This window comes from Lathyrus oleraceus, chromosome 5 (assembly GCF_024323335.1).
Source record: "Lathyrus oleraceus cultivar Zhongwan6 chromosome 5, CAAS_Psat_ZW6_1.0, whole genome shotgun sequence".
Taxonomy (NCBI): Eukaryota; Viridiplantae; Streptophyta; class Magnoliopsida; order Fabales; family Fabaceae; genus Lathyrus; species Lathyrus oleraceus.
The window spans coordinates 240342771-240414859 of record NC_066583.1 but is presented as its reverse complement, the minus strand read 5'-3'; the positions used below and the strand labels follow the sequence as shown (position 1 = coordinate 240414859).

At 35.1% G+C, this 72089-nt stretch overlaps 3 protein-coding genes across 4 annotated transcripts; 1 reads left to right on the top strand and 2 right to left on the bottom strand.

The window, feature by feature from the left end:
• The first annotated feature begins 3372 nt into the window (after positions 1-3372).
• LOC127083399 (OVARIAN TUMOR DOMAIN-containing deubiquitinating enzyme 11) lies at positions 3373-6329 on the top strand. The gene is made up of 10 exons (XM_051023712.1): positions 3373-3591; positions 3692-3928; positions 4047-4120; positions 4838-4892; positions 5017-5091; positions 5301-5374; positions 5478-5526; positions 5676-5760; positions 5865-5921; positions 6044-6329. The coding sequence occupies exons 2-10, from the start codon at positions 3755-3757 to the stop codon at positions 6085-6087; spliced, it is 687 nt and encodes a 228-aa protein (XP_050879669.1). The 5' UTR covers positions 3373-3591; positions 3692-3754; the 3' UTR covers positions 6088-6329.
• A 20142-nt stretch (positions 6330-26471) lies between these two features.
• On the bottom strand, positions 26472-33773 carry LOC127083398 (heat shock 70 kDa protein 17). Its single transcript, XM_051023711.1, has 14 exons — positions 32819-33773; positions 32286-32518; positions 30781-30940; positions 29782-30027; positions 29541-29677; positions 29072-29408; positions 28809-28970; positions 28180-28254; positions 27999-28099; positions 27831-27900; positions 27699-27755; positions 27537-27598; positions 27147-27219; positions 26472-27042 (listed from the first exon to the last, which is right to left on the bottom strand). Exons 1-14 carry the CDS (start codon positions 33581-33583, stop codon positions 26836-26838), a joined length of 2685 nt encoding a protein of 894 aa, XP_050879668.1. The 5' UTR covers positions 33584-33773; the 3' UTR covers positions 26472-26835.
• Positions 33774-40328: 6555 nt separating this feature from the next.
• On the bottom strand, positions 40329-57105 carry LOC127083397 (uncharacterized). 2 transcript variants are annotated; one of them, XM_051023709.1, is made up of 18 exons: positions 56859-57105; positions 56310-56382; positions 54721-54764; positions 54117-54159; positions 53818-54036; positions 53579-53701; positions 52842-52919; positions 51946-51990; positions 51770-51849; positions 51595-51659; positions 51439-51505; positions 51177-51290; positions 41749-41822; positions 41345-41442; positions 41156-41215; positions 41005-41073; positions 40868-40921; positions 40329-40547 (listed from the first exon to the last, which is right to left on the bottom strand). In XM_051023709.1, exons 1-18 carry the CDS (start codon positions 56951-56953, stop codon positions 40479-40481), a joined length of 1470 nt encoding a protein of 489 aa, XP_050879666.1. In that variant the 5' UTR covers positions 56954-57105; the 3' UTR covers positions 40329-40478. The 2 variants fall into 2 exon arrangements, with proteins under 2 accessions (XP_050879666.1, XP_050879667.1); XM_051023710.1 differs by lacking the exon at positions 53579-53701.
• Between the last annotated feature and the right edge of the window lie 14984 nt (positions 57106-72089).

Genomic DNA, 72089 nt, shown 5'->3' with positions numbered 1-72089 from the left:
CGTCTCCTTCCAAAACTTACTAACAAATAAAGGGTCTCTATCAGTAATTATTGAATTGGGAATACCATGTAGTGATAACACTTCTTTCATAAAAGACTTTGTTGTATAACAGTCTTTAAACAAAACAAAATGATTGTATTTGGACAAACTATCCACCACGACCATGACAACTTGGAATCATTTTGACTTAGACAACCCTATAACAAAATCCATTGATATATCTTCCCATATTAATTTTGGAAATGGTAGTGGTTGTAAGAGTCCTTTTGGCGATATAGCAATATATTTCTGTCTTTTGTACATATCACAAGTATGCACAAAATTCATCACAGCCTTTTGCATCCCTGTCCAATAAACATTGTGTGTCAGCCTCCTATACATTCTCATAAACTCAGAATTCCCTCCAATAGGGGTGGATGTAACATTAATAGAATAAAAGATGATTTTATGGAAATCACCACCCTGTCATGATACAATAAAACTCCATCTTGTACTAAATATCCATCAATGCATCCTGGATTTTGCACTACTTATGTGATTAGTTTCTGAGTATATGAGTCTTATGTGGATTCTACAATTAGTCCAACACCATTCAACCATATAGGATAATACACCAATGTCCTTATCTCTCCATCATCTCTACACACACAGAGAGAGACTTATTTTCCCATCCCAATTCGTATCTCACCTCCATTTGATACCCAAGTAACTTTTAGAAACAACATTATTGGTCTAGATGATGTGCAAGGTCATAAGCGTCCGATAATGCAAAGTAGTAATTACAAATATCGATGCAGAGGGAGATTATTTTGAGTACTGATTTTTATCCTATCAGCGTATAGATAAAGCAATCTAAAAGTGTGGTGATTCATTGCAAAGTTAAGTAAAATTAACAGAATAATAAAAAATAGGATATGGAGTTGTGATCATCTATCTAGAATCACCCTACTTATCTAAATTTGAACATGAGAATATCTAAGTAATTTATTGAAAAGTAGACAAATAGGTATGACACCCACTTTCGTGGCATGTGTATCTAGACATGTTTCTGGCACGAATAAGCGGCTTTCTCAATTGAGAACGAGTCACCTTGTCATGGTGGGTGCCTCATTACATGATTATTTAGCAATCAACGATCTGATATCAACTCATATCCTTTCGGACTATGGTCATATCTGGGTTGCCTTTGCTTTCGCACTCGATACGAATATTTTTGAAATTTTGGATTCTAAAATAAAAAATACTTATAATTCTCATAGATTATGTTCAAATAAATCAATTGGGGTTTGTCATGTGATAGACTCTCATGGCCTCTTTTTCTTATAAAAATATTCACTCGTGGTGAGGTAAACAATGATTAAGCAAGTAAAAAACATAGCATGCAAAGTAAATATAATAAAGCCATTACAAATAAAGAACCTAAATAAGAGAAAGTTTGATTGAAATAGATAAATATAACAATGTCGTAGAGGAAATCCAGAGACATGCAACAATGTTGTAAAGGAGGAAATCCAGAGACATGCAACAATGTTGTAAAGGAAATACTGAGAAAATAGAAAGCATAAACTAAGAGTTACAAAGTAAAGTGGAAGTAAAGAATGATAGATTTCTCCCTTTGTCTCAATCTCAAGTGCATTACTAATACAAAACTATCAATTAATCACTCATAGTTTTATGCATAATCATTAAGGTCCACTAACATTAAGTCATGATCAGTTTTAGATATCCAAAAGTCACAAAACTGCTTTAAAAACTTTTGATTTCGTAACTGTCGTTGGGTGCAACATGGGTGTGTCATCGGGTGAAGGGGACGTGACAGGATACATGGCCCATATTTCCCCCAAATTTTTTTGTATGGGCGACACGGTCCAACCGTGTTAGCCTCGTGTATTTTGTATAGGGAGACTTCCTTTGTGCGTGATCCTTGGCCTTTTCACTCACGTTGGGTCTAATACTCTCTTATTTCCTAAAAACATCAAAAGAACACAAAAGCACATAAAATTGAACTAAAACAATAAAACAGATGATAAAGCGGGAGGAAAATAAGTTAAAATATGGTGCAATAATCACTTATGAAACACCTTCAAGCTCAAACTTTTTTTTTGTCCTCAAGCATCAAGCTTGCTTAGAAAAAACATCGATCAAATAGTTTAGTTCTTCAAAAGCTTAAACTCTTTTTTATCCTCAATCAACAAGCTTGCTTAGAAAAAACATTGATCAAACGGTTTAGTTCTTCAAAAGCTTAAGAGAATGAAATCACTGGTACTCATATGTGGCTCGTTGTTTCCATCGGCTAAGATCTAAGTTCCCACATACTAACTGACACCAAAAGTATTACAAGAACATAATACTTTAAAGAGAATCTTATTATCTTTTTGGAATTGCTCATTCAACATTGTCATCGTTGTCTTAATATCACTATATGCATCTTTATCATCTGAGATTTGAGAATTTCTATCCTATCTGCTATTTTGGGTGGATCCATGTTCATTTTTGTCATATGAGACCGGAGAATTTCTATCCTATATTCTATTTTGGGTGGCATGAAAAATTCACAAATCTCCTCCTCGAATCCGACAAGTCAGACCAATTAATATAGTAGAATAGAAATAGAATTAGGATTAAGAAATCATTTCTTTAAAACTGATTCAACTCTTCTTGCATAGCCACAATCCAACCATCATCAGAAAGTGGTTCATCAACAAAAGTGGATTCAGACATGGAGAGTAATCCTAACATTGAATGCTTTTCCATAAAGGTAGACCTTGTCTTTCTAAGACTATCTTTGTTTTCAAGAATTAACTCTTATGGATGAGAAGATTTGTACTTGAAGTTCTTCTTGGATTGTGATGCATCTGAGGAGCCATCTTGTGCTTCTTCAGATTCTTCATCATCTGAATGAGCTTCTGAAGTAGACTCAACTTCTAGATCACCAACTTCTTCTGAAGTTCTGATAACTTCTAAGTATCCAGCTTCTGATGGATTGCTAGCATCTGAACTTCCAGCTTCTAAACCTTTAGCTCTTGATGTGTTTCATATACATAAATTTTTAAATTTTTTTGAACTAGCTCTAACATTTTATTACAAATTTGTAATATTGATCATGTAACCCTAATTTATTACAAAAATAGAACAGAATAATAATTTCTCTATAGAAAATGTAAATATTTTTTTAGCTAGTGTTAAATATTCATTGTTGTTTACTTTTATTTCTTTAATCATTTATACCGATTGTTTCTTCTATAACACATATCAACAAATCACTAAAAAAAACTCAAAATCATGATTTGATTTTGTCAAAAACAAATTTGGTTGTTTCTACTAGTTATTTTATTGAAAGAAAAAAGAAATACTCCTTTTAGGACTTAAGTTTGGTCAAATATCTAACAATTGGTTCGTACATTATTGGACAAGTTCAAAACAAGACACCAACTTAACGCAGCCGTGTTTTGCTTCCTTCTCGAAACACCCTACTTTCTCAACTCTTTCCATCACACGCCTACGTTTCTTTACTTCAATTCCTTTCTTTCATTTCTTCTCTCTATAATTCCTATTCTCCCTTATTGCTACAGTGCTACCGACAGAACCAAGGTATTTTTTACATTTATATCAAAAATTACCATTAATTTTAATCAGTTTTTAGGGGTAGAGAATTTCATTGATTGATCCTGTGTTTTCTTTTCCTTTTCAGATTCCTGATTAGTTTGTAATTTTAGATTGTGAATTTTTCTTTGGTTGTTGATTTGAGAAAAGTATGAGTGCGAATCTAAGAAATGGAAGTGAGAGTTCCAGCTCGAGTTTGAACAGCAGTTTTCATGACACGGAGGATGATCAAACCATTGCAAGAATATTAGCAGAAGAGCAAACTCTCAATACAGGTAGTAGCAGACAGCTTGGGAGGCGACTTTCCCATTTAGATTCTATTCCGGTATGTATCAATCATATGCTATGGCTTTTTCTTAATTCGTTCCTATTTCGTATGCTATTGTATTATGTTGCCTGCATTGTGAATTTGAGATGAGAAGACTAATTCGGTATGTTGGCAGCATACTCCGCGTGTTAATGGAGAGATTCCTGATGTCAATGACGCGACACTTGACCATGAGACGCTATCTGAAAGGTTGCAAACACTAGCTTCATTTATAGTTATCATTTTTTGTTTTCGAACTATGCAAATTAACGGTGCAGTTTGTTCTATGTTTGTCTTCTATTTCTGGATAATCATTATATTCGATTATAAATCTCATTGATCATATTAATGCCGTGGTGAGGGAAATAGATATATAGTTAGATAAATGAAGAGATAGTATGAGCTTTGAGAAAATAGACTAAGGTGCTTTGGGCATGTAGAGAGAAGACCGGTAGATTCTGGACTGAAGAGAGTAGATCAGATGGAAAGGAGTCCAACAATGAGCTAAAGGTAGAGGAAGACCTAAAAAAAATTATAAGAGAAGTTATTTAGAAAGATCTTGAGATTAACGATTTGGATAGAAAGCATCGTCTTAGATAGCAAATTATGGCAGAAATTGATTCATATAGCCGGCTCCACTCAGTGAGATAAGACTTAGTTGTTGTTGTATGCTTATATGCCTTTTGTTTTTTTCAATTTATGTTAGAACTTTATACCTCTTTACATATATCTTAAAAGGGAAACCTAAGTGAAAACCATGATATAACTTGCTTGAGAGTTATGTGATTGTGAGTTGTAATGATGTCAAAAATGACACTGCGGAATCATGAAAGGGAGCTTAGTTGATGTGAAACAAAGTGCTTATTTGTTTTTTATTCATAAAGTATTTTGTTTTACGTGATAAATATGATCCATCTTTTTCTACAGGTTGGTTACATATGGCCTGTCAGAACTACAGATGGAGGGCGATGGAAATTGTCAGGTATTCAGGTTTCTTTCCTTCGAAAGAAAACTTATGCGACATCTTACTTTTCCGTCATTATTTGGCACGTTTGATGCATGTTCCTTCGTTATACTCTGTCTAATATCTGTGAAAACCTTAACAGTTCCGAGCTCTAGCTGATCAGTTGTTCCGCAAGCCTGATTATCATAAGTATGTGAGAAGGCAGGTTATTAAGCAGGTAGGTTCGTTATAGGCATAATTGCACTAATTTCTTTTGGCTATTACGAAATATTTCATCAAAACACTGCATGATCCTCACTCATTTTTCTTAATTTATCTTGTGTTATTGCCGATTGAACATTGTTGGAAAGTATTCAGTTTTTGAGCGAGCCTAATATTCACATTCTAATCTATCGTTTCTTTTTTTGCTTGTACTTTTTCTCCCAGCTAAAGCATCAAAAAAAATTGTATGAAGCTTATGTGCCAATGGAATACAAAAGCTACATAAAGCAGATGAAAAAGTTAGATATCATTGGTGATCAATTTTACATTGATTTCATTAGAGAGCATAGTATTGATTTGATGGTAACGCTAATTTCATATTTTCAATTTGTGTGACAATAGATCAGGAGAGTGGGGAGATCATGTTACTCTACAAGCAGCTGCAGACCGGGTGAGTTATCTAAATTCTATAAATCTCAGGAGCATAGTCGTAAATATTGGTTCTTCTACTCTCTATTTTCAATTTCTAGAAGAAAAAATTCTATATTCCACAGTCACATATTTCTGTGGTTACTTATTGTTAAAATTGTTTTTCTTCAGTTTGACGCCAAGATTTGCTTAGTGACCTCTTTCAGAGACACTTGCTATATCGAGATCCTTCCGACTAACAAAAGGCCCACAAGAGGTAACTATTGTTAATGTTGTTTTGTTTGTCCTTATGTTAAAATTCTTCTTTAGAACTTGTTTTGTCTTAAGGTCAATGTAGTTACGATTCCTTTTTGAATTTAGAGTTATGGCTAAGCTTTTGGAGTGAAGTGCACTATAACTCATTGTACACAAATGGAGGTAAAGATTATAACAAGTTTCAAATGGATTTTTCTTCTTGTTTCCTCTATAAATATAATCTTCATGGTTAGAAGTAGTATAAGAAAATAAGCTTATTTTTGCTTCCTACAATGAATTTGCAGATGTTCCTACTAGACATCCAAAGAAAAAGTATTGGCTCTTCTAGACAAATGGAAGATTATGAAATCACAAGAAGAACTACTGATTATATTATTTTAAAAAACTAATTGTCATTACCCTTATGGGGAAATAAGATGATGCATCATAACATTTAGGTAATTATCATATTTGTACATACTACATCATGCAAAGCATAGCTAAACTCAATGAATTTATCTAAACTTTCATTGTACAGTCTGATTTCCTGACAAGTAGAGTGCAAAATATTTGAGTTGCCTCTGTTTTTCATATTGGGATTACTGTCCACTCTTCATATTATGGTTTCAACTGACAACATGGGTGAATAAAAAAATATACAGATTGAGTATAAGCCTTGTATATTGGAGAACAAGCTGGCTGATATAGAGAAATAGTTTTTAATTACGGGATGGGATATGAGTGTTCAAAATCCAATCAATTCAATAGGAAATCGCAAATTCAACGGAATCAAATTGAAAATTGCATTTGTTTCGGATATGTTTGTGTCATTTTTTAACAAATCTGTGCGGTTCAGTTTGCAATTTGTATTTTACAAATCAAACCAAATCAAATCAAATTGAATTATGTTATAATTCAAATTTCACTCATCTCATATCCAACCCAAACTCAAACCTAGTATGTCTTACGATTACGAACAACTTTTTTTTTCTCACACTTAGGATTTTAGTTTCAACATTCTCAAATCTCTTATAACAGTATTGTGCCTTCTTCTTTAGGCATATATCGTCTCTTCTTCACTAATATCTACTATATTATATTCTTTCCTTTTCATCTTCTCATTTTTATGTTATTGTTCTCTTTTCTAATTTCATTTTTATCGCACCTCTTCTTCTCTAACCTCTATTCTCTTTTGTTCTTTCTTTTTCATCTTCATTAGTCTCTTATCTCCTCTTCTTCTTCTTTTTTGTTTCATACATTGTTTAATAATATTGTTGTATATTCATTATTTCACTTTTTGTCTAATCTGATTTTTATATATTCGATGGGAAGTTGTAAGAACAAGATTTGGTTCAAGAATTAAAACATTTGCAACCTAAAGATACAAATAGAAAATTGAGAACAAAAATAATGAAGTTTTTGGTTTTGTTTGGTTCGATTTTATTTCTAAAAATCAACCAAACCAAACTGCATGCTTTTTTTTGGGGTCGGGTGATTTTTAGTTTCAAAACTGTGCAAAACGCACCACGAACACCTCTAGGGTGGGGACAAGTTAGACCTATAAAATTTAATTTAATGTGTGTTTGGATCTTCTGTGTGTTTGGATCTTCGGTGACAAAAATTGATTCTGAGTGAATTAATTTTGTAGAATTGATTTTGATTAAAAGTGAGTTAGACGTAAAGTGATTTATGTTTGAATATATTTATGTAAAAATGAGTTGAACAAAAAGTTGCAGTGTAAAAGACATGTTTAAACTCAAAGATACAAGTTCTAACTTCAAGTGGAATGAATTCTGGAGAGAGAATATTTTTTTAGTAAAATGGGAGGGAAAAGACCCAAAATAAGGAGACACTAGGCATCATGCCTCAGAGGCACACCATAACAGTTGTTACTAAGAAAACGACTTAACTCAAACAGGCAAACATCGAACCAAAAACAGTCATCAAAACTGGACAAATCCAGCTTGGCTAAAAAAATAGCACACTTATTATCCTCTCTAAAAATGTGAGTGAACTGCACTTCTTCAAAATGGTGGAGGAGAAGAAGAATCCGCCTAGTCAAAGTCGAACATTGCTTAGGCTTCAAAGGCTATCCTTGGAGAGCATTCGCTACCGTCTTGTTGTCAACTTGAACAATAAGATTCTTGAAACCTCTCTTCCAAACAAGCTTCAAACCCGTAAAGACACCCCAAAACTCTGCAGCAGGACTATTGCAATCACCAATAGTTTTATGAAAGCCATCGAGCCATCTTCCTTGATTGTCACGGGAAAAAAAACTTAACAAGCAATCCGCTAGTGGTTGCCCCCGTCAGAGTTGAAACAAACTCAACCCATAGGGGGAGGGCATTAATGAACTAAAATCGGACTCTGAATCAAAGGTTGTACTTTAAGGGAAAGTCTCATGTTGGCACAGTAAAGAGAAGCATACTTACAGACCTCATGATTTTAAAATAACCAAACATCTCAAAATCAATTCAAAATCAATTCAAAATCATTTATACACCTCTAACAGTATTATTTGTCTCTTCCAAAAATTAAACCAAACACACATTTATTATGCTTATTTTTAATAACTTTATTATCATTTTATCATTCATAATCTTAAGATATCAAATTTATTAAGGATGATAATATTTTTTTGAAAAAAATAAAAATAAAATAAAAATGAACAAATATTATAATTATTCTTAAAATGACCGCAGTTAGTTTAATTATTAATTTTTGTTGATATGGAAAAAAAAGAAACACATTTTATGTGGGTGGAAGCAAGACGAGACGGGGAAATTCGTTCCTCATTGAGGATATGGTGGATGGAATTGTACGCCGCCCTAGTGTTGTCATATGTACATGTGAGACACGTTCTTTTCTTATTAATAAAGGGACCAAAAAAATAAGAAATTATTTATCCTATCATAAGTGGTGGAAAAACACTTTAAAGAATTTTGAAAATGTATTTCAGAAATTAGAAGTGCATTTTCGAATTCACTATTTTCACATTAAAACACATTTTAAGTGAGAGGCACCATTTTCAAATTAAAACATATTCTAAGTGAGATTTACTTTATTTTATTTTTCAAATTTAGTCTAAAGATGCATTTTTAAATTCACTCTATACGTACCTCATACATTCCTAATAAGAAACTCATTTTATTAAAAAAATGTTTAAAAATATACTTGGAGATAAAATCATTTCCATATTACTTTGGTCACTCTTTCTTTCGTATAAAAATTTAAAACGCTAAATCAGTGTTGATCAAGTAAAAAAATAGATCTAATTTATTTCTTAAATAAAAAAAAAAGAGTTATGTGTTGCTCCAGAAAATCCTTAGAAAAAGAGAGGAAATATAAAATTCAATTACTTCCGATTCAATCCCAAAGTTAGTGTCTTCGTATTTGTGGTGTGATATGAATATGTTATAAATTTGAATAAGTTTAATAGAGTTATGAGTTAGAAAGTATAAAGGCATATGAATATAATGGAATGCATCTAAAGGCTATTATGACCAAATGTACTAGCTACACATATGGAATGCATTGATTTTTTACGGAAGTATACTTTTAGATTAATCTGAAACTATTTATTCAGATTTTTTTTTTATATAAAATATGAGTGTGACTCGCTTATATTAGATGATATGCTTAGATGTAGAGGGGGTGAATAGATTACAAGTTAAAAAATTTAATAAAAAATTGTTTTAAAAAATTTATGGCGCACGAAAGTAACCTGGATCGAATCGCCTAACCGAACCGCTATAAAAAAACTCAGATATGCGTAATTGTAATCAAGATATGATAATGAATACAATTTGATCAAAGACTTTTAATCATTGCCGATTAAATGTTATACTACAAGTATAGTCTATTCCCAATGATAAATCACAAAAAAAAAAATCTATTGAAACAAATTATTGAACACCTTGTGTGCAATCGAATTTGTTTGGAAATGTATATGGTTTTGTTGATATTAAAATTCAATCCCAACTCAACAAAACCTCTTTCAAAAGGTAATCAAAAATATTATCCAAACGTATTGGTCGCACGGTCAATGAATTCAATAATTTGCAATTGAAAAATAAAAGAGATAGAGAGGGAGAGAGAGAGAGAGAGAGTACACAAGGATGTATTTAGGCAGTTCCCCAATCGACCTCGTTATGGGTGCATTTATCCTCAATTCGAACTCGAATTGAGATAATGAAATTAACCTTACTTTGCAAAAGTATGCATACAAGAGAAATGTAGCAATCCAATCATACAAACCCTAAATTTGATGTTGATTTTGACACTTTCTCTTCCCTTGATCGAAGCTTGATCAAGTAACCCAACAATGCCAATTTGATTCACCGTCTCACGCCACTTCTTTGTAAGAAACTCCTTGTTCTTAAAAGCTTTCACTCGACCGAATCCAAACTGCAAATTGTTGTAACCCAAAATATACCAATACTCCTTTGCAAAAACCTTTCGTTATTCAAAGTCTTCACTTGATCAGATCCAAATTGTGTAATTTTATCTAAACCCTTCAAACCCCAAATTGATCTTGAAGAAAAACTCCAGCTCGGTTTTCTTATTTGAAACCCTTAAAGACCTCAACCCAATTTACAATTCAACAACCTAAATTGGACATTATCAACTCTAATTCTAGATGGCACCCAAACAAAGAATTATTATGTGTAGTTTGTTTGTGTGTATGCATAGAATGTAGGCTGAAGATTATGAGAACTCTTAAAATCCCGGTTTCGTGTAGGTTTACTCTAGAACCTTTTTAGAAATGATGTTTGCATGAAAGTATATATATGTAAGCAAGTATGAAGCAAAAGGAATGCAAAAGATTTGAAAAAAATATATTGCATGTGTCAACCTATGTAAGCCATGTGATAACCTGTTTGATGCATGTGTCGACCTATATAGGTCATGCGTCAACATGTATAGGTCATGTGTCAACCTATAGAGACGGCACATCAAACAAAGCGGAGTCATGAGCAGACCTGAAAATCGGATGTGTCGACACATAGGAAAATATTTCTTCTATGTGTTGACCTAAAGCATGTATGTGTCGACACATAGTTTGTTTTGCCCATAAAAACTTATTTTTGATGCATGAAACATTTTCTATCTTTTTTCCAAATGTTTATATGCTTTAGAATACTAAGATTGACATTGAGAATCAGAGGATACCGTCTAATATACATAAACGCTAAAGTATCCTAGTTTTGACATCATATAAAATACATCTAATGAAAAGTTTCATTCACATACTCCCCCTTTTTTATGATGGCAAAACTTGAGACAATTTATTTTGTGTCTTCATGAAGGCTCCCCCTATATGTATGCATCCCAACTTCATCTTGTAGATGTTTTTCCCTGTTTGACAATATCAAAAAGAGATAAAGCAATCCATGAGAAGTATCTTATATCACACATATACTAATATAACACACAAATGCATTTGCAAATATAAGAACATCAATAAAATAACACTCACATAGAATGATGTAAAGATTGAAAATGCCTAGACATAAATAGAAGCATTTAAAGCAACAACATAACATGGTTGCCACAACTCATGTCAAATAGCATATACAATAACCATAAAAGATGAAGAATACAATGTAATCATAAACTCTTGAGTTGCTATAAAAGCGACACGATTATGTGACTTATACTTTTGGTGCTCCTGAATGTTGCACATGCATTGCTCTATCAAGGCGATATATAGATCACCATTCAAACTGAAAACAGAGATGTTATCATAACAATGACACACTACAAGAATTTTGTTGATATTATAATATGTTCAAACATATTTCATGCTGGAATAGATAACATGTTTATACCCAATAACACATTTCAAGTATGAAAGAAAAATAGCATGAAGTCACTATAAGCATATGAATTGAAATACATCAATTGAAATTTTTGGAAGTGAATGTTCACGAATTATTTCATACATCAAGCATATCAAGCATTTGGAACTTAGATAACATACCAAAGTAAAAGCTTACTTTCAAAGAGGGAAAATGAAATAATATTACCTCGCTTATGAATTGATGAAGGACACACTCATATATGATTGAACTTCCAAGGAAAGTTAGAGCAAAAGTATATAAAGTGTATGCAACAACTCATATTTAGGCAAGATTTGAGATATCAAGTATCTCCAATTCCCTTCGAATGTTGAAAAACGGTTCAGTCGCAAGAGGTTTTGTAAAGATATTCACAAGTTGATTTTTGCTATCAACGTGCTCAAATACGACGTCTCATTTTTCAACATGGTCACATATGAAGTGGTAATGTATCTCAATATGCTTAGTGTGAGAATGTAACACCGGATTTTTGGTTAGATTAATAGCACTAGTGTTGTCGCACATAATAGGAATACATTATAGTTTAATATCAAAATCAAGTAGTTGTTGTTTGAGCCACAATATTTGAGCACAACAACTACCGGTTGCTAGGTATTCCGCCTCGGCAATTGACAAATCAACGAAAACATGTTTCTTGCTATGCAAACTTACTAAGGAGTTTAAAAACATGTGGAAAGTTCCACTAGAACTCTTCCTATCCGATTTTTAACTAGTAAAATTGGAATCGGTATAACCAACCAAATTAAAATTGCTTCCCTTGGCATACCAAAGCTCATACTTAGATGTACCATTAAGGTATCTAAGAATGCAATTTACGGATTTTAAATGTGATTTCTTAGGAGTCGATTGATAATAAGCGCATATACACATGCTAAACATAATTGTCCGCCCTATATGCAGCAAGATATATAAGAGAATCAATCATACCTCTATACTTCTTGACATCAACATCCTTACCATTTTCATTTCTTTCCAAAGTTTCCATTTGTGGGCATTGAAGTGTCAATTGATTTTGCATCTCCCATACCAACTCTCTTTGATAGTTCGTTGCAATGTTTTGTTTGACACACGAATGTCCCTTCATTAAGTTGCTTGATTTGAAGACCAAGGAAGTAATTCATCTCCCTCATGAGACTCATCTCAAACTCACCCTGCATAAGCTTAGAAAACTCATTGACAAGTTGCATGTTAGTGGAACCAAAGATGATATCATCGACATAAACTTGAACTCTTTAGAGCAAGCATAAAATAGTAACAGTATATAATACATGTGAAGATATTAAGATGAGGTCACTATAAACACATAAATTGAAACACTACATGGTTATCAAATTTTTGGAAATGGACACTCATAACATGTATCATACACAAAGTATATCATATACCTTTGAAAAATAAATAGGTAAAAGAAAGGAATTACTTACAAAGCAAAAATTGAAACGATATTACCTCACTGTACGAATGATGGAGGATGCACATGAATTCCACAAGGAACTCTCGAACGAAAGTTGGACTAAATGCAAAATATGGCACCAAACCTTTTGACATCAAATGTTCTTACCACTTTTCTCTTTGCAAAAGTACTCAAAAGTGTGATTAACAATGTATCCAAGAAGGTTATTGATTTGATGATCATCCTTTATGGTTGGACTTTCATTCTTGTTCATATCATGATAGTTATCTTGATCCTCCTCGGGTTTCATCGACTTAGGTTGATAAATCCCTTATACTATGTGCTTTAGTATGTCTTGTTGAAGATAAACCTACATCATGAAACGAAATTTTGACATTTTTTCAGATAGAAAACATTAAACGTAATCTACACATATTTTACCAATTAAGGAACACTATTTTTTGACACCTTTGGTCACACAACCCTTCTTCCTTGCCACAAAGTCAATGAAATAGGTAGATGTCACTCGTCATATGTCTTGAGCATCCACAAACGAGATCACATACTCTCTTCATATAGCCAATACATTTATCTTGTAAGATCAACAAAAATTGCTAGGTATCCAATCTTCATTGGATCCTTGAGGGTGATTGAAATCAAGGTTGCATTTGGGCAACCATTGAAAAACACCTTTAGGAACAAAGAGTTTCCTAAACTTGCATTTTTCAATAGTGTGACCTTTCTTGCAACAGTAATGAAAAGATAAGTTGTGATGAGATGTACTTTTTCTATTTGAATCTTTTTGAACATATATATACTTTTTATATGACGAGTTCAAAGACCGTTTAAACTTTGATGAATCAATAGAAAATATAATCTTTGATTGTAATGACTTGTCCAATTTAGCTTGAAGAGTATTTACTCCTTTTGCCAAATGTGACAAGTTTCACAATCGAATCATGAATGTTCTTTATCCTCGTTCTTGTCTTTTAGAATATCTACCATAGATTTCTTAAGATATTCCATATTCTTTTCATTTTCCAAAACTTTAGCTTCAAAGTGTGAAACGATTCTTTTGTTTGAAGCTAACTTTTTAAAAGCATCTACGGCTTCTCTATGTAGATTTCAAAATATTTTTGTAATTGAGAATAAGATAATTCATTAGTAGTTACGGGCTTATAATGACTTACATTCTTCTTCTTCCTTTTGTTGGTTATGAAGCAATGCTTGGTCGATTCAACACTTGAACTTGAGCTTTCATCACTTAAAGAATCACTTTCACTCTCCCAAGCAACATATGATCTTCTAAACTTGCTAGACTTCGTGTGATGACCTTTCTCTTTATCTTTCTTGATCATAGGATAATTCGGCCTATAATGACCGACTTCTTCAAAATTATAGCATGAACTTCTAAGTTTACCCTTCTTATTATCATCTTCATTTGAGGAGTTAGATAGCCTTCCAAATTTGATTAGGTTCTTTCGGAGTGCTTGACTCCATTTTTCCTTATGTACATATGGTACCTTTTGGCGAACAACCTCATCTCTTCATCATCGGGATTCTTGTCATCTCTTGTTTCACAATCACTTTGCTCATTGGTTGAGGACTTTGAGCTTGAAGCCTTTAGAGAAATATACTTTTTCTCTACATCTTTGTCTTTACCTTTCCCCTTCTTTATCTTCTTCTCATGCTCTTTTACATGTTTTTCCAAGCAAGTGAATTTTTCCTCATGTTCTTCTAGTTTGCCAAATAGTTGTGAGATCAAGTGCTAAGATCATTTGTTTCTTTGATTACGGTGATCTTGGGTTTCCTTTCCCTATTAAGACACCTCAAAACTTTATTATTAGCAATATCATTGGAAATAGGCTTACCTAGAGCATTCAACCGATTTATAAGATGTGTGGACCTTTTTTACATGTCGACAATGGTTTCACCATGCTTCATGCGAAATAGTTCAAACTCTTAATTCAAGGTATTGATCCTAGCTTGTTTGACCTTATTAGTTCCCTCGTGGTAAACTTATAATGCATCCCACATAGCGTTGGCGGTTTCAAAATGGAAAACACGATAATATTCATCAACACCGAGAGCGGATATAATAATATTTTGTATCTTCCAATCACGTGACCATAATTTCTTATCATTATCATTCCATTGATCTTTCGATTTTGGTACGATGACGCCTTCACCATTAGTAATTTTAGGACCATTGATGATGACGTCTCATACACCTTTATCAACATAGTTGATATGGATGCACATACAAGCTTTCCAATAGCCATAATATTCACCGATAAAAATAGGTGCTCTACTGTACGCCCCTTTAGGTTCGATAGCCATTTTATAATAAGTGAATATAGAAGCACGGAATAAATCGGAGCTCGTAATACCACTTGTTAGACGATAGGCTTAGAACTAGAGGGGGTGAATTGATCACAAGTTCAAAATTTTAACAAAAAACTGTTTTAAAAATTTTATGGCGCGCGGAAGTAACCCGAATCGAATCGTCTAACCGAACCTCCATCGAAAATTTTGGATATGCATAATTGTAATCAAGGTATGATAATGAACACAAATTGATCAAATACTTTTAGTCACTACAATTGAATTCTATGCTACAAGTATAGTTTATTCCCAATGATAAATCACACATAACATCTATTGAGACAAATTCTCAAACATCTTGTGTGCAATCAATTTTTTTTGGAAATTTATATGGTTTTGTTGATATTAAAATACAATCACAATATAAAGGATTTTGATCAACTCAACAAAACCTCTTTCAAAAGGTAATAAAAAATATTATACAAACGTATTGATTGCACGATCAATGAACTCAATAATTTGCAATTGAAAAATAAAAGAGATGAAGAGGGAGAGAGGGTACACAAGGATTTGTTTAGGCAGTTCCACAATCGACCACGCTATGGGTACGTCTTCCCTTAATTAGAACTCGAATTGACATAATGAAATTAACCTTACTTTGCAAAAGTATGTATACAAGAGAAATGTAGCAATCTAACCCTACAAACCGTAAGTTTGATGTTGATTCTGACACTTTCTCTTCCCTTAATCAAAGCTTGATCAAGTATCCTAACAATGACAATTTAATTCACCGTCTCACGCTACTTCTTTGTAAGAAACCCCTCGTTCTTCAAAGTTTTTACTTGATTGAATCCAAACTGCGAATTGTTGTAACCCAAGATTTACCAATATGATCCACTGTCTCACGCTACTCCTATGCAAGAACCTTCCATTCTTCAAAGCCTTCACTCGATTGGATCCAAATTGTGTCATTTTTTCCAAAACCTTCAAATCCAAAATTGATCTTGAATGAAAACCCCATATCGGTTTTCTTATTTGAACCCCTTAAAGATCTCAACCCAATTTAAAATTCAATAACCTAAATTGGATGTTATCAATCCTAATTTTAGATGACACCCAAACAAAAAAATAATTATGTATAGTTTGTTTGTGTGTATGCATAGAATGTAGGTTGAAGATGATGAGAACTCTTTGAAATCCAGGTTTCATGTAGGTTTACTCTAGAACCTTTCTAGAAATGATGCTGGCATGAATTATATATATGTAAGCAAGTATGAAGCAAAAGGAATGCAAAAGGTTTGAAAAAATCATGATTTTTTGAAAAAATATGTTGCATGTGTCGACCTATGTAAGTCATGTGTCGACTTGTTCGATACATGTGTCGATCTGTATAGGTTATGTGTCGATCTGTATAGGTCATGTGTCGACCTGTAGAGGTGGAACATCAAACAGAGGCTACAAGCTTTAAAAATGGAGTACATAGGCATGGCAACGGGGCGAGGCGGTGACGGTTTTTACCTCCCCCAAACCCAAATCTGAATCCTACAAACAATCTCCGCTCCCCTCCCTAAACCCAAACGGGGATGGAGAATCAAAACCCAAACCCGTCCCAAACGGGTTCGGGTTTGGTTCGGGTATCCCCGCCCCGCCACCATTCATTTAGTGAAATCAATTTTTTTAATAGAAATATTTATTTTTTCCTAAATAAAATTACATTACAAATAATAAAATAAAACAATCTAAAAAAAATCATACATACATTTCAAATATTTTAAATAATAAATTAAAATTAAAATATCAAAATACTGACCACATATTTAATATTCTAAATTATCAAAAATAAATAATAATAAATAATAATGTACATAATGAAATAAACGGGGCGGGTTCGGGGTGGGTACTAGTATCCTCCTTATCCGACCCGTTCCCATATTTTATAATCGGGGAAAACCCAAACCCAAACCCAAACCCAAACCCAGTCAAAGCGGGTTTTCCCCGTCAACTTCGGGGCGGGTTCGGGTGGGTACCCGCGGGTACGGGTTATATTGCCATGCCTAAGTACATGAGCTGACTTGAAAATCGGATATGTTGACACATAAGAAAATATTTCTTCTATGTGTTGACCTAAAGCATGTACGTGTCGACACATATATTATTTTTTCCATAAAAACTTGTTTTTGATGCATGAAACATTTTCTAACTTATTTTCAAATGTTTTTATGCTTCCTAATGCTAAGATGCACATTGAGAATTAGAGAATACCGTCCGATATACATAAACGCTAAAGTGTCCTAGTTTTGACATCATACAAAATACATCTAACAGAAAGTTTCATTCACAACTTATGCATGAATTTGGTGTATTTTAAATGTGTTTGGAAGTGTATTTCTAAAATTTATAGATAGTTTTGATTTTTCACTAGAATGAGAAAGTAATATTTAGAATGCCTTAAGTCATTAAAAATTCAAAATTTCTCTTCATGCGTCTGGTGATACATTTTCTGACGCACCCAACTCACACTAAATTGTGTTATTCTAAGATCCACCATATTTTGATCAAAATATGGTTTGGAGATGTCCGGAGATGTATCTTCGTAAAATATTTGGGTATATTCAGAAATGTGTCTATGAAATGTCTTATGAAGTCCTTTTACAAGTATTGGAAGTGTGGTAATTTTAAGGAGAGAATTACTTCGGAGATGCATCTCTAGAAACCTCCCTTAATGGTTTTAGAACAACATCATTGTCCCAACATTATAATTTTTTGAGGTCAAGTTATATTAACATAAAATCGCAGTAAAATCAAGTTTAATTAAAGGTAAATGAAAGTAAAAAAATCATACATTAATTCAAAAATGCAACACCATATTGGGTATGTCGAACCTCTTGCCTTCTCCTCCTCCGACTGTATTTCACAATATTTTGTAACTTAGAAACCATGTTCTCCATGATGGCCAATTTGGGATTGTAATCCTCAAAGTGTCATGCCTATATATATGCTCTACCCATCTCCACAACATGCCGACAGACCGTCGTCACGCTATCGGTGTGGTCATCATGAGCCTCAAGTACCTCCTGGTTAGCTGGCCTAGGTGGTCTTCCGGGTGCATCTGGTGTCATGATTGGGTGAGACACCTTATAGAACCAGATCATGTAGTCATCTGCATAGGCTCATTGTACATGAGCTAGTACCCTACGATACTCCTCTGATACTCGGTACGGGTGTACATGGGCAGGGTTATGTTGGATTTGGCCAAATCTAATACTCAATCCATATAGGACACTCCAGTTTTTGTGAGGTAAAATAACCACCTATTACACCAATGGGCCGGTTTGGACAAACCCACTAATTTTCATATTCGATTGGGTTGGATAGTAGGTTACCCAAATAATTTTCATGTTTTATTAATATTAAATGACTAAATGATGAGTAATCATATTTTTTCATAAAAACTATTCAACATTTTTATCTTCTTAAAAAAAGTAGATAATATATTTTTACTATTTTTTATCATCATAAAATAATAAATGATAACACCAACTAATAAAAATTATAATAAAATTCTAGCAACAAACTAAAGTTACATGACACAAAATCGTTTTAACACCAAAATAACCAAGGAGCGAAATATCCAAAATTAGTTTAAAACATGGTTCACTAAAATAGTAAATGTCATGAGTCTAAAATTACCCCAAATAAGTTAATATTCATCAAAATCATTAAAATTGTAATAATAAATGTTTGATTAGTGGGTCAGTGAGTTTTTTTAGTGTGTCTGATTTTACCCAAAACCCAGTTTTTTTAATGGGTTTTTTTTAGTTTTTAAACTTATGTTCACCCAATTACCTGACCCAACCCACTTTTATGAAAAAAATTTGGATGGGTTTTATGGGTTGACCCAATCCATGTACACCCCTGGTACTAGGTGACTCTCGAAATCGTCAAGTATCGCATCGAGATCTCTGCAGCAGACAGTGGGGGAGTGGACAGTGAGGGGAGTCTCAGAATAATCTATAGACAGTCATAATACTGCATCACTTGCTCTGGCAGATAAGGAAACATCAGACCTGACCCACATGCTAGCCATTTGGAGTATAAGGAAATGACGTCAAACGGATGCATCTCGTAGTGACCTATGTATGGGCAGAAGCAAATTTCATATGTCACAAGATGGTCAAGATGCACTCTGGATGGCTTGGCCACATTATTCCCACTTATGGAATAAATAGGGAAGCACACTGCCAATCCTCAATGTAGGTAGACGCAACTTCAAACACGGTGATGCGAGGGAAGTAGGAGATGATTCATCCCTGAAATTTTTTCAAATACAATGTTAATAACAAGTGTAACAAATGAATTATGAAAATATTAGTAACACTAAATTACCGTAAGCAACGTACAACTCCCACTCCTTGTTATCCGCTTTGTCTTCCAAAGATAACCTGTGGCCATATTCCAGTATGTGAAGAAGATATGTTCATCCTTATTAGCTTGGTTTTGATGAATACAAAAGTTCATCAAAGAAGAAAAAGATTGGAATCAAGAATCAAGAGTGCATGCACACAATACTTACAAAGTAAATGTAGATCAAACAGGTGGCCCCCTAGTTGTACTCGTGAATCACAGTCAAGTCGATGAAATACTGAAGGTAGACTACATCAACACATGTTACACTTTTGTCCACAAATATGGACGTGTCAACCAAGAACAAGAGGTAACACCTCAATGTGCAAGTCCGATGGTACCCAACCTGCATGCCATCGCCTTCTGCGTCCACAGCCTTTTGCAGATGGTATTTATAAATCTTTTCCGAAAAACTAAACCTAGCATGATCACCTCTTGTGTCATGTGCATCTTGTGAGGCCTCAGCTGGGTCAACCCTTAAATGGGCTACCATCATGTTGATGCCTACCTCTCGATCGATCCTCCTGTGGCCTAGTAATTTTCCGCTTATGAGAAAGGAGGCATGAAATGTCATCCAAGGTGATGGTCATATCTTCTATAGGAAGGTTAAAATACTAAGTCTCTGAATGCCACCTCTCAGCAAAATCCGCCTACATGTCGTGGGATATGGTCATATATGCAACAAAACATAAACCAGCAAGACTGGAATAACAGAGAACATCTTGAAACCAATTAGCAGTGGGCTGCCCCAACTCCAATATCTTTTACCCATGGTTTACCAATTTCAAATCCGTACGCTCATGTAAAAATAAAATATTATTTCAACATAGATTTAATTAGTTGAAAACATATGTATTACAAAAGAAATATACCTCTCATTTTCATATATGCCTAACAGCATGATCTTCATAGAGATGAAGTAAATAGGTGTCAAATGGGCCTCTGGGATACCTCTCTAATAGGTCAGAGGCTTCCTCATGGTCTACAGGGGCTTCAGGGCATGTTACATCATTTGGGGACTCATGGCCACATGAAGTGGATTCCTGAGAGAGGTGGCTACGAAAAGCAGAACCTAGGCGCTATTAACTTAATGGTTGTGAACCATTAAACAATTTATCATTAACCTATGACCTCGTCGTCCTAGCTTATGTCCTCTCTTGTCGTACCGACGCGGTTTGGGACACACGTCCCTACCTAACTTTGACTTGGTTGTTTTCGGCATTGTTATCGGTCATTGCACCTGCATTATAAATCGACACAAAGATAAAGAACATGTCAGTACAAATCTACAAAATCAACCAGATTTTAGCCTAAGCCAAATTCGGAAATGCATCTCCAAAAATATTTGTAGAAAAATTCAGAGATACACCTTCGGACAAACCTGGGATTCTCAGTCATGGCAGAAACATCATTGCTGCCATAACCCTCCAAAAACTTGTCAAGCTCTTGTAGGCTACCAATTTTGTTTACATTATTATCAAGGTATCTAAAACAACTAAGGTAACTTAAATAACTAATTACAAATCAAAACATAAAAAAAGCAAATTTTTTGAAAAAAATACAAATTCAGATTGATGAGAAGGATAAGGAGAAGCTTAAATCTATGATATGCTGAAAAGGAGGAGAAATGATAGAAGCTTGAATGAATGGATGAAATCTAAAATGTTTTGTTTTAAGAAGTTTTTAGAAAATGAAAGAGGAAGAGGAAAGGTCTGACACGAGCATATGAAACAAAAGCGTTCGGAGATGCATCTCCGGACTTGGTGGTTCAGAGATGCAGCTTCGGACGTACCTTTAGTGCATCCGAAGATGCATCTTCAGATTAAATTTTGGCATAATAGGGGCGCCTCATCAATTTTATCTAAAATTAGGTGCGGTCAGAGATACTTCTCGAGGCGTTAGGGGCATTTGTAAACTGTGAAATTTCACGTAGTGGGGGAGCACATGTAATGGTGGAAAGAGCAATTTCTTAGAATTATCATTTTAATTATAATGAGAAAACTTTTGAAATATTTTACTATAAATTTATTAAAGATGAACACTTCAATATCTTTTTAATTTAATTATGTTGTATTCATCATCCAATCAAACAATGACATTTTATTTTTTATTTTAAAATAAATTAAAACTTTAAATAATTTTTATTATTGATATCAATCAAAACTACAAATAAAAAGGAATTTAGTTTTATAGTCCGGTCATGATTTTTTTTTTAAAATAACCATTTTTTAAAAAAAAAATCGAAAATAACCATTAATTCAAAAAAATTACCAAAATAACCATGTTTTGAAGAGGATGTGTCAGATGAATTGGCGCATCCCCAATGCATGAAGAGGATGCGCCAATAGCATTGGCGCATGCATTGGGCTCCTCATGAGGAGGCGCCAATACTAGTGGTGCATGCATTGGCCCTCATGAGGAGGCGTCAAGGCTAGTGGCGTCTATATGTGCTTGGTAGTGTGGGCACCAATTCATCTGGCGCCTGCATGCATGTCATTGTAGGCGCCAATCCCTCAGGCGTCCACGTGTTTTGTACAATTGATGTTCCGTCTCTATAAATACCACGCCTTGGATGCAATGTTTTTCACTCAAACGCATCTCCTAATACCATAATTTGTCTAGTTCAACCACCATCAATTCACATTTCTATGTTTCAACAATGTCTGCATACATTCAGAAACGAAATGCTGATGTAATATTTTCCGTCGTTGCGGCTCCGATACAGATTCGACTTTGGAACACATATACGTTTGAACTTCTTAATCGAACGTTGTACAGTTGGTTAGAGGGAGAAATTGGAGAGGGTGAACGGATTAGAAGAATACAATGGCTTGTGTTTACGTTCAACCAAAAGGGAGAAGTGCGCGAATTGGTGGATATTAAGACCGACCAAGACGCTCGTAGGATGATGCATTACATGTTCAAAATTGTTTTGATGGTTGTAATTGCATAGTTCTTGTATTGTATTTGTTATAATTATTTGTGTTACTGTTTATGTAATGGTACTTTTGTCACAAACGTCTAATATGAAATAAATTTAGTTTTTCATATATTACAATAGAGGTACATGTAAATCTATCTTGTTGTGCTCATTCCAACACTAGGATAGTTATTACGATTGTGACCTGGCTGACGGCATGAATTCATAGTATAACCATTTTGTTCGCCGTATCCATTTCTTCGAATCCGGGTGTTGTTTGGGTGACCCTTTTTCTTCCTTCGCATAACTTCGTTGTGCCAGACGATGTCCCTTTGATATTCTGGCCAATAATCCTTTTTTGCCACTACGAAAAAACTAATTTTATAAACATTTGAAAGGCTGGCGACTTTGTAAACTTCAGATAGCAAGTAGGATGGATCCCTTTGAACCTTTGAGCATGCCGCAATGACATGGGAATAGGGGGTACGAAAGCCTTGGAACTTTCCACAATCGCACCAACCTCTATCTAGTTCGACTCTGTACTGTCCCATCGGCATGCCCTCATTGTGATCCATGGACTCGACAACACTATATCAACCTTTAGTTCGGTCAAAGACCGTAACCACGTGTGTGTTTGCTTTGGCAGCTTCATGTCTGATGAATTTCATTGAAGCATCACTGAACAACTGTCCAGATTGCAACATTGAACTCCATTTTGAGCGTATGGTTTCAAACAGCGCCCCTAGCCTGAAATATGTAGCCTGCACCAAAGTGGTTATTGGTAGGTTACGGATGCCTTTGAAGACAGAGTTTATTGATTCCACAAGATTTATTGTCATGTGGCCCCAACGCTGACCGTTGTCATATGCCCTAGTCCACTTCTTCAATGGAATACTATCGATCCACCGTACCGCATCTTCATTTGACAATCTTATTTCCTCGCGGTAGTGTTTGAAAGAAGGTTCTGATAGCGCGTAACCTGCATTGACAACCTTCTTCCGCAACGTCTTATCTTTGATTTTCCGCATGAAATTCTGAGCAATATGTCTAATACATAACACATGCGTCGAAGAAGGATTTGTATTAGACATATTGCTCAGAATTTCATGCGGGAAATCAAAGATAAGACGTTGCGGAAGAAGGTTGTCAATGCAGGTTACGCATTATCATAACCTTCTTTCAAACACTACCGCGAGGAAATAAGATTGTCAAACAAAAATGTGGTATGGTGGATCGATAGTATTCCATTGGAGAAGTGGACTAGGGCATACGACAACGGTGAACGTTGGGGCCACATGATAACAAATCTTGTGGAATCAATGAACTTTGTCTTCAAAGACATTTGTCACCTATCAATAACTGCTTTGGTGCAGGATACATATTTCAGGCTAGAGGCGTTGTTTGAAACCAGACGCTCAAAATGGAGTTCAATGTTGCAATTTAGACAGTTGTTCAGTGATGCTTCAATGAAATTCATCAGACATAAAGTTGCCAAAACAAACACACACATGGTTACGGTCTTTGATCGAACTAAAGATTGGTATAGTGTTGTCGAGTCCATGGATCACAATGAGGGCATGCCGATGGGACAGTACAAAGTCGAACTAGATAGAGGTTGGTGCAACTGCGGAAAGTTCCAAGCCTTTTGTACCCCCTGCTCCCATGTCATTGCAACATGCTCAAAGGTTTGAAGGGATTCATCTTACTTGCTATCGGAAGTTTACAAAGTCGCCAGCCTTTCAAATATTTATAAACTAGTTTTTCCGTAGTGGCAAAAGAGGATTATTGGCCAGAATATCAAGGGACATCGTCTGGCACAACGAAGTTATGCGAAGGAAGAAAAAGGGTCGCCCAAACAGCACCCGGATTCGAACCGGAATGGATACGGCGAACAAAATGGTTAGACTATGTAGTTCATGTCGTTAGTCAGGTCACAATCGTAATAACTATCATAGTGTTGAAATAACCACAACAAGATAAATTTACATGTACCTCTATTGCAATATATGAAAAACTAAATATATTTCATATTAGACGTTTGTGACGAAAGTACCATTACATAAACAGTAACACAAATAATTATAACAAATACAATACAAGAATTATGCAATTACAACCATCAAAACAATTTTGAACATGTAATGCATCATTCTACGAGCGTCTTGGTCGGTCTTAATATCCACCCATTCGCGCACTTCTCCGTTTTGGTTTAACGTGGACACAAGTCATTGTATTCTTCTAATATGTTCACCCTCTCCAATTTCTCCCTCTAACCAACTGTACAACGTCTGATTAAGACGTTCAAACGTATCTGTGTTCCAAAGTTGAATCTGTATCGAAGCCGCAACGGCGGAAAATATTACATCAGCATTTCGTTGCTGAATGTATACAGACATTATTGAAATAGAGAAAATTGAAGTTGATGGTGGTTGAACTAGACAAATTATGGTATTATGAGATGAGTTTGAGTGAAAAATTGCATCCAAGGCGTGGTATTTATAGAGACGGAACATCAATTGTACAAAACACGTGGGCGCCTGAGGGATTGGCGCCCACAATGACATGCATGCAGGCGCCAGATGAATTGGCGTCCACACTACCAAGCACACATAGGCGCCACTAGCATTGGCGCCTCCTCATGAGGGTCAATGCATGCGCCACTAGCATTGGCGCCTCCTCATGAGGATCCCTATGCATGCGTCAATGCTATTGGCACCTCCTTTTCATGCATTGGGGATGTGCCAATTCATCTACCACATCCTCTTCAAAACAAGGTTATTTTGATAATTTTCTTGAATTATTGATTATTTTTGAATTTTTTTTCAAAAAAAAATATTTAAAAAAAAAAAATCCTGATCTTAAATCATTTTTTACTAAGCTTTCATGTCATTCATATTCAAATATTATAAAAATTAATTATAATTTTTTTATAAGATATGCTATAATAATAATAATAATAATAATAATAATAATAATAATAATAAATAATAATAATAATAATAATAATAGTAATAATAATAATAATAATAATAATAAAACATAGTTGAAATACATTGACGGTGTAAAAGGATTTTACACCGTCACTTAATAATAGACTTTGGATATTGAAACAATGATTTTACACCGTCAGTTAATAATAGACGTTGGATATTGAAACAAGTTTGACTTTTATTTTAAAAATCTATAAAATAATACACAAAATGTATAGTAATTAATCCCATAATAATAATTTGTCTTTTAAATTGTTATGTTTGTCTTTATCATTTTCAATTATTACGTTTATTTTTTAATGAAGTTGTAATAATATTATTTATCGTTTAAAGTTCACAAATATCTTCAAGAAATAACATAACACTTAAAATGAAACACACTATCAATTATAAGTGCAAAAAGGTGACAATTATTTGAAGTTAAAATATAAAAATAAATTATGTGAATCAACTAAAATAGAGAAGAAAAAAAACTAAAATAATACTTTTATTTATATCTACGACAGGCCAATCTAAAAAGTTCAATAAAGTCTAGCATTTTAACATAAATTTATTTTGATATAAATTTTAACTGAATCTGTTTGATTTACAGGTGTAGTCTGATTTAAATCTAATGCCTTTATGACACGTTACACATTTATGACACAAGTTTGTATGATCCTTTGAGAAATAAAAATAAAATAAACGAATTATTTTGAACTGAGCAGAGTAAGAATATATAATGACTTGGTAATAAATTATTAATTAATATCAATTCATCCCTATTTTTCAAACAATCTCTACTTATCACAGCATCACATACTAACTAGTTTCTACAAACATTCAAGCATTTAAGTAGCATTAACAGAAAAAGTAAAATGCGTGTAGAATTATGTGAGCTCACTCTCGAGCAAATCTATTGGCATGGGCTTCTTTTTCTTCCTATATCACATTTCATAGGCCTTTAAGTTACAACTTACCCTTTTTAAATAGCAAGGGAAATCAATTATAAATTTAAAAAGAAAACTATTGTAGTACATCTAACCTCAAAATTTTAGCATTCATCAAGCAAATGTTGCCTCAACTCAATTCTCCTGCTCTCAGAACTGGCACTCCCTCGTTTTCACCTATCCATTCTACCCTTACCAGCCTAGACCTTTAACTAATTAAAATTTGTAGGTAGATAATTTTTTTTTAAAAGGACCTACGTGCATTCTCAGTTAAATCATAACTCATCGTGACTTTCAGGTTGCTCGTCAACCTTTTCTTCACTTTCGCCTTTTGACGGGTTAGCAGATTCATCACTTTTAGAGGAACTATCAGTTGAGGTGGAATCAGAATTATCAGTAGTATGCTCATTGCTCTCACTTTCATTCTTTGTGGCCTTCTGAATCTTGGGCTTGGGCTTGGGGATTCTATTAATACTGGCGACCTGTACATAAACATTGAACACCTCAACATAAATGGCACTGCTTTCATGGACAAGTAAATCATGTGCCAACACGGTCTTCACTAGAAAAGTAGAAGAAATGGTACCTTGTTTTGCAGTTCAAACACCTTTAGATGTACTTCTTCAGATGTAAATGCAGGCTTACTGAATCCAGAAGTTCTTCAAAAATTTAAAACAAAAACAGAATAAAAATTAATAATTAACTACATTAGATTTAGAACTATTATTATGTGTAGAGGAAATTACTCAATGACCAAAATCAAGTCGAGCAATTAGGGAAAATGAAATCTTTACAAAGCTAGATTATAAAACAGGATTAGAAATGGGGAACATTGATCTATTTAACAGAGTATGTTAGCTGATCAGTGCATCAATGTGATACATGATGAGATACCAAGACTGAACAATGGAAATGTATTCAAGAGCAAAAGAATATTTCGCCATACAAGAACAACAAATTACTGACAGGAACTTACGTCTTTTGCTCAGTTACTTTCTCATCCAACCAATTCTTTAACTTTTCTGCAATATTAATCACCTTGCAAAATAGCAACCCCAAAACAGAAAATGATTTTTCCAGATGTAACATGTTGGTTTTAATAGATTCAAGAAAATAGAAATCAAGATAAATCAAATACCTCATCTACTCGTTCTTTTGGAAGCCAAGACTTCTTTGCTTTCCACTCTTCTACAATCTGCATATATCAAAATGACACATGATAAATGAAATGAGCCAAAGCGTATACTAATCAGAAATTTCTTGATGGTACCTGTTTCAGCTCATTAATGTATTTGCGGGCATGCTCAACTGCTGCTGGTCGAGCTGTAAGCTCTTTTAACCTAAAATAGATGTTACACTCTTCAGAAAAACTTTACCATACTATAAAGGTATACATAGTAAACATGATAGACCTATATTAAAATAGAATACAACAGACCTGAAGAAAATTGGATCTCCAACAGCTTTCAACTGATCCAGACGCCCTTCAAACTCTGTGGCATTGGCATCTTCACCATCTGTATACAACCAATCTTGCACCTGACAGAATGCAAGAAGCCTAAGTCAAAATTCTTATCAATGACATTTCTTGTTAGTTGGCCAAGGAAAAGGGTTATAACCTCATTAAGCTTCTCAACAAAGGACTCACGTTCCTCACTCGTAGAAACTTTTTCAAACTCCTCAAGAGTCTCAATCTGATAAAAATAAGGAAACCAGTAAGAACAAGGTGAAATATTAATAGCTACACTATCAAGTACAAAAAAGAAGTTAGATAACTTTATAACCTTCTAAAAAAACAATAGACATAAAATTTATAAAATGGAAACCAATAAAATAAGGGCGGGGGATCATTCCCAAATACTACCCTCTCCCTGTAGAAAACTATATAGATCAGAAAAAGTATCTATAAACATAAACAGATTACGGTGAATGCAAGCATAAGATTTGATGGGGCCTTCTTGAGTTAATTTGCCTAGAGATTAGTGTACCTTTCGTTTTAAAACCTTAATCCTTATTCTTTCATTTCTTAGTTGTATTTTGATGACATTTTTTCACAAAAGTAAAACGATAAAAAAAACAAGACAGTGAGTTCAAATCCTTCAGTATGAGCTTGAAATCAACTAATTAAAGGCTAATATTTAAGAGATTCTCTGTAAGACGATTAGAAAATCTAAAAGATACTTTACGTTGTAGGAATGATGAAGGCCTTAAAGATTAAAAAAAAACAAGCATATTGTTTTTTACCAACCTTTTCTTTAGTAGTATATATATATCCTTCTAAATTATTTTTAGACTCGGCTGTCCGTTTCCTTTCTGCGTCTTTTTTGTCTAGTGCTTGTAATTTTGTTTTAGCTTCAGCAAGAAAATCTTCCGATAGAGACATCCCCGGTCCTGTAGTCTTCTCAACAATCTGCCACCGGTAAAAAAGAAGAGCCAACAAGAGAAGTATGTTAGAAGATCTTGTTTCAATCTTTTTCATCTCAATAATCACCAGGCTTGGCTGGCTTTCACCTTTAATGGTACCCTAAAGGTCCGTTTTTTCAGCTTTCTCTCTGTAGCAGGTTCAGCAGGAGCTTGCTCTTCTGCACTCGTATTAGATGTCTTACTAATACCACTATCACTTTGCACACTTTCATTGTTTTCGTCAGATTTGTTACTAGCACCAGATTCATCAGATACATTTGACGAAATAGTTGAATTCTCTACGGTCAAGTTCTTCCGGGGAACTTCCACCCACTCTGTTATTTCAACAACAGCGTCTGCCCGATCCAGAGAAAGAACTCCACTTCTACTAAGAGAGAAATGTACATTTGCCTTAATGGGGGACGACAGATTCCGAGATGAGTATCTACGAGAACAGAAAAGGCCAAAAGAATAGGAAAGAATTAGAGATTTTACAGATTTGGTATTAAAACAACTCCTTGAGGGGTTTAAATCAGCAATTATATCCAAAAAAAATTAGGAAGTTTTCTATCCTTACTTGCCACTTGCATCTGTTAAACCAGATATTTGGTATTGAGCAATTAAAGGAGAGGTTACACCAGGTGGCAAAAGATGTTCACTTTCATAAGCTAGTGAAACTTCAAAATCTTTGTCATGATTAATGGATCTGAACATCTGTTAAGTAAACCATATGAAAATTGATTAGTAAATTTAGAGAATATAATTGATCATTTCACTTTTCTGATCATATGCATTGCAAGAAACTTCAATTGGTTTACCTTACTCGGGAGTTTCTTCATTTTAGGTACAAGTAACTGCCTAGAACTTTCACTTTTCGGAAGATCGGCGCCACTCAATTCAATCACAAACTCATATAAGGAGCCATCAACCATACCTAGTTTTCGATTTAATTTGATACCATCACTTATATTTGCAGCATGCAGAGCAGCACCAAGAACTATTGCTTCATCGGCGTCAAGATGCCTATCAAGTTCTTTTCTACCAAGGAACTCTTGAAGCTTAGCCTGTAATTATAGTTAACAGAATAACAATAAGTAAACTTCTAGACGTCAGTGCCGGACTGCTAAGTAAATACTTCATTCGTAAACTTAAGTACAAACATTGTATCAAAGAAAACAGAGGAAACGACTAAGTACTGCAGTTTTACTTGACAATAAAAAGATCAAATATAAGTTTACAACTATGGCATGAATTTTCCAACTTAATCATATATTTGATATATAAAAGAACTTATGCAACTGAATCACATCCATGTTGTCTATCTCTTGATAAGAAGCTGGAATAGAAATAGAATGGGGAAGAACTCCCCAAATTACAGAAAAAAGATTGTAGTACTAGGAAGATCTTCTCCCTGACCAAAGACCCGATATTCTTACTCAATTGAATGTTCTAGCCTTACATTCATTATATTTTTTGTAGCCTAGTATTCCCCTCTCCTAACATCTCTACGATAAATAAAAGATTTAACAAGTGAGCTGTCAGCTGCCCTCTAATTTCCCCTCATTCAAGTTAACCAAAAAAAAGGAAGTAGCAAGCATATCTTCACGTATAACAAGGTCACGTTCTCCGACGTGGCAAAAAATTGGCGTAATGTTGTATATAACATATGATAGTTCATACATAAAAAAAACAAATGTTGACTGGTGAGACAATAATAAAAATCATGGAGCTCTATCTTGTACAAATACCAGCAGATCTAATCCCGCTAATACACAGTGCAGAAAGCATGACAGTAAACGAAAAAAGATTATTCAAACCTGTAACTTTGGCACTCTGGTAGCACCTCCAATTAACTCCACTGCATATATTTGATCTGTTGACAAGCCTGAATGCTCAAGCAACTCTTTCAATGGTAAGAGAGATTTTTCCCAAATATCTTTACAGAGCTCTTCAAACTTCTCACGGGTTATTGAGCTCCTGTAAGAAAAGAAGCCTTGAATAAAGGATCCTTAGGTGCTATACATAGTATAATTACATCATGCCTTGACAGTTACGGGCTATTATGGGGAAGTTATACGAAAGGGGATCTTGAAAATTGATTCAGTTTAGGAACTGTCAGAAACATAGGGATTTAGGCAAGAAAAAAACAGAGAACAGAAATTTCAAATTATGTTACCTTGTGTATATTGATGTGAAACAAGATAAAAAAAAAACATCTTCTATTTATGATAATACTGGACCAGACTCCTAACCATTGGGGGTTAGGTCTAACGGGAGGGACTAGACTTCTATGACTGTCAGGATCGTAGGGCTTTAGGCAAGGAAGAAAATAACAGAGAACTGAAACTTCAAATTATGTCACCTTGTGTATATTGATGTGAAACATAATAAAAAACATCAACTTCAATTTATGCTAATACCTAATCATACTCCTAAACATTGGAGGTTAGATCTGGCGAGAGGGGCTAGACTCCTATGATGTGGCAAACTAAAGCCTGAATCCCGGCTAGAAGAGGAGTTCACATTTAGTGTCTGAATTGGATTAACTCTAGTGGAGGGAACCTATGGAAAACTAATCCAAGATATTCTAATTATTCTCAAACATACACTGGTGCCAAAAAATATCATGAGATATTTTCTCGATGACATGAATATGATTTTTGTCTCCATAAAAAAAAAATTGTATTGATCCCTCTTAAATTCCCTTCCTCTGGTTTTGACACTTTATCACTTCATAATGAACACATCTAGTTTCTAATGATTCTTGTTGAGTGATCATTTGAATGTGGCATAATGTGTCAAAATTATATTCATATTAGACAATTGTGGACCATTCACTTGTGAGACTACAATTAATATAAAATAGTAAGATAATTTATGGAGAAGAAAGGAAAACAGGCTAGAGACATAACCCTTCATAATGATGTCTACTCCTATTACAAACACATGGAAATGGAAAGATTCCACCTTGACAAAACCCAAAGAAAAGAACATTTACTTCACATTCAGCACTACATGGAACAGCATGTGCCAAAAATAGACATGCAGTGCCACACACCAAAAAAAAAATATGCTCTACTGAATTTGATCTTCCAAAAGACTATTTTAGATCAAATAACCTTGGATTGTTTGGTTGATTTTCTTGCGATTGTTCAAAAGAATATGTTAACTAGTGAAACAGCATAATTTAGTACAACACTGTGATCTATGTATGAAGTACAAACCATTAACTTAAGTTAGAAATGATAGAAATTAACACACAAATTCATTGATGTCGGTAATACCCAACAAGTAAATGAGAAGCTTTGAACTAACTACCAACCTGAAATCCACATCACCATGAAGCGACTCAACAGAAATGGGAGCTCCAGTGTTTGCGCTGAGAATTTCTTTTGTCCGTTTAACCTGCTTCTTTAACTTAGCCATAGCCTTTGGAAATTTTCTCACATCTATTCCACCACCAACTTGTGCATTGAATTCATTAGCAAAATACTCTACCAGTCGCAATTCCATATGCTGACCACCCAGCTCAGGGTTCCAACGAACATCCTTGACCTACATGGGTTATGAAGTGAACAAATTAAGAGGAATGCAGTACAAGTTTAGCTCCCAATTAGCATGAATGCAATCCCAGATCTTTTAATTATAAAATTATTCTTCTGATATTTGGTTGTAGTCATCAATCCTGGTCCCTATATTATGCATTTATTCCTTCATTAACATCATGAATTCAAACTAATCAACTTTCATTAGACAAGTACATTACTATTAAAGAATACAGAAAATCTCCAACTGATAAATTTCATATTTATATTTATGGACCAAATTGAACACATTTTCCCAAAAATACCATACCTGAAACTGATTCACCGAAACTGTCTTCCCATACTCTTTACTTTTATAAGAGGAGAAATACACAAGTGCAGCATAGGTACTGCTAGAACCCATATCATAGAAAACTACATGCCTTGACTCGTTTGAGAAATCCTTATCGATCCCATACTGCAACGCCGCACCAGAATGCTCGTTAATCAACGAAAGAACATTAATCCCGGCTAACTCTGCCGCCTGAAGCAATCCTCTCCGTTCAGCTTGTCCGAAATAAGGTGGAACAGCAATCACCGCGTCTTTGATGGGAATCTTCGAATGAAACTCAGCCAAATTCGCGGCGTGACTCAAAACCATAGCAACCAATTCCTCAGGCGAATACTCGGTGCCGTTTTTGTCAACCACGAAATTCACAGTGCCTCTTGTAGAATCCTCCTTCGCTTCGAAAGGTAAATACAATGAATCTAGAAACTTCTTAGCAGAAGCGTAGGGTTTCCCAATTAGGTCTCTCATTTGAGAATAAACCTGTTGCGGATACCGCGCGACTAGACCCGCTGCTTCCTCGCCGAGGAGACGGTCTCCGTCGTGGAACGAAACTAGCACCGGCGATTTCCGCTTTGACATCTCGTTGATCGCGACTGAGATCGGAGCCTGACCTGGCTTTAGGTTAACCACCGTTACCTTGAGCGATTCGGAGCCTAGATCTATGCTGAATACGGCGGAATCCGACGGAGAGAAGAGGAACGTTAGAGCGAATGCGATTAGCGTCAGCTTCGCGATGAGCCGCGCCATTGTGGAGAGAAAGTTTGTGTTTGGCTGGTGAGAATTTTGAATGAAATGAAATAAAAATAAAAATGTGTTGATTGGGAAAGAAAATAAGGAAAAGAGAGTGAGATTTCGTTTCTTCTCCGGCGTGTTGCGATGGGTTTATTGATGAGATATGAAAATTGAGTGTTTAGTTTCTGTTTTTTGGGAGTGAGGGTGTTTACGTGGGAGTGACCGAAAAGAGAGAAGGTTGAACCAGTGATGAAAAGACACGTGGTAGAATGTACACGTGGCATAAGATGAAATGGGGTGTGGTGTTGTTATTCTTGCAGCTTATGGATCCTCCTCGAGTCAAAAATGTAAGATGTTCGGTAAATGACACTTATAGCCTTAACGTACAATATACTCCTAAATTCTGTTTTTGAGAGAAAGAGTGCCACTAAATAAGGGTATGTTAACTTTTTGCTCTAAGATCAAATTGGAAAATAATAAGTGCATTGCTATTCCCATTCTATAAAAGGTTATCAATCACCTTTATGAAACTCAAAAATAACTTCTTTCTTTCCGAAAGACACCTTCATTATCTTCACAATTAATTCGAATACTAATCTTTTAGACCTAACCTCATGACAATATTGTTAAATATGTACTACTATTCTGATTTATAAGAAATTAAACAGTATAAGAAATATAATTTAGTGTATTTAAATGTTTTAATTTTATACGAGAGATAACACAATTATTATTATACCATCAATTAAATTATCTTTCATTAATAATATTAAATCATTAATATATATATATTTTTGGAATAAAGACATTAATTCACATAAATTTGTTGACATTGACTTATATTTAAGATAAAAAAAATTAAAAGATTTTTTGATAATAACTAAGACCTGAGAGAGTAATTATTTATGTTAAGTATGTTTGTAGATACAGTATTCAATAGAGTTAAAGTTGAATATTATTTGTAGTAATCGAAGTTGTATGTATTCAACAGAGTCTAATACAGATTATCGAAATTAGTTAGTTTGAGATTGTGGTAGTATCATTATAAATAGGAAGTCATTTTGTATCTGAAAGTGGATATGAGATCAAGAAGATCAAGAAAAAATCAATACATTCTTCGTTTCACTTTTATAACCAATACTCTCTCAATTTTATCTTCTCTCTCATAACTCCAATTTTTCTTTCTTTTTCAAATTATTGTGCAAGTGAATCATATTGCAACCAATGTGTGGTTGAATCACTCGAGTGAATAGTAAAGAACAAGGATCCTGAATCAATCACGAACGTGATTGAATCTTCTTCTATCAAGATCGATTCCAACATTTGGTATCTAGAGCACTAGTTTTGATTCTTGTGAAGCACATGGCATTGTCTTCTCATCCAGACGGTCATTTTCCAGCAAAACTTCATATCTTGAATGAAAAGAATTATGATAATTGGTGTAAGCAAATGAAGGTTATCTTATGTTATTAAGATGTTTGGGATCTTGTGAAAAATGGAGCGACACCAATTAACGACAATATCACATATGAACAAAAGGTCGCGCATAAAGATTTGGAGAAAAAAGATTATAAATCCCTCTTTATAATTCATCAATGTGTTGGTCCAGACAACTTTGAGAAAGTTGGTGATGCAGATTCATAATGAGGTTTCAGACCACTACTATAAATAATATATTTTATGACAAAACTTTCACCTCACCGAGCAAAAAAAATGAGGCATAATTATAGGACGCGTCATGTTTTATTTTATTTTTTATAAAAATATCATTTATTCCCTCGATTTTCGAAAATAATTGAGGGGAAAACTAATTCAGGGCATGCTCCAAATCTCAACAAATGCAGTTTATGTTTATATTTTTTTTAAAGTGGTGTCTTTTTTATTTTTTTGTTTATTTGTAAATTAAATTATTTTTTCCTTTAGTTTCTTTAATAATTTAGGGGTTAGAAAATCAGATTTTTACTATAAAAGCACTCGTAAATTAAGTATTACCCTAAGTTGTATTTTGGAATAACCTTCAAAAGTTGTCAACCAAAGAAAATACTTCATAATTTATTGCTTTCCTCCGTTGACAATATTGAGAAATATATTTCTAAACATACTGTAAATTACAAACAATGGTGTTGTTTCACAATACGAATCCTTTGTTTGAGTATTTCAGCATACAAAGAAATTGGTGAATGATAGAAAAAATTAAAAAATAAACAATACATGTTAGGTTTCAGTTTTTACCATTCACCATTTTTTTGCAAATAATATATTACTTCGGCTCTTTTATAAAACCGAAAGGTAAAATGAATAAGCCATTTGTCACCTCGGTTTTGTCTAACAACCGATGTGAAATTGTTTACTCTGATATATATATATATATATATATATATATATATATATATATATATATATATATATATATATATATATATAACTTTGTTTAACGAAGAACATATAATAAAACAACTCCCACAAAATCCTAATGAAGATCTCGAAACAATAAGATTCCTAAAGACATATCATCCTCAAACTCCTAAAAAAGTAAGGAAATACGAAGATGATATATGTTTAGGACTCTGGTTCGCTTCTTCTTCTTCTTCACTTCTTCTTCACATGTCTGGTATGTCTAACATCACTATTCATGTTACATTAATGTTGTTGTTGTTGTTTGTTGTGTTGATGAGCCCAAAAACCTTAGAGGTTTTAATCTTGTGGTTGTTTTTTAGACACGTTAGAAGTTAATCTTGTTATTGTTTAAATTGAGATTGATGTTATATGTTGTTGTTTTTGTTGAAATAAATATGTTATAGGTTTATTGAGATTGGTGTTATAGGTTTATTGTTGATATTGTTGTATTTTTGTTGAGATATATTTTTTTTAGTTGTTGTTTAATGTTAGTTGTTGTTTAGATTGAGATAATGTTAATTTTGTTGTTATTTATTGTTGTTGTTGTCTAGTTAGTATACTTAGCAAAGTTTTGAAATCTACATGTTTAGGGTTTAGTTGTTGTTATTGAGTTTGAGATTTAGACTAAGACTATATTTTTTGTGATTCCTTGTACAACTCTCATTTTGTTCCTCTGAGCATGTCAAGAGGACATGATAGTGAAAGAAAATACAATTGAGTTTATTATATCTAATGTCGATTGTTTGTTTCTCTAACCCCTCTTTCAACATATAATTTATTAAATTGTTTTTGGAAATAGTAATATGAAAAATTATGTTGTATTTGAAAAACATCTTACATTAGTCAATATTTTTTGGGCATTTTGTAACTCATTATTCATCTCATGTTCTTTAATTGTTAAAATTTCTCCAATACTTCTAGTTTTGATTCAACTTTCTTCCGTACTTGTTGAATGAGCATGTATGGAAGAAAGTTGAACGCAAACTAGAAGCATTAGAGAGATTTTAACAATTAAAGAAAGTGAGATGAATGATGAGTTGTAAAATGTCCAAAAAAAATATATTAGAGTAATTTGTTCTTCAAATATAGTTGTTCATATAATTATTTTGTAAAGCAAATTGAAAAGTTATATGTTCAAATAGGACTTAATGATACAAGCAATTCATATTAGATATAATAAACTCAAGCGTGTTTTACCCCGTCAGTTATATTTCAAAACCGATGAGATGTGTTTTTTCGCCATTTAAAAACTCCCAAAAGGATCTCACTAGGGATCGAATCCATGACCATTTCAACCATCCCCTCGATTATTTAGAAACTGAGGGGTAAAATGGAAAATTTTCATGTTGTCCTTTGTTATCTCGCATGTGTAACTGAGGTAAAATCTACTTTGCGCCCGAGGTAAGATGTGTTTTTTGTAGTTGTGGATATCTTGGAAATTCTTTATTATGTGTTGAGAAGGTGCAATAAGTGAGGTTACAAACTCACAAAAGAATGTATGAGTTGCTTCAGATAGAAGAAAATAAAAGTGTGACTAATTTTTTCACTAGGATAACAAGGCTAGTGAATCAAATTAAGATGTGTGAAAAAGTGTTAACATCAAGTTCGATAACTACAAAGATCTTGAGGTCATTGCTTCCAAAATTCGATCATGTGTTTGTATCCATAGAAGAATCGAAGGACATATCAAGTATGATAAAAGAAGAGTTTCAATGGATACTTGAATCTCATGAACAAAGAATGGCTGAAAAATCTGCGAGCAAGAAGAAAGGTGATGTAGCTCTGCAGGAAGAAACAAAAAAGAAAATAAAGGCAAAGGAAGATGGAATGGAAACAAACATAGATGAGGTTACGATAATTCAAATGGTAGGAGTCACCAACAATAAGGAAATTCTCTAAATTAGAGACAATCCACAAACCAACAAAATCACATAGGTGGTGTTGTAGGTAGAGGAAGAGGTGGTGGAAGGAAACCTAATAAGAGTCATATTTTGTGTTATAATTGTCAGAAGTATGGTCAATATGCTAGTGTTTGCCCTAAAAAAATAACCATAAGATGATGCAAGGCTTGCAAAAGAAGAAGAAGAAGAAGAAGAAGAGGTGTTGTTGATGGTTACAACAAAGAAGGAAGAAAAATATGAAGATCAATGGTATTTAGATTCAGGGTGCTTATTACACACGACTAGAAGGAGAGATTGGGTTGTCAATATCAATCCCTCCATAATGAGCAAGGTGAAAATTTGAAATGACAATACCCTAGCTACTAAAGGAATTGGTGATGTCCTAATCATGAGAAAAGATGGTAAACAATCAATAATCTCAAATGTGTTATACATTACAGGCATGAAAAGCAACTTGCTAAACATTGAGCAACTGATTGAGAAGAATTGCAAAGTATTGATAGAAAACAAGATGATGAGAGTACTTCACTTAAGTGGCAAGGTAATCTTGAAGGCACGTGTCTCAAAATAGGACCTTCAAAATTAAGCTTGAAGTGATGGAACATAAGTTCCTATCAACTGTAGCTAGCAGAGATGAATGAATATGGCACTAAAATCTTCGTTGCTTAAATTTCAAAGACAACAATAACCTGAAGAGAAGAAATATGATTTCAGGTCTACCAGAAATCCATATTTCAAATGAAGTGTGTGAAGAATGTGTTCAGGCAAAGGAACACAAAACAACTTCAACAATGATGCAAAAAGCAATTCTAAAGCTACCCTTGAGGTCATATACACAGATGTGTGTGGTCCTCTTAATTTATATTTAATTGGAGGTAACAAATACTTTGTTACAATTATAGATGACTATAGCAAAAAACTATGGACTTACCTGATCAAGAAGAAAAGTGATGTGATTGAGGTATTCACCAATTTCAAAGCTTTGTGGCAACAAGATCAAGATCTTAAGGATTGATGGTGGTGGAAAATATGTGTCAAGAGACTTCGATACACAATGTGAAAGAGAAAGGATTGGGCATGGGGTGGTGCCACCATACACCCCTCAACAAACTGGTATTATTTAAAAGAAAAACATGGTCATCATGAATATGGTGAGGATTATGTTGAAGGGCAAGCATCTATCAAACGAGTTATGGTGAGGATAATGTCTCTAATTAAACTAGACAATTAGTACAAGCAACAATACAAGCATGGTGAACTATATGTTCCCTTCGTAGTCTATAGAGAGTGAACGCTACTCGAGCTTGAAAACTCTTTGATTTTCTGAATATCGTAGGAAAGTACTCTGTTTAATTTTCAGATCGACGAAAAGTATGTTCTCGCAGATCCAAAATTTAAGTGGGGTATTGCGTCATTGAAATACACAAATGCAAGATGGCGATATGTACTCATTCTGGTTTGTGTAAAGAAAATGAAATGAGAGACCCTATTTATAGAAGTTGTAGAGCAATAAAGAGCTTACAAACATGAACATATCTGCATGAAATACTTCGGAGATACATATCTGAAACCGTTTTTTTTTTAAATATGGTCTATTCGAAGATACATCTTTGGATAATCTCATGTTTTGTATTTTTTAATAATTAGAAGATGTGTCAAATAATGAAATGAATGATATTTACCTGCAATTCTAGCTTATTTTGCTCTCTTTAAAGTGATGAAATACAAGAATGATGTTTTGGTGTTGAAAAATTTATTGAGAATGAGATCAACTTTTTCAAAGATTTTACTGTGGTTTTTATTTTAGTTTGTTTTAGCATGAAGAAGAATCTCATGCAAAGTGGTGTTTTACACCAAAATATAATACCGAGATACATCTCCCAACTATTTTTTTTTTTAAAAACTAGAATGAAAAAAAAATGTGATTTTGAGTGCATAAGACATTTTAAAATTTTCAAGACTGTGAGTGGCACCACCAAGAATGAAAAGAGTATTTCCCTCATTATGTCACTATTTTACTAGTCCTGTGTAGTACGTCTTGACATTTTGACATTCCAACTCTTCATTTGTAATCAGGTGTAATTCACACATTCAGCCAAATTTGCCCTCAGGACTAAAAAAAACTATTAAGTTGTGTGTTTGGTTCTACTTTGGAATAGACAAAAATGATTGAGTTTGACATGTTTGATATTCTAAAATTAAATAATTGATTTTACTTAAAAATTATAATTTATAACTTTTAAATCTAAGCTTGACTGCATGAGAGTACCCAAACATAGTTGTAAGAGTAGCAATTACAAGTTGGCTGTTTATGAAATCAGTGCTTGTGTCACTTGCAAGCAAATAATTTGTTCAACCCACACCGAACTTTTCGTTTTTCTATAGTATCTAAAATGCATACTGTTTGGCATGCATATCACTATCAAAAACAAATATTCATGATATACTTTTCTTTAACCAAATGTCACAAGTTAAACTTTCCAATAAAAACAAATTGTCAAGATTTCACAAATGCGGGAATGTTCTCCATTTCATCCAGGAAAGGTACAAAGTCAGATGATAAAAGAAAATTAATTTATTAACTTATATCACAACAATCATGTCCCCCTACCTCAGGGAACTTGCTGATGAGTTGCTGCCGATTTTTTTCTCATTGTCCAAAATGCAGCAAAGTAACGATTCTGCAAAGAGGAACACAGTTCTTTTAGCATATATAATTTGAAACAGAAGTTTTCAGTGTGTTCATATCATTGTTAAGTATTTGCTATGATTCCTATAGTTTTTGAAGGGAACACATCCTCTCTTGTAATATAAGGTGATGTGTATCACATCAAACAATTTTCCAATACTATACAATATTGATCTAAATGAAAACTTTCAATTCAACAATTCATTTGCTTAAACTCATGTGTGTCTTTGTTTGTGTGTGTTGGTCAATTTAGAATTTCTTAATTTAAGTAGCCGACCATAAATTTGTGACATAACAAGATTAGAATCTTACTTGCATCATTGATTTAGGATTGGTCGTGTAGGTAGTCTCAATGGTCCTTTCTTTCTGCAACCCATGACAAGATAATGTGAATATGATTAGTCACTGGCATAAATAGAAGGGGCATTACCCAAATCAAATGAGATTACCTCAAATTCTAATCCATAATTCAATGCAATCCTTTTAACGTCTTCTAAACTTAATTCAATCGACATTTCCTACATAAAAATTACAAATTAGATGATAAAGACACCACACACAGGATCATGCTATTGCTATTGTATGGGAAAAGAATCTTACATCGTCTTGTCCATACGTATCTGCAAAGTGATAAAGAAGAGGGCCCAAATTTATCCAAACCTGTGACGGTGTCAAGTTCATTCAGTATGAAGGACAATACCGAAATGAGAAAGACAACAGGAGCACAAAAAGACAAAAAGGAAAAAAGAGATATACAAGTTCTATTTGAATTTCGATTAAAGAACTTACTCCTCCATCTTTCAAAATTTGTGAAATAATTTCAATGTACTCGACAATATTGTGAGCAGTATCAATAAAGAAACAAGTTACAACTGCATCCCATGCACCTGCATGGCCATTGTAAAGCCTTGTCAGAAATTACAATAGAGATAGGGTGTTATATTATTGATGATTAGAATTAGAAATTACTATGTCTAAGTTCTATTTATGCAAATAACTTCTTACTGATATTTATCTTAATTTAAATCCTGTGATGCTCTTAATTTGCTTAATTTACATGATGGATCAAAAAAGAACAAAGCTTATGCGTAAGGAATAGCACCAAAAGATTAATACTTCCGTTTCTCTTTTTTGAGCCACTTATATAATATAACAAATAAGAAAGAAATATAGTTGCAGATAATTTCTCCTACCTATTTGGCTTGCATCACTGTAGACTTCAACGAAGTCACCTCCACACATGGAAAAACCTTCGGTAATTCCTGCACTGCTCTCACAATTGTAACAAAACAATATTAAGATTAAAAGATATATATTATATCAAACAAACTATTTTTGAGTTAGAATTTATACAAGCTATACATGTCACCTTTTTTCTATATTTGATCATGGTATTACATGAATAGGTCTTGTTTCTTAGCCTAATAGTTAATAAAGGAGCAAGGTATTAAAATTAAATACTGTGGCCAACAGCAACTTTTGAATTTAAACTAGGAGGCTAGCTGGACAGAAGTAAAATTCAATGTGTGCCGCCTTTGTTGTCAATCCTTAATGAAAGGGGGCTGTGTCTTAAAAATTCAACAACTGAAACATGGCTTTAGCCAGTAGATCATTGCGCCCTTTCCTTCCATGAGCAAACATGGCTTTAGCCAGTAGATCATTATGCCCTTTCCTTCGATGAGCTACTACTACTGAGTGCAAATTATTGACGGTGAATCCAGTTGGCATTAGAACAGATTGGATGCCGATCTAGCAGTTGCTACTATACACTTCATTTCCAGAAAAAAACGCTTCATTTGGCATGGACCATGTAACACCCCAAATACTGTTAGAGTAATTTGAATATTATTTAGTATGATTATTGGAAGGTAAAAGGAATTATTAAATAATATTGGGAATTATTATTATTATTATTATTATAGATGTTATTTATTTTAATAATAATTAAATAAATAAAATAATTGGAATATGAAGGGTGGAAGGGTAAAAGTGGAAATTGGTTAAAAGAAGCCAAAGGGAGAATTCAGTTTGTTTCACGTGTTTTGTCTCAGAGTCAGAGAAAGGGGAGAAACGCTGAAGAGAAAGAGAAGGAAGAGGAGGAGGCCAAAGATTGCTCAGAGCTTCCTTCAATCCAAAGAGGTAAGGGGTCTGAACCTTATTAAACAATGATATGTTGAAATTGGTGAAATATTGGGTGAACGAATTTGGGGTTTTTAGTCGAAGGAATTCGTAGAAATTATATGCAATGATGTTAGGATGGTGAAATCGAATAGGAGACTAACTGTACTAGATGATATGAGTGAGTTTATGTGAAATTGGACTGTTTAAGGATGAATTTGGATAGATCTCGTAGCAGGGAAAGCCATTGCAGATCTGGAAACTTGGTCTCTGGTCATACGCGTATGGCACTAGGCAATACGCGTATGAGACTGATGGTACACGTATGGCACTAGGCAATACGCGTATGGATGAGGAAGATGATGTTTTGAACGTGGGTTGGTCTCTGGTGGTACGCGTATGGGAATGTGATACGCGTAGCATACGCGTATGGACATGGGCAATACGCGTATGGGGTTGGTCAGACGTGGGCAATACGCGTATGAGCATAGGCAATACGCGTATGGGCAGACTTGTGGTCCTTCCTGGGCTGTTGTTGTGCAGTTTCGGTTGTTAGGCTGAGCGAGGTAACTTAGCTGATGCATAGTATACGAGGGATCATTTCCCGTGCTTTGAGGGATATAGATATTATTAGGGCGTGATAATGCGGTGTTTGATTATGTGTCATGATGTGATATGTTTTTATGATAGAATGTGTTAATGATGATGATAACATGACTATATGATGCTGTTGTTGCTATGTTGATTATGATGCATGCTTGGTGTGCATGCATTCATGAAAGGCCGATGCCTAGTGATGAACGGACTGAGTTCCAATGATGTTGTTGACTCCGGGCTTGTTGATAGGCTTGGTTCCTTACGGGGAACTCGGATTCTATGGTGATGAATCTGGGAGTAGTGATCCTGTAGTTGGTCACAAAATGGGTATACCGAGTCGTGTTGAGTCATGCATGGGTGTGTGCATTGCATTTGATATGTTGTTTTGTTGATGTTCATGAGTATGTTGATTATGATGATTATGATGAGCTGTGTTGGCATATGTGAAATGTATTTATGTTTATATTCCTGTCGTTATATTATTATTTAATAATGTAATTCTCACCCCTTCTGCATGTGTTTATGTTCATCTATGATGAGCAATGTGCAGATAAAGAGGAGTAGCTATTGTTGAGGTTTGAAGGATAAGTGTAGAGTTATTCTACAGAGTCGAGTCAAATGCTCTGGTCATGTGACACCGGGGTTATGGGATTCGATAGATAATTGGTTATTATTTACGTTGTTTATGATGACTAATATGTTGAGATGCTTTGTTGAGATAAATGATGAAATATTTTATGAATTGTTATGTGATGAATGATGATATTGTGCTATTGTCCGCTGCGAAGTTTTAAGTTTTAAATAATATATTTTACGTTGTGATGCGATAATTGTTATGTGGAAAGAAATGTAAACTCTTCTACATGTTGTACTCTGATAATATATTTAAATATGTCGTTCGGGTAGAAGGGTGTTACATTAGTGGTATCAGAGCCTGGTCAGTCCAGTCGAGTCATAATGGGAGGTTTTCCCTGTTGGTCGATTAGTGTAAATGACACTGTCGATATTTAACGGTTGTGGTTGTGTTGTGCAGAGTATGGCTGGAGAAAGCGACCGTGTGATTGCTGAGGCTTTGACTGCTATGGCACAGGCTATGCAGGCGCAGCAGAATCCGCCGGTCGACGAGTTTAGGAATTTGGGAAGGTTTCTGAAGAATAACCCTCCTACATTCAAAGGGCGCTATGATCCAGATGGTGCTCAGATTTGGCTGAAGGAAATTGAGAAGATTTTCCGGGTGATGACGTGTACTGAAGCACAGAAGGTGCAGTTTGGTACGCATATGTTATCTGAAGAGGCTGAAAACTGGTGGGATAACACTCGCCAGAGAATTGCAGTACCAGGTGCTGAGATGACTTGGGAAAGGTTCAAGACGGCCTTTCTGGAGAAATATTTCCCTGCTGATGTGCGATGTAAGAAGGAGATGGAATTTCTAGAACTGAAGCAGGGTAACATGTCTGTTGCTGATTACGCTTCGAAGTTTGAGGAGATGGTGCAGTATTGTCCTCATTATAATAATGCCGATGCTGAGGAATCCAAGTGTGTCAAGTTTGAGAACGGGTTGCGTCCCGAAATCAAACAAGGCATTGGTTACCAGGAGATTCGTAGGTTTCCTACACTGGTTAATAAGTGCAGGATATTTGATGAAGATAGCAAGGCTAGGACTGCTCATTACAAGAGTCTTAGCGAGAAGAAGAATAAGGATCGTGGTAGTCCTTATGCATCTCCAAATGGCAAAGGTAAGCAGAAAGTGGCAGATGAGAAGAAGCCAAGTGGGGGAGGATCTTCCATAGCTGGTAAATGTTTCAAGTGTGGCGAGCCAGGCCACCGTGCTGATAGCTGTACCAAGAAAGTGCTGAGATGTTTCCGATGCGGTCAGGCTGGTCATAGAGTTACTGAATGTAAGGATGCTGGTCCGACATGTTTTAATTGCGGCGAGAAAGGCCATATTAGTTCGCAGTGCTCGAAACCGAAGAAGGCGGCTACTGCAGCTCATACTACTGGTAGGGTGTTTGCTCTGAGTGGGGCTGAAGCTCCTAAGGAAGATAATCTGATAAAAGGTACTTGCTTGATTAATAATGTTGAATTGCTTGCTATTGTTGACACTGGTGCTACTCATTCGTTTATTTCGTATGAGTGTGCGACCAGGATTGGTGTGATTATGTCGTCCCTAGGCGGAAGTATGGTGATAGATACTCCTGCTAATGGTTCTGTGAAAACTTCTGTTGTCTGTCGAGGTTGTCATTTGACGATCTTTGAGAGAGAGTTCGTGGTTGATTTGGTGTGCTTGCCCTTGCACCAAATTGATATTATTCTGGGAATGAATTGGCTAGAATTCTATGGTGTGTTTATCAACTGCTATAGGAAGACGGTGCGGTTTTCTGAAGTTGGTGAGAATGATGAGGCAAGATTTCTATCTGCTAGGCAGGTGGGGGAATTTGTGAAAGATGAAGCTCAGATGTTCGCTTTATTTGCGTCTCTGCAAACGGATAAGAAAGTGGTGAGTGTAGAATTGCCTGTTGTCTGTGAATTTCAGGATGTGTTTCCGGAGGATGTAAGTGATTTACCTCCAGAACGTGAAGTCGAATTTGCCATTGACTTAGTACCAGGTACGAGTCCGGTGTCGATGTCTCCTTATAGAATGTCGGCAACTGAATTAGTTGAATTGAAGAAGCAACTTGAAGAATTGCTTGAGAAGAAGTTTGTGCGTCCAAGTGTTTCTCCTTGGGGTGCACCAGTATTGTTAGTGAAGAAGAAAGAAGGTACGATGAGGTTGTGTGTCGATTATCGGCAGTTGAATAAGGTGACTATCAAGAATCGGTATCCATTGCCGAGGATTGATGATTTGATGGACCAGTTGGTTGGAGCTCATGTTTTCAGTAAGATTGATTTGCGGTCGGGTTATCATCAGATCCGAGTGAAGTCAGATGATATTGCGAAAACTGCTTTTCGTACGAGGTATGGTCATTATGAATACACTGTGATGCCGTTCGGTGTGTCTAATGCTCCAGGTGTGTTTATGGAATATATGAATCGTATATTTCATCCGTACCTTGATAATTTTGTTGTGGTGTTCATAGATGATATATTGATATATTCTAAGACGGAAGAAGAGCATGCAGGACATCTGAGAATTGTTTTGCAGGTGTTAAGGGAAAAGAAATTATATGCAAAGTTATCTAAATGTGAGTTCTGGTTGAAAGAAGTGAGTTTCCTTGGCCATGTGATTTCGAGTGGTGGGATTTCTGTCGATCCTGCTAAAGTTGTTGCTGTATTACAGTGGGAGACTCCGAAGTCTGCTACTGAGATACGCAGTTTTCTGGGGTTAGCTGGTTATTATCGCAGATTTATTGAGGGCTTCTCTAAGTTGGCATTGCCGTTGACGCAGTTGACTAAGAAGGGTCAAGTGTATGTGTGGGATACAGCTTGTGAAGCGAGTTTTGTTGAGTTGAAGAGGCGGTTGACCAGTGCTCCAGTGTTGATCTTGCCTAATCCTGGTGAGCCCTTCGTTGTTTATTGTGATGCTTCTTTGATGGGTCTTGGTGGTGTTTTGATGCAGAACGGTAAAGTTGTAGCTTATGCTTCTAGACAGTTGAAAGTTCATGAGAGAAATTATCCTACGCATGATCTAGAACTTGCAGCTGTTGTATTTGTGTTGAAAATGTGGAGGCATTATCTGTATGGTTCCAGATTCGAAGTGTTCAGTGATCACAAGAGTCTGAAGTATCTGTTTGATCAGAAAGAGTTAAACATGAGGCAGAGAAGGTGGTTAGAATTACTGAAGGATTTTGACTTTGAATTGAGTTATCATCCCGGTAAGGCTAATGTAGTTGCAGACGCGCTGAGTAGGAAGTCTCTACATATGTCTATGATGATGGTTCGGGAGCTTGAGTTAATTGAACAGTTCCGTGATATGAGTTTGGGTTGTGAAGTTTCCGCTGATAGTGTAAAGTTGGGTATGCTGAAGTTGACTAGTGGAATTCTGGAAGATATTCGGAATGGTCAGCAAGTTGATGTCGCTCTAGTTGATCATATTACTATGGTTAACCGGGGTAATGGTGGTAATTTTGAGATTGATGAGAATGGCATCCTGCGATTTAAAGGTAGAGTTTGTGTTCCTGAGGTGTCTGAATTGAAAAAGAGTATTCTTGAAGAGGGCCATAGGAGTGGATTGAGTATCCATCCAGGTGCAACCAAAATGTATCAAGATTTGAAGAAGTTGTTTTGGTGGGCTGGTATGAAAAGAGATGTTGCTAAGTTTGTGTATGCCTGTTTGACTTGTCAGAAGTCAAAGATTGAACATCAGAAACCGGCAGGTATGATGCAACCTTTGAAGATTCCTGAATGGAAGTGGGATAGCATTTCCATGGATTTTGTGACAGGATTGCCGAGAACAGTGAAAGGTAATGATTCTATTTGGGTGATTGTGGATCGATTGACTAAGTCGGCGCATTTCTTGCCGATGAAGATTAATCACTCTTTAGAGAAGTTGGCAGAGTTGTATATTGAGGAGATAGTGAGGCTGCATGGTATTCCATCCAGTATTGTGTCTGATAGGGATCCCAGATTTACTTCTCGATTTTGGGAAAGTTTGCAGAGAGCGTTGGGGACTAAGTTGAGGTTGAGTCCAGCTTATCATCCTCAGACTGATGGTCAGACTGAAAGAACTATCCAATCCTTGGAGGATTTGTTGAGAGCTTGTGTGTTGGAACAGAGTGGTTCTTGGGATAGTTATTTGCCGTTGGTGGAGTTTACTTATAATAATAGTTTTCATGCTAGTATCGGTATGGCTCCATATGAAGCATTGTATGGTAGGAGGTGTAGAACTCCATTGTGTTGGTATGAATCAGGTGAGAGTGTTGTACTCGGACCTGAGATTGTGCAGCAGACAACTGAAAGGGTTAAGATGATTCAGGAGAAAATGAAGATTTCCCAGAGTCGTCAGAAGAGTTATCATGATAACAGGAGAAAGGCACTTGAATTCCAAGAGGGAGATCATGTGTTCTTGAGAGTTACTCCGACGACGGGTGTGGGTAGAGCTTTAAAGTCTAAAAAGCTTACTCCGAGGTTTGTGGGTCCGTATCAGATTTTGAAGAGGGTTGGGGAAGTGGCGTATCGGGTAGCTTTACCGCCGTCGCTTTCTAATCTGCATGATGTGTTTCATGTATCTCAGTTGAGAGAATATATTGCGGATCCTTCGCATGTTGTTCAGTTGGATGATATCCAGGTGAGGGATAATTTGACCGTTGAGGTGTTGCCAATTCGGATAGACGACCGAGAAGAGAAGACCCTGAGAGGTAAGAAGATTGCTCTAGTGAAAGTTGTTTGGGGAGGTCCAGCTGGTGAGAGCTTGACTTGGGAGCGTGAAGATCAGATGAAGGAGTCGTATCCGGCCCTATTTGCTTGAGGTATGTTTTCGAGGACGAAAACTTCTAAAGTGGGGGAGAGTTGTAACACCCCAAATACTGTTAGAGTAATTTGAATATTATTTAGTATGATTATTGGAAGGTAAAAGGAATTATTAAATAATATTGGGAATTATTATTATTATTATTATTATTATAGATGTTATTTATTTTAATAATAATTAAATAAATAAAATAATTGGAATATGAAGGGTGGAAGGGTAAAAGTGGAAATTGGTTAAAAGAAGCCAAAGGGAGAATTCAGTTTGTTTCACGTGTTTTGTCTCAGAGTCAGAGAAAGGGGAGAAACGCTGAAGAGAAAGAGAAGGAAGAGGAGGAGGCCAAAGATTGCTCAGAGCTTCCTTCAATCCAAAGAGGTAAGGGGTCTGAACCTTATTAAACAATGATATGTTGAAATTGGTGAAATATTGGGTGAACGAATTTGGGGTTTTTAGTCGAAGGAATTCGTAGAAATTATATGCAATGATGTTAGGATGGTGAAATCGAATAGGAGACTAACTGTACTAGATGATATGAGTGAGTTTATGTGAAATTGGACTGTTTAAGGATGAATTTGGATAGATCTCGTAGCAGGGAAAGCCATTGCAGATCTGGAAACTTGGTCTCTGGTCATACGCGTATGGCACTAGGCAATACGCGTATGAGACTGATGGTACGCGTATGGCACTAGGCAATACGCGTATGAGACTGATGGTACGCGTATGGCACTAGGCAATACGCGTATGGATGAGGAAGATGATGTTTTGAACGTGGGTTGGTCTCTGGTGGTACGCGTATGGGAATGTGATACGCGTAGCATACGCGTATGGACATGGGCAATACGCGTATGGGGTTGGTCAGACGTGGGCAATACGCGTATGAGCATAGGCAATACGCGTATGGGCAGACTTGTGGTCCTTCCTGGGCTGTTGTTGTGCAGTTTCGGTTGTTAGGCTGAGCGAGGTAACTTAGCTGATGCATAGTATACGAGGGATCATTTCCCGTGCTTTGAGGGATATAGATATTATTAGGGCGTGATAATGCGGTGTTTGATTATGTGTCATGATGTGATATGTTTTTATGATAGAATGTGTTAATGATGATGATAACATGACTATATGATGCTGTTGTTGCTATGTTGATTATGATGCATGCTTGGTGTGCATGCATTCATGAAAGGCCGATGCCTAGTGATGAACGGACTGAGTTCCAATGATGTTGTTGACTCCGGGCTTGTTGATAGGCTTGGTTCCTTACGGGGAACTCGGATTCTATGGTGATGAATCTGGGAGTAGTGATCCTGTAGTTGGTCACAAAATGGGTATACCGAGTCGTGTTGAGTCATGCATGGGTGTGTGCATTGCATTTGATATGTTGTTTTGTTGATGTTCATGAGTATGTTGATTATGATGATTATGATGAGCTGTGTTGGCATATGTGAAATGTATTTATGTTTATATTCCTGTCGTTATATTATTATTTAATAATGTAATTCTCACCCCTTCTGCATGTGTTTATGTTCATCTATGATGAGCAATGTGCAGATAAAGAGGAGTAGCTATTGTTGAGGTTTGAAGGATAAGTGTAGAGTTATTCTACAGAGTCGAGTCAAATGCTCTGGTCATGTGACACCGGGGTTATGGGATTCGATAGATAATTGGTTATTATTTACGTTGTTTATGATGACTAATATGTTGAGATGCTTTGTTGAGATAAATGATGAAATATTTTATGAATTGTTATGTGATGAATGATGATATTGTGCTATTGTCCGCTGCGAAGTTTTAAGTTTTAAATAATATATTTTACGTTGTGATGCGATAATTGTTATGTGGAAAGAAATGTAAACTCTTCTACATGTTGTACTCTGATAATATATTTAAATATGTCGTTCGGGTAGAAGGGTGTTACAGACCACGGCCACAATTTAAAACCACGGATAGGAGTATAAGGTTAGAGTTTCTATACTTGTATTATACTTGAGATATACTTTCGCTTTTCTCAAGGGAAACCACCGAAAATGAATCTGCTAATGAAGGTTACAGATTCAGTCAAGAGGCCTTTTCATTTAATGTTATAGTTTGAACACTTATCATTTTATCTAGGTACTTATTCTTGTATGAGGTGTTAAATACAAGCATAGTACAAGCATAACCCAACAAATTCGGTGCTTACTAATTACGAAAATAGTGAATTATGTTTTCAGAAGTCAACACTTCAAAGGTACGGCAGGAGCAAGGAAGAAACGTTTTTAGGGCAGCTTGCTATATTGCTGCCATTTGGTTTGGTGTTCTTAAATAAAAAGAAATGCACAAATTTGTAAACGAAAGATTTCACACCTTAAGGATGGGAAAAATTGGCCAGACTTGTTGGCCTCAATGTGGTGCTAAAACATTTCACGGAATATCCATGGTAGACTGTTTAAGACATGATATGGTTCCTTTCTTTTTATTCATTCTTTCCTTCTAATTAATTTTTTATATTAAGAGAATTCATGTATGTACCTGGCAGGATGAATATCTGGTATTGAAACAGGACGAAGTTGGTCACTATCTGAAAGTGAATTGCAATTGCTGTGAATCCAAGGATATATTGTCCACTCACCAGCAGTTTCACAGCTTAAGTTATCCAAAAGAGCGAATTGATTGACAAAAAAAGAAGAGAAGAAACGTAAAAATCAGAAGAGCAATCTTTGCTTTGGGACTTGTCAATAGGTAATCTGTAACATTAAAATATCAACAAGGAATAAACAACCCTTGTTCTTACTGGTTAAGAATAAAACTTGAGCATATCATCATGTAGTATGAAAACTCATTCCCCTGACTGATAAATCCTGCACCATAATAAGATGCATTAGCTAGGCATAGAACAAAAGCACGTCTAATTGTAACTCCTTTGTAAAGCCTGGTAATAGACACACACCTAAACATGAAATGTCCAAAGCCAGCCGACCGAGTCCAGCACCAGGAACTAAACAAGCAGGTGGACTGTTTGAGAAAGTTTATGATTTTAGCAACAAAAAAAAAAAACAAATTGGACAAACAATCTTCAGCCCAAATAAGCGTTCACCATCACTATTAAGTACATTACAATTTACCTCTCTTTACTGCGATTAGGAAATAAACTGTTGAGCTCTTCAAGAATAGGCTTGTAGCACTGATCGCGTTCCTTTTGACCCTATTAATACAATAGTGGGGAAAAGATATCAAATTAAGTTTTGATATTATCACCATAATTAGAATATTTTAAACAAAGTAGCAACAAAAACAGTACCTCTACAGCCCAGTCCCTAACTACATTCCTTATAATACATCGCACCTGAGACAAAAGTAGTGATAAATTGTATGTAAGTAGCAGCAAAACCATATGAAAACCGTCACATCACTAGAATCCTTATACTAACAAAATAATGCAAACACAGCACTGACAGGTCAAATTGGCTATAGTTACACTCTACTTTTATCCAACTTTCCCTTATGGGTTTAGTTGACAAGTGGAAGAGTTCCAAGCCTCATAGGACTCGGATTCTATTCCTGTTTATGATAGAACCCACTAATTTAGAGTAATGAAATAACGTTTATTGAATGGAAACTGAGCAAAAGCTCTAACAGCAGCAAAATGAAAGATAAACAGAGTCAAGGACTCCTAACCAGAGCACTCTGCTCCTAAGCAGAAAAAAAAACTCTTCTAACCAACTCTAAGAATATTTCTGAATGAACGATTCACTCCCCCTGCCCTCTCTATTATAACCACATTCCCATGATGACAGTGCAGCTCGTTAACTGACATATCATATCCCCTTTGGTCCCCAATTTCTTCTAGATATGCCTAGGTGTCCTATCAGATTATTGCAAAATAAGAGGTCAACTAAACAGCAGTAGTTCTTTCTCTAAACAAAAGAGCAATTTATGAATTAGGGCATGTCTGCGGCTAGCTACTCTCCTACTCAAGCATTCAATTTCAAACCTTAGGTGTCAAGTCTATATTCATGTTCTTCTCATCTTCTGTTCTATTTCTTTAACAAGTGCTATCCAGTCACGGACTCGTTATCTATTTTGTACTATTGATTCATCCATGAAAACCTCTACACATTAAAATCAAAATCCTTAGAAAGTCAGCATTGAAACAAAAGACAACAAGAAAGAATGGATGCTGGAACATAAATATACCTTGTCAACGTCAACTAAAGGAACATTCAACTGAAAAGATGGCTCCGTCCATTGTTGCTGTGATGAGGTGTCAGTGACCTAAAATAAAGAAAGAAACAAGGGCTAAAAAAGGGCAGGTGTATGGTTAATAACACATTCATTAGTATGATCTACAATAAATTAAACCTACTAGAAGAACAAGTCTATTCGGTTTTTGAATTTGGAAGCTCTCAAATGGAGTTTAAGTGGAAGCTATAACATTGCTTTGAGAAAAAGGGCATAGGGACACTAAAGATTCCCACTTGCTTTAGCCAAAACCTTAACCAAATGAGCGTATAATGAACAACTCTACTAAAAATTGCTTAGCAGCTTGAATTTGATATTGACATCTTTGTAAGAGCATTTTGTCTTAGGTATATAATAGCCGTCAAACTAAAAATTATGAATTATCTTTTGCCCGGATATGACCACACAAGAAGAATGAATCAAGACGAAAGAAAGCAGATAAACTTATAGGAACTCCTCCATCTCCCCCATAAAACAATCGGCCATAATAATCAACATGCAATAAAATTCAGCAACCAACAAGGTCTCATCATGCCATTCCTAGACAGGTCTAGGGGGGGAGGGGGGAACAAATGAATATTAATTTTGAAAAAAAAAGTTATGTGGTGCCATAGCGAAGGAAGATATCACCACCAGTAAGGTTATCCAATTACTCAGAAAAATTGACAATGACACGGACAAGAAGAAATTACATTTCCATTGGAATCGGCAATAGCACTTCCACCATATTCACTAGTCTCTTTAGAATGTAACATGTTTGAAGGATGGCTACCATTACCAGTATTTGACTGATGGTGACTCTCAATGTTCACCTCCTGTCGTTATCTACAGAGTCAAATTTCTAAATGAAAAAAACAATAATAGAGCCAACAAAACATCACACAGTCCATATACTAAACTAATAAAATGGAGTCATGAATGCAGAAGAAACCTCATTGGGATGCACCAGTACTGATGATCTGCATGAATCATTGCTGCCTTCCACACAACCATGTCGATTAGAAACAGAACATGTTATTCTCAATGGGGCTGATTCACATGAACAAGAATTAATCTCTTCATGGACTAAATGATCTTTTGGGGCATATTCAGGATGTTGATCTGCACTTAAATCTATGTCCTGGCTCATATCAAGTGGAGGTTCAAATGCCTACAAAAGTTCATCAGGCCTATGTCAAATATTACCATAACATAAAAACAGAGCAAGCCAGAGAGAGAATAGGTTCGCACATGAAGCATGCCGAATATGAAATGAGAGTTCATTGATATACACCTGCACAACAGAAGACACCAAAATCCATAAATTTCAGAGATTCAAAACCGAGTTAAACTTCCATTTTTCAATCAAACTCGGCCTCTCCATTATAACCCAGTGTTTTGACTTTAGTTCAGACTCTATTTATATTTATAAATTGAATGCAATAAATACAAAGATACAAATTTACAATTAATTATATTTATATAAATATAATATAAATTCTAATACTTAACCTGAACATTTTCAGATAATACTATATTGGTGTGTTCCCGTGAACTTTACATTTTGCAACATCCAAAACATGATATGAGAGAAGCTTTTCTACAAAAGCTAAAAGCTTAAAGCAGCTTATTTATATGCACTTTCAAAGGCTTCAATCATTAAATTCTCCATATGTGGTTTTATGATGAGGAATCAAAGTTAACCATGCAGCAACAAGTTCAATTCATCTCCTGTTCTAACTCCTAAGTGCCATCAGCATCAACTTAGAAGTATCTCAGCATTTTCAACTTCAAAATATAAGATTAAAAAAAGGAGAGAAGCTAAGAAGTATTAAAAAATATTAAGAAAATGTACCTGCGTAATTTTTCAAACTTTAGAGGATAGTGGGATAGCAAATCCTACAAACACACGAAAAAAAGGTGCAGTAAACAGGGGAACAAAAGAATTAACAGAAACTCCTTGAAACATTAAAGCTTTAATTTAGGAGCTAAATAAGATTTAATATTTAATAACTCCTCTAATAAATCATGTATAGAGAATGAATTTATGCTATCGTAGACTGATTTCCACATAATTTTGACCATACTCTCCTTATTTATAAATGGTATAAAAGAAAGTTCCAACTTGTCTATTTACCAAATGGTGCTGATAACCAGTCGTTCTAATGCAAAAAGAATGAGCAAGTGGCAACCCAGGCAAGGTGAGATCCATAAGGCATTTTCAAATTTTCATGCCCTTCCTGTTTTGCATCTTTATGTCAAACAGTAACGGGTATGAGTTCAAAAAGTTCAAATCTACAGTACGAATTGACCAAAGAGAACATATCTTGCTTAAGCTTAGGAAGACCTAAAAAAGTCGGAAGTAACAGTGCAACACTGAGGAATATCATTAGGACAAAACTTAGGTCCAGTACCCTACATCCAGATGGAACTGTTCTCCTATAACAACAGCACATATGGCCTAGTTGTTCCATCTCATACGACACCATCAGTATTCCGTTAGTCTAAGAAAAAAAGACACAGTTTGGGAGTGGTATGTGACAACGTTGTGGATGGCAACTGGTATAGCTTTGAAAACTTGTCTAGCAAGTTTGATGTTACCGACTTACCGGCGACATAAGAGGCGGAGAACAGGGTAGTGCAAGCGACAATGTCTGGTTACAAGATTTTTTCAAACAATTGGTAGGTATAAGGGATATCTCGTGCAATGTCATCAAATTGGGGCCATGGCGGTACTATGGCTGATATATATAGCGGTTTTTGGGCTCACCGCAATGGTAAATATCGGCCAATATTGCGGATTTTTTCACCATAATCCACTATAATGGCGCCGCAAAGTGGCCGGTATAGCAGGATTTAGGCTCTCCGCCATGGACTGCCAACCGCCATCGACAACACTGATCTCGCGAGTGTCGAGGGAAGTGGTAACCAGAGTGGTGGGGCGATGTTTATTTGTGAGACTCGTATTGGAGTTGGAAGAAGGCATTCAATCTGTGTTTGTGAGTCTCTTAAGGTGACTATACGGTGCTGGCCAAAGGTTAGTGATGGTGTTTTGACTGTTCACGGTTTCCTAGGAGTACTACAGTGAGGGGCTGCAAACTTGCAAATATGGAGGCTGACCCAAATGATGGTTGTTTTTGGAGAAGTCGAAGCAAGCATGAATGCTAATGGGATCTAGATATCAAACTTGGCCACTCAAAGTCTAGAATTGAGAATCCATGATGATTCATTCATAAGTCAATAATGATGGCTTTCAAAAGAAATTGTTGACAATGTTAATTTTCATAAAAATTTGATGCTTACATCTCCTATTAGCAGGACCTACATGACTGTATATAAGTTTTTTCCATATCATTTGTCTACAAGAGCCTAGAAATAACAATACATGTCTTGCTCAAGCATCAATTCGCGGAAACATCAAGCAGATTCAGAAGAGAGAAATACCTTATGGGCAGGTGAAAGCTTCCTAAAAGATCTCTCATATCTTCTAACATCCTCATCGGCAGCATCAGGATAGCTGCATCAGAAAACAGCAAAAAAAAGGCTCAATTTTTACTTTATTATTAGGGTTCAAGAATATCAAGAAATGCGATAAAAACAAAAGGTGCAATCCGTATTCAGTTATAACCAGTGGATCACACTATGTGAATGTGTATCTATAGATTTCAAAACAAATTACTATGGATTACCACTTGGCATAACCCACTCTGTTTCAACTAACTAACTGAAAAGTGACCAATTGAATATGACACTAAGTATCATTTCACAACCGTTTCAAAGAGATTTGAACTATGTCTACGGAGTTTACAAAATCAAACTCTAACTAATGAGTTCACACCTTGTTTGTGAACACGTAAACCTTGAATTTTGAATATTATGATGGAAACAATAACAGAGAACGAGTATTATCAAACGAACAAAATTCAATGGATCATAATAATTTACGAATAAAGTTGAAAAACTGAAGAGTGGGGAAGGGACGAATGATTGTACTTGAGGTAGGCGCTAATGATGCGTCTGAGGGATTGGATTTCTAGGGCTTCTTCAAGCTTCAAACGACGGCGTTGCTCTTCCTCTGCGTCTTCCATTACTGCTTCTTCTTCTTCCACAGTCTTCCGGTACTACCCCGAGTGAGAAGAAACAGCTTTCGCCTCTAATTAAATTATTGGACCAGGCCGGACATCATGGAGTGGACTGTTAAATTAGGGCATTACTTTTTCCACCTCTCTCCCCGTGATTGTGGACACATTAAAAATTCGAATCTATCTTTTTATATTTTAGAAATGAATCTTCGAATGCGTTAAAAATGCACATATCGCTTAATAAGTGAATCATCTATTTCATTTTCTTTTGTTAAAATTCTCTCGAAGATGCATCTACGAAATATTTATCGAGATGCATCTCTAGTTTTACCCTTGAAAGCACTTTGTGCTTTTCAAGTGAACCATTCACCTCAAATTTGTCCAAAATAAAATGGACCAGAATAACTCCCGAAAACATTTGAGAGATTTTGCTTTGGCAAGCAAGTGTCACATATTGATATCTTCCATTTACATTAAGTATATTTTTTTAGGTCAAACTAATATATTAACACCAAGTTAATCATACAAATTCAAACAATAATATGATGTATAATTTCAATAACACCAGGCTAGTTGTCATATATAAATTCAAACAATAATACAAATCCAAACATTATCACGATACATAATTTGTTCAGAAAATAAAAATAAAAATACAACTATTAATGAAAATAATTTTTTGTGTATATCTAACCCCATGTTTCTCCTCTGTCGCCTGTACTCCAAGGCATTTCGTGTCTCGGATAAGATGGCTCGTACAACGGTCATACCAGAATTGCCTTCCTCAAGATCCCCCCTCTCTATGGCCTCTTTCGCAATCGTCATAATACGTCAACAGACCAAGGATCAGAAGTTGTCACCCCGCGTGCCTTGTCTAGTATTAAATGACTATAGAAACCATTGAATGTGTCATCAAGAACTATGTCACGGACTGTCAGAGGAGTAGATATGGATGAATGTATTGAATAATTTAAGGATACTTGAACTAACGCATGACCTACACATGAAGATATGGATACACCAGGCGCAACCCACAAGTTAACCAACCAGAGTGAAGGGTTATGTCGTCTAAGGGACACATCTGACAGTTGCCTTCGTACGAGCAGCAGGATATGTCATCTGGTATAGTGCGGTTAATAAACACCTGGAACACTTTTATCGCCTAATTCCCTTTGTATGGGCTAAAGGCGCAAGCGTGTGGACAATCCTCAGTGTAGTCCATGACAAGTTTCCATCTGAATATGTGAGGAAAGTGAGAGATGATCCAATTCTAAAAATGGTTCAGATAAAATATTAGTAACAAGTATAACACAATTGTTATGAAATTATTAGTAACAATAAATATTGCAAATAAATTACTGTAAACAGTGTGCAATTTTCATTCATTTGTCTTGTCTTTCAAAGATAAGTTTCACCTAGTTTGGAGTACATATAAACCAAACACGCAACCCCCGAGTTTCGCTCGTGGATCCGCTATAAGTCGGTAAATTATATCACATATACTACATCGACGTAGGTTGCACTTATATCCGCAAATATTGTCGTGCCAGCCTAGTATAGAAAGTATGAGTGCAATGCACATTGTCTATGGAACAAAACTTGTTCATCGTCAACCTCAACCTCTGGTGTTGCCCCCAGGTGGTATTTGTACAAGTTCTCCAAGTATTAAAATCGTGCATGAGTGTTTCTCATGGCATTAAACTCCTTCTGGGCCTCACCTGTGTTAGCTCCCAATAAAATCATCGTCAATTCAAGTGCTCCGCCTTTGTTGATCTAGGAATAATTTAGTAATCTTCCCCTAATTAGAATATGCGGAAGGCTTGAGACATCATCAAAGGTGATGGACATCTCACCGTGAGGGATGTGGAAAGATGATGTCTCTTTGTTCCATCTTTCCACAAAAGCCTCCAACATGCCCTGGTTAATGTTCATACATGCAGTAGCGCATAAACCTGCCAGCCCAGAGTAACAAACACAATCTTGAAACCATGTGTTTTTATTCTGTTTCAAGTTCAAAATCTTCACGGCATGGTTTATAGACTTTAAAGTTTCATGCTTCTTTAAAAATAAATATATCAACATCAATCGTAACTCAATTAGTATGAAATAGTTGTAACGTAAAAGTAAATAAATATACATCTCCTTCCCAGGCATGCCTGGCAACATGTTCAACATATAGAGAAAGTAAGGGGGTGTCATAAGGGCCTCTTGGAAAACTATCAGGAACGTGACTAACAACAAAAGGGACTTCAAAGGCTTTAGGGGCTTCATAAGCTTCATAAGTTGGAGGGTCAGCAAGAGAAACATGCCCTCAGGAGGTCGAAGTCTGACACACGCGACCTTGTGAAGCCCGAGACATCGGGCCACCTGAAATTGAGGCCTCTATGTCAAACAAATTGGCACTAACTCATGGCCTTGAGCACGCTTCCATGTCTCTACGAACAAATGCATGTTGGGATACACGATTGAGCCTCAACCTGTCCTGATTTTCAGCCATTGTTCATATGTTCCTATATTACGAAACAGAAAACAATATCAAAATCAAATAAATTTCAAAGATGCATCTCCATAAAAATATAACAACAAAACCTAGAAAAAAATCGGAGATGTATCTCCCTAAAATGTGCAATAGTGAAAAACTTCCAGAAAATGCAGATAATGCCCTAAACACAAACAAATTCATATGCATGTCCAAACAAAGTACCTGTTTTAAATGTAACTATAAACCAAAGCATTTTAAACAACCTATTTTACCTAATACATGCATCACAACTAAAAAATAGAAAGAATATTAGAAACTTACCGATTAAGAATTGTTGTGCAAAAGTTTGATTGGAGTGAAAGGAATCTACTGTGATTGATTGCAATGCAGTTAAAGAAGTGTTTAAGCTTGAAAATTGACCTTGTTTGTTCTTTATCATGAGCTCTAAAGTTGAAGTATTTTTGAAAATTTAGAAAATGAAGAAGGAAGGGGGAAGGTTCTGGCGCAACGTATATCAATTAAACCTCGCCCGGAGATGCATCTCTATAAAACTCATTGAGCTCAAAAACACTAACTTTTAAATTAAGGGGTTTTATGGAGATGCATCTCTAGAAATATTTTTGGGCAACATGGGGTGACTCACTCAGGAAATCCTTGGGGTGTGTTATTTGAGTGCGCCCGGAGATGCGTATTCAGAATCTATGGGTTTTTTTCATTTTTTCAGAGTGGTGAACTACCACCGCTAAGGGTGGGAAAAGTAATGCCCGTAAATTAAGGCTTAACTAACCTTTAATTGAATTGTTTTTGTTTTCTTACTAGTTTTTATAAGAGTTTCTCATTACATTATGTACTCATAATAAGTTCTCTAAATATAAAAATACAACCATTTAGAAGTTATTTTTGGGATGCATTCATTACATTGTTGTTTATTTGGTCTTGTTAGACGATACTATCGACCTAGAAGGGGGAGTTGAATAGATCAGTATTTAAAATTTAGCGCTTTTTAAAATTGTTTTTAAAGGTTACGAAAGCTCCCTAGACCAAGATCGTCTAAACGACCCGTTAATGGAAAGATCGGATATGTGTGAAACCAAATGGAATGACTAAGATAAAGATAATCAATAACTATCTTAATCAATCGATTAATTACATCAATCCTTGATATAGTTACCGCTAATGATGAGTTAACACAATAAGAGAACAAGTAAAATATTGATAAATTTGTGTGAAGTTAATTTTATCAAACACTTGGTGTGCACACTACACCAAGTCTCTATTTCACTAGAATTAATTGTACAAAATTTTCCTTAGTTACAATCAAAGTGATTGCACCAATTTATCGAACAACTTTAATGCACAACAACTAAGCGAGATGAAGTTTACAATTAATTTCGCACAAGATTCAATTTATGTAGAATTTAAAGAGTTAGAGAAAGAGAGAAACAACACCAGATTTGTTTAGGCAGTTCCCCTTTTGTCCTCACTTATGGTACGTCTGCCCCCAATTCTAAAACTAGAATTGAGATATTTATTATCAAATTGCAAAGTTTATACAAGAGAAGAAATTATCACCACCAAGCAAACCTAAGTGTTGTTGCATATCCTATTTACTTATCTCCCATTGATTCAAGTTGATCCAAGTGCTTCAAGCGTTCTGAACAAACCTCTGATTGTAGCTACCTTATTGCAAGAACTCAACGTTCTCCAAAACTCTAGCTCAGCTGATTTCGATCGGATATGCATGAAACCTCAGATTGTAGCTACCTTATTTCAAGAACTCCAAGTTCTCCAAAATTCTAGCTCGGATGACTTCAATCGCAAGATGCTTGAACCCAAACCATTCTTCACAATCCTTTGGTTACTGTTACTTGTTCGAACGAACCCACTGTTCTTCAAACCTTTCACTCGGCTGAATATGAAACAAAGATTTATGCAAAAATCCCCAATTCTTGAAGGACAAAACCCAACAGTTTTATTCAAGAAAAACTCACTCAAAGCCTCTATCCAAACTAAGATTATACAATCCTATTTGGACGTTATCACCACAACAATGCACTATGATCAACAAAAAGATTTATGTGTAGTTGTTGAAACATGCAATAAAGAATGAAGATGAATAGGAACTTTAGTGTATATCTTTCATTTTTCTTGTTAATCATTGAAAAAGAAACTCTATAATATATATATATATATATATATATATATATATATATATATATATATATATATATATATATATATATATATATATATATATAAAATGCATAGACCAAGTCACAAACACAACAAAATATTTTTGCAAAAATACACAGCAGAAAATTGAGTAACAACAACGACCACTCGACCTGTTCACACAGATCACTTGACCTGTTCACACAGGTCACTTGACCTGTTCACACAGGTCACTTGACCTGTTCAAACCCGCAGCAAAATTACTCAAGTGAAACTGGCAATGAATCGACCTATGACTCGACATGTTCAGACCCGAGAGTTACACTGAATGGGATATGCATTAATGAGTCGACTGCTCCAAGGCATGAGTCGACTCAAAGTTCTTAAACTGTCAAAAATGAGTTCTGAGACATATTTTTGTCAATTCAAACCATTCTCTTATAAACCTAAGGTACCAACGATGATCAAGTGCATTATTCATATCTATGAGATGCTCCTATATGCATGGACACATTAAACTTATACTTTGAGCATGTTGGAGGATGAATGCATTCTATGATATGATGACACCGTCCAAAATACACATTTTGAGCAACTAAAAATGTTTGACATCATTAAAACAAGGACTAAGAATTTATGCCCTCACATGTTTCACATAGTAAAATTTTAAGAGGTATGTTTAGAAGTTATCTTTATGTAGTATTATATTTTTAAAAGCACCCGTCTATAGTGATGACTGTAAAATACCTTATGAAAGGTGTCAATAATATGTCGTCCCAGGAAGGTATCACCTCGCCCCTGGATTTTTCTATTGCCCAAACATGAAAAATATGGGATAAGATATTTTCTTGGATAGAGAGAAGTCAGGGTCATTAACTGACTCGCACCCCCTTGAAAATAAGGATTAAATAGTCCACCATTGATTAGGTGGAAAGTGACCTTTCCCAAGAGAATCATGGGCTCTAAAGGCTTATATAGATATTTTTCCTCCATAGAAAGAGGAGGACAGATCTTAAGCCATACAGATCATACCCCAACACATTTTTATACGTAAGCACATCACTTCATATGAGGTATATCACCTCACGTGAGTAGGACCTCTAAACCACCGCAAAACACCATCATACATGGCTTCTTACCTCCGCAAGCAAACCCAAACCACCATACAGTATAATATACCTATTAAGGCCTCTAAGTCCCCATGCCCTTGCATGAGGAACACACACCAATATTTTTTACTAATAAACTTTCAAAAGTTTGAAAATTATATTTCTGACACACTCATTATTTTTTATTATTCATTTGGTCACACTCATTATTTTTTTATTATTCATTTGGTCACACTCACTAAAAGTTAAAGGAGTTTGTTTGAAAGATAACTATTGTACACACCTAAAAAAACCAATTAAAAATAAGGATGTGTCGGAAAGATATCTTTTAGCAAGGCTAAATATATTTTCCTCTTTAAATTAAAGATGTTTAATAAATTAATCCTTTATTTTTTTTATATCAGATTAGTATTTTAAGTGAGATGTATTTGACTAAGATTTTTAAAAATATTTTTAAAAAATAATGATAATTTTTTATACAATTATTTTTTATAAAATAAAAATAAATTTTGTCGGATTCAATTAATACAATTAGTTTTTTAAAGCAATAAAATTTATTGACATTAAATTGAAAGTTCTAGTAAAAAAATGATATTTAAAAGTATACAAATTTTAATGGATTCTCTCTGAAATAAAATTTTAAAGATATCTTAAATTTGAAATATTGATAGTAACAATCTCACTCAAATTCTAGACTTTTTCAAACTCTTCCAAGACTTTTCTATTATCATTATTGATGTTATGTTATTTTTCTTTTCTTTTTAGGAGTTGTCAAAATGAATTATCCCTCCTAACATATCTTGAGAGACCTCCAACTTTTTAGGATCAGACTAAAAAACATACCAGTATTTTATTGTGAGTAAAATATATTATATGAGTATTATCCTATATGAGTTCGTAGTATTCAACTCTAAATGAGTTATTTTATATTATGAGTTCAATAATAGTTATTATAAATACAATATCTAAATTATATATTACTTTAAATACAATATTTTAAAATACTACTATTATATTGTTTAAAAAAGTAATATAACATGTTTTTAAATATAACGTAAATTTAAAAATATTCAAAATAATACACAAATATCCAATATAACACGGACTAATAGAATACGAAGAAATTGTAAATTAAAATGTGAAAAAATTAAATTTTAATTTGATTGTATTATGTATAATATTCAACAAAGAAATAATGAATATAATAGAAAAGATAAAACTTTGTGAAGTGATGTAACTCAATGTGTTGTTTTTTTAGTGATCTAGCATAAATATTAGCATAGTTTTTAGAATTTGTTATAAGTGAGATAAACAATCTATTCACTGTCGATACGGATTAGTCATAATGGGTAGCGGATTATTTAGGAGTTAACTAAAATGCCTTTACATAATTTAGTATTTAATTTTAAGGATAAAACCTTGTATTTTATTGGGCTTGGCAGGTAGTCCATTTTGACGATTCTAACCGACATCATTCACGCGATACACACAATGGTTGTGACAATGGTTTAACGTAATATAACTACAACTCAACATAACATAATTTATGCATAATGTGAGACCTAAAGAAAAGAACATAATGATATTGTTGCTATTGCATGAGGATTAACGAAGTTCTTTTATAGGGAACCCCTAGATAAAAAAGGAGCACGACCTAGATAAGACAAACTCTTGATTCCAAGAGCTGGAGAAAATATTTCACTACTACAAAATATATATATATATATATATATATATCGTAATATTTTAATCCAAATAACTCCAAAAAGTTATTTCAACATCACAAGCACTCAACATGTCTCTCATCTCACATTTGTTCACTCAAAATGATTGGGTAATCATACAATAAACGAACAAAAGCATTTAACAATAAGTTTGAATTTTTTTTAACAAAGTCAATCAAAATCATATTTATACACAAACTTTTAAGGTCTTTTCAAGATTGTAACATGGATTATGTCAGTGTAGGATATTTTAGGATAATAAATTTAAACATTTGGAGTTAGGTACCTAGTTTTCCTTATGTTATCTGGTTTCTTTCATATCACTTTTTTCCTAATCAATTGGTACTAGAGAATGCATTTTTATTGGACCTATTCATCTTTTTTTTTTCTTTTTCAGAATAATTTTTTTGAAGAAGTTATTTTTAAATTCTTATCTTTATTTTTCTTTTGATCAATTTCTCTAGTACCCCAACTCCAAACTTAAATGTTGCTAACTTCCAAGAGCAACCTCAAACTTATAAAATTGCATCAGAAAAGGAAAATAAATGTTTCTACATAATTCCAAAGAGGGTGGAAAGATTTACTCTTTCAAATTAAATGACTATATAACATGATATGTCACCGAAAGAATGACTACTGCTCAAAGTGGTTAGCAAAAGATATAATCATTTTAATACATGTTGGCTTAAAAGACTCAATTTTTTCACAAACATTTGCCTCAATGTATACTCATCATACGAATAGACTAAGTAGAAACAATGCAAATTCTAGAAAATAACTAATGTACGAATACTCTCATAAGAAAGAAAATTGAAATATGGAAATATTTGGCTCAAACCTTACTAGATGAGGTATTTGGAGATTAAGTACAAGTAGTTGGCTTTCCTTTTCTTCAACAAATGTCAATGTGCAAGGAAACTTCAATGCTGATCACTTTTGTTCATTTTTTTCTGGTGACTTTTACTTTTCTTTTTCATATTGGCATTGGTCAGGTAGCAAATTATAACTAAAAGTAACAACAGTAGCAAACTAGTTCATTAATTCAAAGCATAGAGAAGTACAAAAGGAAAGAGCAATTTTAGAGCTAGTTATTTCTCTTCCTTGGATCAAGTACAACAAGGGAAGTCATGAAAATAAAAACTAAAACTAAAACTGAAAACTCTTAAATCATATGTTGTCGGAGTTGAAGTAGTTGTTAATATCATTCATGTTATCCTGGAAGTTTTGGTTTTGTCTTACCCGGGTGGTTCTCATCTCAACTATTTGGTTTGTCAAGGCTTGGTCTTATTCTCTAAAGTAGGATTCAATGTCTGAAGCAGTTGCAAAATGCTCCCGCAAGTTCAAAATCTTCATGTGGTTTATGTTCTCATCATAAAAAGTATGATAACCTGATCTAATTCTTGGTGGTTCAGCATAAAATTTGGGTGAAATTTCATTAGCCCAACTTGTCATGCCAAGTGCATACTCTTCCAATCTCTGCAAGCGGTCAGGTGAGTGTTATTGTTGTTGTTGGGCTCCTTTAGGTTGATTTATCTCAGGATGGTAGAATTGATATTTCTCTTCTTGTTGTGTTCATCTTGGTTGCCTTCATTAATTGGATGTATGCAGATCCTTCTCATGGATTTTTGTTGATTGGCGACATAGAACTCACCATCACATCATCAAGGTGACTTGGAACTCCAACTAACATGCATAACTAATTAATAATGCAAAAATCCTCACAAGCTCGTTGTGGTGCTTCAGCCATGTACTTAATATTTTTAGCAATTAACAACCCAACATCAATAGGATTGTGATTTAGAATTTCCACCAGAGTTTGGCACCTCTTCACAATAAATTCAGACTGGTTAGATGCAAAATCTAGAGTTTGAACAATAAATAAAGCTCATGCTTTTGGTGTTGGACGCATCTGCCTAGTGCGCAACCTCAATGGTTTCCCCTTTACACTCATCCATTCAACTTTAGGTTGACAAAACTCTTTCGATATTGTCTCACACATTCTCTCAGTCAAGCTAATACCCTTTCTATTTCAAATACTACACCTACTTGGAGGTTGGAGAAGGTGTAGAGAATTAAATTTAGAAGGTCCACAATCAACACTTTTACTTCGCACATAAGAAGTGTAGTCTTTGAACGGACACAAGGAAACATTAATGTAAAACTCCAACCCCTATGAACTTATTGGTTTCTATGATCAAACTATTAAACCTCCCTTCCAAATTTTAAACATCAAATCCTCTCTCACTAACCACTTTAAAATCTTTAACCTTGAGTTATTTTTTGGTGTGAGCTTCAGAGAAGAATCTATAATTTGGAAAAGATATAGCATCTTGAGGAGGAAGTGCGGATGATATTGAGGCTTGAAAAATTATGCTTCTTTTTTGAACCATATCTATGCAGCAAAACAAAACACAAGAAGATTGCAGGAAAATTGAACTTTGTTAGCTTTGAAAGGTAGAAAAAAGAGTAGAAGAAATTGTTAAAAGGAAAATGTATTGGTCAAAAAATACAGGTGTGTGTTTCCCCTGCAAGGGATGAGAGACTCAAAGACCTTAGTGTGACACTCTAAACCTAAAATTCCTTTTTGTCTTTTAAAACTTATAGAATAAAATTATTATTATAAATATCATACTAATAGTAATAATGGCTTTTCTGAGGCCTTGCAATTGTGCCCCGAGTCCCTTGCTTCAGTGTTAGTTGGCGGAGTTGTGAGGTCTCGATTGCGAGTTAGTCAGATTCAGTGTCTTTTTTGGAGTTGCAGTTTTTTCTTCTTCTGATCGGTTAATTTTTCTGTCCACTGTGATGGTTTATGTTTCTGGTGTTTTTGGATTACATTTTGGGGGGAATGTGGTGTAGGGTTTTGTGGGATCTTAGTGTTTTGTTCCACGTAATTTGTTATGTTAATCTAGCATTTCTTGTGCTAGTGTACTTTGAATTCTTAGTTTATAATATTTTTGCTTCTTCAAAAAAGTAGTGGCGTCTATCACCATAAAATGCTTTTCATATTGTAAAAGGTATCACATTAATCCACATTTGACAACACAAGTAAGAAATAAAACATTTTTGGCATGTCATGGCCTTACAAATCACCCTTGTAAAATATAATTTATTAAGACATGAAGAACACATAGCAAGGACGAAATCAGATTTTAAGGTTAACTCCTCTACCCAAGACACTAAAATACCCATGAATAAAATAATATCTCCCTTACCTCAATGGAAGAGAATCTAAAATCAAGTGAAACATTAGAAGCTTGAAAACATAATTCACGCGGTAACAAATCTATTTCGAGAAATTAATATGCTATCAAGAAAAAACCTATGAAACGGAAACCGAAATTCCCAAAATTTTGGGGATGTGATATTGTTCTTTTTGCAAATTGGATTGGAATGGAATAATAAATTAGAATTGAATTAGAAAATATAATTGTTTCGGTTGTGGTTTAAAAGTAGAATAATTTGAAATAGTGGGAAGTTAGAATACGAAAAAAATACGCTCCCATTCGAAAACCACATTCCACTATGATTTCTTTATCGTTACCTTTTATTTCTCTTCTTGTTTATTAACTAATTATTATATTCATAATAATAATAATAATAATAATAATAATAATAATAATAATAACCTTTAATAACAAACTCTTCTAATAATAATGATACTAATAATAATAATAATAATGATAATAAAATAATTAACTTCTTTTTAACATAAAAAATATGTTAAAATGTCTAGTTATTATTTACAAAATAAATAGGTAGAGTATAAATAAATAAATTATTTTTTATTTTTTATTTTTATTTTTTAAGAAATCATACAATAGTAAGTTATTTATATATCTTACACATAAATATTAAAGATTATTTTAGGGTGTTATTCTTAGTATGGTTATAACATAATATGGTGGTTTTTCCCACGACGGCTAGAATTTTGTACGGTGGTGCTTTGAGGTAGTTTAGGAGTCTTGCTCACGTGAGGTGAAAGGCTTTGTAGATGATCGGTGACGCTTGGGGAGCAAGCTTATGGTTACAGTCAATCGTGGTGTTGTGACTTTAGTAAGCGTTATGATCTTTTGAGGTGTAAAGAATGATCTCTCTTGCTTAAGGTATGTCCCCTCTCTTGCATGAGAGATGTATTTATATAGGCCTCTAGGGCCTAGTATTCTCTCGGGATAGGTAACTGTTCACTCAGTCAATGGTGGACTGTTGAACCCCTATTCTCTAAGAAGTTATAAGACAATTATTGACCATGACTTCTCTCTACCCCACAAACATCTTATCCTATATTTCCCACTACAGGGCGATTGGAAAGTCCTGGGGCGAGGCGATACCTCCATTTTAGCGACATTCATGTCGCCTATTACAGTGCGGTCTAAAGGTATTGCCCTAAGTGACACCCTTTACAATTATAACACTACATAATCCCTCAAGTAAGAGGTATTTGATAGAAGACAAATTGTTTTAAGATCATGGAAATAGGAATATATCCTAAGAACTTGTATTTCCTTAAGTGAGGCCTAAGTTATCTTGGGAAATTCGGGTTTTTTAGTCATAGCTATATGTAACCTGGCTTAAGAGACACTAAGTTACTCAAATATAAAAATGATTTAACCTCTCGGGCAATACTTCTATCAGGTCCTCTGGAAAAACTTGTGATTAAGTCTTTCAGACTGGGTATCTATCATGTTTCTTAGGCGTGATTCTTGAGTCTCATTTCGCCCGTGGAGACACTAAGTCCCTCAGGCGAGAGTATAGTTATCCTATGGAATCTTAGTCCCTAAGGCAAAATTATATATAGTCTGGTTGAAGAGACTATAAATCCCTCAGGCGAGGTGTTCGTCCTTCTTGGGCGGGACTCCCATCGAGCCTTCATGCAAGACTTGTGATCAAGTCTCTCAGGCAAGATATATGTCGCACTTCTCGGGCGTGATTCTTAAGTCTCGTTCCGCCCGAGGAGCTACTAAGTCCATCAGGATAAATTATAGTTACCCAGGGGAATCTAAGTCCCTCAGGAAGAATTGTATATAGCCCAACTGAAGAGAATACAAATCTCTTATGCAAGGCGTTCCTCCTTCTTGATCAGGACTTTCATCGCGCCTCTCATGCGTTATTCTCGAGTACTTATCCTTTCCGATGATATATTAAGTTCGTTAGGCGAGAGTATAATTAACTTGGGGAATCTAAGTCCCTCAAGCGAAGTTGTATATAGCCAAACTAAGGAGACATTAAGTCCCTCAGACGAGGCGTTCTTCCTTTTTTAGCGGAATTCCATCGAGCCTTTAGGCAAGACTTGTGATTAAGTCTCTAAGGATGGATGTCTTTTGCGCATCTCAAGAATAATTCTTTAGTACTTGTCATGCTCGAGTAGATACTAAGTCCCTCAGGTGAGAGTATAGTTAAAATGGGTAGTCTAAGCCTATCAAACGAAGTTGTATATAGCTCGGCTGAGGAGACATTAAGTCCCTCAGGCGAGGAGTTTGTCCTTCTTGGGCGGGACTTCCATCGAGCCTTCAGCAAGACTTATGATCAAGTCTCTCAAGTTGGATATTTGTCACACCTCTCAGGTGTGATTATTGAGTACTTATCCCGCCCGAGGAGATACTAAGTCCCTTAGGTGAGATTTTTGTTTACACATATTACCCTACAGAGCGGCAAGGATCCTCGTCATGTGGTTCAACATATAAAATGTTGCCTTGAGAGGCAACAAGGATATTCACCATGAAGTCCATCATATAAAATGTTGCCTCGAGGGGCGGCAACGATCTTCATCATGAAGTCTAGATATAAAATGTTGACCAGGTTCGTCGCACACTTCAATCTTATCTCATTTTCCTCTTCATTAAACTGGACACGTCGCTACAATGGCATGTTGATCTCCACAGGTAATACAATGTCCTCCCCGTAGACCATGGAAGACGGGGTTTCCTTGGTGGTAGAATGCAGAATGGTGTGATATGACCATAATATTTTGGGGAGTAGTTCCTCCTACAAGCTCTTGCCATCATCAAGCTTCCTCTTGAGTCTCTTCAGAATTACCTTGTTGGATGACTCGACTTTACAGTTTGCTTAAGGGTGTAGAACAGAGAAATATTTTATTTATACTCCCAAGTGTTTGCAGAAATCGCTGACCATAGTACTGGCGAATTGGGTTCCATCATCGTAGATAATGGTTCCAGGAAGTTCGTATATGCACATAATATTCCGCCAATAGAAATATAATAATCTCCTTGCCGTTATTTTCGCAAAAACGTCTACTTCTATCAATATGGTAAAGTAATCAACTTATACTATCAGAAATTTCAGTTAGCCTGGCGCCAAAGTGAACATGCCTAGAATGTTCACGCCCCATTGATAAAAAGGCCAGTGCGAAGTCATCGACCGGAGAAGTTCTGGTGTGATGAAGTGAAGGTTAGCATGCCTCTGACAATGATCACACCTATTAACAAAGGTGATGTTATCTTTCATTAGGGTAGGCCAATAATACCCCACCCTTAACAGTTTATGTGCAAGGGCTTTTCCATTAATGTGGCTATTGTAGGCGCCCTTGTGTACCTCCTAAATAACCAAGGTAGTTTCATGCTCTCCCAAACATAGTAGAATGGGATAAGCCCTCCCCAGTTTATTTAGTTTCTTAGAGAGTAAGGTGTAATATGCAACATGTTTTCGGATCCTCCTTGCTTCTCCCTCATCTAGTGGAAGTTTTCCAATCTGTAAATAACGTAGTATGGGCGACATCTAGATATGTTATTGGATAATTTCTAAGTAGTACGCATCATTTTCCTCAATGTTGGAGGAGGACAGGGTCTTCAAGACGAATGTTTTGTTGAATCTCTTTGTCTTCGATGTGGCTAACTTGGACATAAGGCATGCTTTGAAGTTTTAATCATGGGGGACATGCTCTATTTCAAAGGAGGAAAAATGATAAAATATGTTTGTACCTTTTGAAGATATATTAGTAGTTGAGTCTCCTTAGCTTGGTAATTCCCATAGACTTGGTTGACGACCAACTGAGAGTCACTTTTGGCATTAAATCTAGAGGCTCATATCTCTATGGTGATGATCATTCTGGCGATGAGAGCTTTATACTCCGTTTGGTTGTTGCTGGAGGTGATTGAGAACTTCAAGGCTTGCTCAATGAGTGTGTTTACTGGTCCATTAGGACTATCTCGAGGCTTCTCCCTTTTATGTTGGAGGCGCCATCTATAGATAACGCACATTCTGGGTGCGTCCCTTCCTTTACGGTCAAGCTGAATTTTGCCATAAAATCTACCAGAGCTTGTGACTTGATGCTCCCTCTTGAGACATATTGAATGTCATATCATGAGGGTTCCATCGTCTAGAATACCATCCTCCTGGATAGATCGAGCTTCTTCAAGACTTATCAAACATGATATTTGGTTTTTACCAGGATCTTGTGACCCTGGAATTATGATCTCAACTTCCTCGCAGCAACAATGACGACTAGCACCGGTTTCTTGATCTTTTTATAGCATACCTAGGCACCTCTAAACACCTTTCTTAAGAAATCCACAGGTTTCTCCTCCCTGTATATTTACTAGACAATGACCTATATCATCGTCTGATATGTGATTGAGAGGTAGAGGAGTAACGATGTCCCATCTCTTAGACGAGTCAGGATGAGAGGCAATATGAGGAAG

Coding starts and splice junctions, on each gene's coding strand:
- LOC127083399 (XM_051023712.1), top strand. CDS start 3,755: ATGAGTGCGAATCTAAGAAATGGAAGTGAGAGTTCCAGCTCGAGTTTG. Junction 4,121..4,837: donor CATGAGACGCTATCTGAAAG/GTTGCAAACACT, acceptor CTTTTTCTACAG/GTTGGTTACATATGGCCTGT. Junction 4,893..5,016: donor AGGGCGATGGAAATTGTCAG/GTATTCAGGTTT, acceptor AAACCTTAACAG/TTCCGAGCTCTAGCTGATCA.
- LOC127083398 (XM_051023711.1), bottom strand. CDS start 33,583: ATGGCGCGGCTCATCGCGAAGCTGACGCTAATCGCATTCGCTCTAACG. Junction 29,409..29,540: donor TTAACAGATGCAAGTGGCAA/GTAAGGATAGAA, acceptor CTGTTCTCGTAG/ATACTCATCTCGGAATCTGT. Junction 28,255..28,808: donor TATATACTACTAAAGAAAAG/GTTGGTAAAAAA, acceptor TATTTTTATCAG/ATTGAGACTCTTGAGGAGTT.
- LOC127083397 (XM_051023709.1), bottom strand. CDS start 56,953: ATGGAAGACGCAGAGGAAGAGCAACGCCGTCGTTTGAAGCTTGAAGAA. Junction 52,920..53,578: donor TTGCCGATTCCAATGGAAAT/GTAATTTCTTCT, acceptor TCTTTATTTTAG/GTCACTGACACCTCATCACA. Junction 51,506..51,594: donor TTTGGACATTTCATGTTTAG/GTGTGTGTCTAT, acceptor ATTATGGTGCAG/GATTTATCAGTCAGGGGAAT.